We start from the raw sequence: 72089 nt of genomic DNA, 5'->3' as shown, positions 1-72089 counted from the left end.
TTTTTATTGTACAATTAATCTTTTTTGTGATGTACTGTTGTACAGTTGTATTAGCGTTGTAGGACCCCAAGTTATGGTCCGAGCATTGATTCCCCATAACGAATAGGTTAGCTCCAACCAAAAAAGGAGAAAGTATTTTCGGATATCAGATATGTGCTTGCAAATACATATCATAGCAAAAGACAAAATAGGAAAAAAGACAAAAAAAAAATAAATGGTACTTTTTATTTACAGAATGGTACTTTTTTTACAGAATGGTACTTCTTTTTTACAAAATGATACTTCCTATTTTGTCTTTTAGTTATTTGTCTTTTAGCTGATATGTGTGTTGCCACATATATCTGATATGCGTGTTGCCACATATATCTGATATGCGAAAAAATAACCTCCCAAGAAAGGCATGGGAGTCTTTGGGCATTGCTTTCTTCTCTTATTCCATTAATTTCTAGTTGGATGTAAAACGTTCTCCTAGGACTTCTCAACGAGCGAGCACTAAAACAAGAGTTTTGCCAGGCATGGAAGGCCATGAACCCTCGTAAATTTTCTTTGCCAAAAAGGGAGATTTTCTTTGCTGAAGCAAGAGATCCGGATATAATTAATGGCCAAGTGGTTGAAAATTTTAGTTTAGTTTTAATTAATGATCCGGATAGAATTAATTATATGTTGTAATTTAGTTTTAGGGCTATGGTATTGAACTTTTATTTTCTAACGTTAGAAAAATTTGAGCCTACATGTTATTAACACTACCCAAATCAAGTGTTAAAAATTATACGTATGAAGTTATTTCGAAGTAACTAAAAATGAGGATTAGTTTACTTCAATTTTAAAGTAATATTTAGTTGAAGCCTTGAGGGTGCCCTACCCATCTTTAATTGCTAGATCCGCCACTAGGCGTACATAATATATTCATCAGGTGAACAATGAGTTGTCACTAAGCATTATGCACCTGATATAATCCAAATTGTGTATATTTCTAGTCGTATCAATACAGGTTTGGGGGTCTAGATGAATCAATGATTTTAAATCAGGTAAGTTCGAGCAAAATAAATCCAAAATAAATTTATAATGTAAGTACTTGGTAATGGTTAGTCAAATGCATCCCCTCTTCCCCTTGACAAACATAATATACCATTAATAAGATAAACTTCTTTCCATTATTTATGTCAGTATTTTTGATAATTCACCAATATTTGTCCATACTCCAATTTAAAGACATTTATTTGAACCACTTTTATTTATTTTTTGTGTTGTTAAAATCTTCCCAAATCAAGAAAACTTGTAATGTTTGAACAACCAATCAAAAAGCATCTGACAAATCACATAATGATCATAATTTATACCTGCGCAGCACAAAATCTTTGCATAATCTTGATCAATTTTTATTTTATGATATCACATTCGGTTTATTCCGTTACTCTATTAACTCCTTTTGTTGTTTTCCTCCTTTAATAACACAACCTCCTTATGTGGAGCGCTTAAAGCCGCCCCACATTACTCAAAACCGCTCCACTATTTTACTTTAATATCCTTATATAATGAAACTTTTCTCCCAAATTAATTACCCCATCTATTTTGAAGAGAGAAAGTATCTTCATCCAAACCACCACCATACACCCATAAAAAAATATTATTTAAACCAAGCAATTTTATTTGTCAATAAGTACATTAATCAATAAATAAAAAAAATACTAATTTAATTTTGATTCCACAAACTTATGCATTCTAAGTTTACACCATGGTAGAGACTTATGCATTTTAAGCTCACACCATGGCATAGACTTATGCATTTTAAGCTCACACCATGTCATAGACTTATGCATTTTAAGCTCCTACCATGGTACGAGCTTAAAATTCATAAGTCTGTACCATGGTACAAGCTTAAGATGCATAAGTCTCTTAATCTTTTCTCCGAAACAAATTACATCAAATTCAACAACAAATCAAAACATTAAATAGTATAGACTTATGAGTTTTGAGCTCCGACCATGGTATACACTTATGAAGTTTAAGCTCCTTCCATGGTACGAGCTTAAACTACATAAGTCTATACCATGGTCGGAGCTCAAAACTCATAAGTCTGTACCATGGTACAGGCTTAAACTTCATAAGTCTGTACCATGGTACAAGCTAGAAATGCATAAGTTTCTGAATATTTTTTTCCGAAAAAAAGTCCTCTTGTGAATTTGATGTTCCACCGGTAGTCTCGGCCATGTAAAAATTATTTCATATTATGTTTAGGGTGGGCGGTAAAAAGGGAAAAGGTAAAGGATAATGGTAAATGCTAAAATGATGGGGTAAATAAAGGGGGTATATGGGTAAAATATTAGGGCGGTTTTGAGTAATATGGGGCGGTAAATAGTAAGCCCCCTACTTATTTACTTTTAAGTTTTAAAGATGCGATCTCAATTAGACACTCTAGCTTCACCAAATGCATGTCCGTCAGCAGCCTCGTTTTTGACATTTTGAGGGCCTTAAGCAAAATAAGGGATTGGGACCCCTTCCAAAATGATACTTCTTTAACTGAAATAATAACAAATATTTTTTGTTAAATCCATAATATTGTTGAATTCAAGTAAATAAAGAATTATTATATCTCTTTTGCAGGATCCTAGAATTTCAAAATATTGCTTTAGTCGATGTCTTGAAATATTTCAATAAAATAAATACTTACTTGATTTCAAGATAATATATTTGCATAAAGAGATTTTTATTTTATTTTTAAATAAAAGTTCATTTTGAGCATATAAAAGTATCCGTTAATTTCATCTTCATTAAAATTTGATATCTATTTTAAAACTGATAGACCCATAGTCCATCAAATAAGCATTTTTCACCGACATATAATTACATCAATTAGATCTGAACTAAAAGTCAAATACTACGTACATAAAATCAGCGTAAAACTTCATTATCTTGTAAAGGATTAAAAGACAGAGCTTATACAAATAATGGGTTTAAATAATTGAGACAATATACGTACAAAGTATTATAAATGAGAAAATTAGGTGCTAAAATACAAATTTAAATAAAAAAAATTACAGTACAAGCTAACAAACACAAAAATAAAAAATATGGACAAAGTTAAAAAAAAATAATTAAATAAATAAAAGAGGAGTTGAACGAATTAATTTTAAAATCAAAATTTTATTATTCAAATTAATTTCCGATCAAGTTTACATTCATGGATTCAAATCTAGGTAATAAAATTTTAAAACTTTTCAATTTTAACAAATTTTATGGTGGTTTTTAATCATGGATTCCTAATTAAATTGCTAATTAATTATGAAAATCAAATCAAATTCTAAATTATTCGAATTTCAACAAATTAATTACAATTACATCCCTCAAAAAAAATTTAATTACAATTACAAATTAGGTTGTATAATTAACAAGGTTAGGCATTAAAATTGTTAAACATATACAGTAGGTCAATCATAGATTCAAGATTTACAAACAAGAATCGCAAATATTTAATTTAACATCCTAAAAATTATAAATTTTGCGTTCTAAAACCTAAAACTTCTGAAAAGTCATAGTTAGGCTTCGAATTTGTGAAATCTGGGTTCGGCATCAAATCTATGATTTTAGTCAAAATTTTAAAACGCCATTTACATGCGAACGTCACTATAAAATTATACGATTCCGACCATTATTGACTAAACTGCCGAAAATCCCTGCGAACATATAATTAAATAATCTCACGAATTTGCAATTTATTACAAAAATCGAAATAAATCAACCCTTTAATTCATTGAAAATTTATAAAATTTAACCATGTTAACTATAATTGATTATGGAATTAATTAGAGGCTCGTGATACCACTGTTAGGTTATGATACATATAAAGCATATATATTTCATGCGAAAAACCATAAAGCCAGGAATCCAAATTAATTGCCACATAACAATTAACATAATTTAGGATGCATACATTTGTAGCGTGCCCTCCCTAGCTGCTCCCGAACCGAACAAGAACAAGTTTAGGACTCCAAGTGTAGTCCCTCCGTAGATAGTCCACAGCACGTTCGGATCCACCTTAGATTTAATTAACTAGAATTCAACCTAAGGTTTTAAGTTACTCGAATATAATTTGTGGCAAATTATTAACTTTAGTTTTAACCTTAAAACTATGTATGAATACTTGAATTGGGTGATTATAAATTGTGAATGCCATCACCTATTTTTAGGGTTGGATTATTGGAACTAGAAGCCTACTAGGTTTCAATTAATCTAATCCTATTAGAATTAGACATTAATTAAAACTATTAAGTTAATGTTTAATTTAACAACTACTACGTAACTCTATAGCTTTAGGAAATTAATCTTTAATCTAATCCTAATTGCTTAAGGATTCGATGCATGCACGAACTCAACGCACAACGCACGCACAGCCCACGAGGGGCGCTAGGCGCGCGCCACGCGGAGAAGGCTCGGCCCAGAAGCGCTGCAGCCCAGGTGGGCGTGCTAGCCTGCTGGCCTCGCATGGGCCTGGCCTTGCGCTTGCTTGGCTGGGCCTTGCGATTGCTGGCGGGCTGCCTTGCTGCTTTGCGGGCATGGGCTTGCTAGGCGCAGGCCTGGCTTCGTGTTGGGCCTTGCGTCTAGCAAGCTCGTCCGATGTTTATTTCGTACGACGCGCTTCCGATTAATTTTCTGATTCCGGAATTCATTTCCGGTTTGAACAATATTTAATATTTCCGATTCCGGAATTATTTTCCGTTTCGAACTAATATTTAATATTTCCGATTTCGGAAATATTTTCCGATTCCGACAATATTTTCGTTTCCGGCAATATTTCCGATTCCGGCAATATTTCCATTTCCGATAATATTTTTAGATACGTACCATGTTTCCGTTTCCCGCAACATCTACGACTTGGATAATATTTATATTTCTGATACGATCCATATTTCCGTTTCCGGCAATATCATCGTTTCCGGAGTATTCATAATTTGCCTTTGACGATTTCAGCTCCCACTGGAACCGAGATCCGTCGATTCCGAATATCCATAAATGGAGTATTTAATTCACTTAAATACTTGATCCGTTCACGTACTATTTGTGTGACCCTACGGGTTCAGTCAAGAGTAAGCTGTGGATTAATATTATTAATTCCACTTGAACTGAAGCGGCTTCTAGCTAGGCATACAGTTCACTTGATCTCACTGAATTATTAAGTTGTATAATTAATTATTACTGAACCGCATTTATTAGACTTATCATTGAATGCATACTTGGACCAAGGGAATTATTTCCTTCATGAATTGGGTGATAACACCAAAAAAATAAAAAATAAATATACAGCCAAGAAATAACGTTGCATCGCTACATTTTACATGATCCATAATTCCATATATGTATACTAACTTTATGCACGTTGTTTTACTAATTGGGAGGGGACTGGAACAATCCGCCCATAAACCTTTAACTGCGTTGATGATGAGAAGGTCGTCGCCCTCAATCTGCAAATGATCTATGTTGAGTCGTGGAGCTTCCTGAAGTCCTTTATGTAGAGAAATTGCCTCAGCCATAAAAGCCTGAGTATGACCAAGGTTGAAAGTCCAAGCAGAGATAGACTTCCCAGTACTCTCGCGAATAATAATTCCTGCTCATGCTGATGTAGATTTACTTGAGCCGTCGAATTTGAGTTTGAAAACACCCGTCGGAGGGGGGTACCAGCGTACCATTATAGGGGATGAAGGTGGAGGAGGAGTAGTGGAAGTGTGTGAGGTGAGAGGGGTGCCTTTAAGTTGGTGATGGTCGGTAATAACTCGAGTCTCCCATTCATGATAAGCGGAGTAACCTTTATGAAAAATTTTAATAGGATTGAAAGAGGCATTATTAAAAATACAGTCATTCCTCTCCTTCCATAATGTCAATAAAAGAAAGACATATTTATATAAGGTAGTGGGGTACTTCCTTAGAAGTTTTAGCGTTTTAAGGAGATCATGGGTGGTTATTGAATAATCCAACCAATGTTTGGTAAGGGAAAGACTCCACATAGTTCTAGAAGAGGGGCATTGCATGAACAAATGATTTGTAGTCTCAGTGTAAGTATTACAAAGGGACATTCATAAAAAAGAAATATGTTCCTTTTATGAAGAGTGTCTCTAAATGGTATACTGTTGTGACAAAATCGCCAAAGGAAACTAGCAATTTTGGGTGGAATGTCTAGTTTCCAGATCCAATTATAATGCCAGTTTTGAGAATTCTTTTCTAAGTCATGAGTTAACCAGGTAGCAGATTTGACAGGGCATTCCCCTGACGAGGTTGCTCCCCAAACAGGTGAATCCTCTAATTCAGTCGATGGAATTGGGAGACCCAAAATTTTCATTGCTAAGTGATGAGGAACAACGAACAACAATTTGATTCGATCCCATTCACGACTGGGAAGAATGAAATCGAAAACTAAAAGATCACTATTGATGGAATTGATACTCAACTTAAGGTGATGTAGTAGATTATCCCTAATTTCCTAGTTATCTAACCAGAAATAAATAGATTTACCATTCCCAATTTTCCATCATATTCCTTTGCCAAGAATTTCTCTTGCACTACAATTAATCATTGGATAAAGAATAGAGAGTTGAACGCCATATAATATTATTAGAAGATTAAACCATGAGTGAGATTCGGATAAAACCAAATAAATCTGGAAAAGTGGAAGTAAAACACCAGCACTGGAAAATTCCAGCGCTTGGCAAGCACGCGCCACAATTATTCCAGCGCACCAACAAAAGCGCCATAATTTTCTGACGCTGCAATTTGGTTCTCACCTATTCACGCAAAAATAAAGTTTTAATCCAACTGCAAAAAACCGATCTGACGCTGCATTGTTAAGCGCTGAAAATTTCCAGCGCTCCTGATCAAAGCACTAGAAATTTACAGCGCTACTATGTTCTTTTCAGAAAACTCCCATTTCTTCAAACTTATCTTATTTCGGCCTATTACAGTATAAATAGAGGCCTCTGAAACCCCGAAAAATACAGACAATCCTCTTAAAAACCCCTAAGCTTGAGTATTGACCGAAGCTTAACCATTCTCTCTCTATCCCACATTTTCGATAGTTTGCCGTAATAACACACCCTTAAGCAGACTCTGCCCGAACGATTGACCAGCTAAGTCTCAGTACTGCCGAAGATCTATCCCAATACCTAGCCTAAACACTCAAAACTCTGGAAGAATCTCGTCCCGCAGTCAGTCAGTTACCAGGAGGTTCGAAACCTAAAAGGAAAGCTAGAAAAGTCAAGTGGTTAGTGTTCCTGAGAACCGGAGTATAGCTTACGCTATACTGTAACCTGAAATCTACTTTTTATCGCTATTACCACCATGTAAATTTGTTCGCATAATCTGTTTTATCAATCACGCCTAATAAAATAATCTCTGGAATAATATGATATTGCTAGGCTCCTTAAATAAACCTAAATCACTCTTTTGACGTTGTTTAGTTAATTATATGTGCATTAAAATTAACGCAGATTAGTAATGTAGTATAACGCATGTCCCTTTCATCATCACATTGAAATAGTAAGGACCGTCACGTGGGCTAACGCTGGGCACTCCCTGTATTAGTAAACGTCCCCCCAACTCTCAATCTCTACTCCGCTGGATGAACGTTGAACGATTTCCACATCAGGGATAACAAGGGAACCTATGGCCATTGTTAGTCAAATATGTCTGCACTCCATGAATATCACGACAACCGGGTTTTGTCAGTTTTCCTCAGTGTTTTTGAAAACTGAATGACGACTCCTACAGACTAGTAAAAAGAGGCTAATGCCCACAGTTAGTCTCTGTTTTACTTAATATTTCTTGCTACATCCGGAAGGAAAAAGGTCGTGCGGGTCGTATACTTTTCTAGAGGCGCCCCATCTTTTCTTTCGACCCCCTCACAGGTTCGAGTCTCGCCTTATGCAAAAAATCTTGTTGGGAGACTCACCCACCATAAGCAAGGTGTGCAATAAACATATAAATTGAGGGGAAAAAACTTTATTACATGTTTAACGAATTATATGTTTCATACCAATAAACATATATAACCTGTCCAAAATATATGAAAAGGGACTAATTTATTGGGAGATCACCGTTTTTTATTACATTGAGGGGAAAAAAACTCATTTTAAAAAAAAAACTCATTTAGTACACATTTTTTTTTAAAAAAAACAAATTACTTATATGTGATTACATAAGTAATGGTGGATTACTTGTGTAGAGAAAATGCATTTTCAACGACTAGAGAAAATCCATATCCACCATTTGGGCCCAAGCCTGATAATAATGCCCGTTCAATGTTTTCTCGGTCCCATAGGCAAAGTGGTGATGCGTTGTGCATTATCAGGTGGTTAGATCTTGAATGGCTAAACTACCCACGTAAATAATCTGGATGAAAATTGAATTTTTTTTAGCAAAATAGTAACTACAATGTACAACACCGTAATATAATCGAAGTAAAGAAAAAAAATTAACTTACAAGCAACATAGTGCATCCACCATATGCCTCCTTTGATGTGTGGAAGTAGTGACTATGGTACCTCACCAGCCATTTCAACACATACGCCCCCCAATTATATTCTCGTGCATGTTTTTCAGCCTTGTCTAATACACGTACATGCAATATACTTATATGTCTCGATTTAGACGTCGAACATAAAACCATGCCTAGTGCGTACAGGAGGAAGTGTTTTTGAAATTCATACTTTTGTGTTGTATCTTGGAAAATATTTCGAACCAACTCCGACTCTGAAATACGAACATTAACCGTGTATTTTGCGTATTGCTTCTTTAGCCCTTCCAACACATCCCCATTGGCCTGATGTGGGTAATTAAGGTATCCCCCTGCTCTAAAACCTAAAACACACCAAAACTTTCCTTTGTCTACCTTTACCGAGTAATTGTCCTTAATTCACCAAGATCACATCTCGACCTAACACACTAAAAAAACAAGTGTTACTGTTTAACTGAATTAACTAAAGGGACAAATAGGTTAATCAACATATTTCAATGTATACCTTATTAGATGCGCCTAAAGGTTGAGGATGTTGTAGACCTCCTTAAACTCCTATTACGGGCCTTACACTTTTTTTTTCTTGCACTTCCTTAGTATACTACTTTGACTCTTCCCCAAGTCCTAAGATAAAAATATTTTGGATTTTTACTTAATATTATTGTGTATATCATACTATGTTTAATTTGAAAGTGTTACATCAATCGTCATAAACGAGCATAAATTTAAATTGTGAATGACAAAAATGTAATTAAATTTTGTTAAAACAATACTTGACCATGCCAAACTAGTCACAACTCATGCAATTCCTTAGCCAATATGCACACAGTTTTATGCCTTAGTCAATATACACATGGGTTCATGCCATCCACCATCCCAAAACCTCAACTTTGACCATGCCAGACTAGTCGCAGCTCATCTCAGCACCTAGAATGAGTCACAACCAACGAAAAAGTAAAATACGTTTTATGCATATGTAATAAGATAGTATGAAAAAGTAATCAGTTAGTTTTAAAAATGTTAGTATTCGGTTGGATTCGTTTCACGTTATCTTACACAATCCAACAAAGATGCAATTCTACATAAGTCAACATATTAAAGGGTTTTCATTGGTTTACACAATCCAACAAAGCAAAGGGTTTTCATTGGTTTACCTTCAATAACACCATGGAGCGCTCTCTGTTTGTTTGCAACTGTGATGAACGTGTAATGTAAAGAATTCCAAAGGACCGCAATCCCACCGGTAAATCCTAAAGCCTCGACTTTGCTTGCTGAATCAAATTGGGGGATCTGCATGAAGATTTCTTCACCATTCCGTTTCAAAAATGTCGTATGCATGTGTTAGAACCACGATATCAGGGGATTGATCATCCATTAGTTGATCAAAGTCCCCTCTGAACCATCTTCGAGCAATCCCCCTTGAATTCCATAACATGATGACCATAAGCCGGTTCAACTTTGGGAGGCTAGTAGTTTTAACCTTGGCATTGAATGAAATGTTATCCTCTGTGACAAACCTTTCAAGGTACGGGTTATACATCTCATACACATTGTCCCACAATTTTAATGCACCCATCAACTTGTCAGACCCCTTCTTCCATCCCCAAGCACAGGACAGGGAAATATGTCGGATCCCCTCTTTGTTACAAGTGAATAAGGTGATATTGTTACAACTTAATTCATATTGGGCCCTAACCTATTCTTCAGGAATGAGCAACCGAAAATGTTTCCCAAGTAATATTGGTTCCGGATCGGAGAAGAATTGAAGCTGCGAAGGTATAACAAGCATATCCAACCTTTGTATCCACCATCGTAGGATAATTCCGGCAACTTTGGACGTCGAATAAACATCTTGAAATGATAGAATGTGTGCCGGAATGAGTTCACCCTCGGCACTCGGAAAAACCATGAATAGGTTACACAAACTTTGGGGGACCTCCAATGGATTCATCAGAATATCCCTCTTGGTGAAAGTGGAAATGTTGTAGGGTTCCCCCTGGATTCCGATCCCATACTATTTTTTCATGTTAATATGAATACTGGGAAGGTTAAGCTAGGAGGGGTTGTGGTGGTTACACCCGTCCAATGAGTGCTTAATTCAAGAATGTGAACGGGTCTTGTTGGGGGAGCTGGTGGAGATCGAATGGGGTTCAATTATTCCGGAAATTCGGTGAGCTAGGTTAGAACTAGAGGAACTATAGGAAGAAATTTCTGGAAGGGGAAGATTCGTTTAGATATCTAGAGATGCTGGAAGGTGGCACGTCTCCCTTAGCTCGTCAATCACTTTTTTAGAATACATGGGATGAGCTTTGTTAAAATACTACAAGACAAGGTAAAATATAAGTTAATATACAATATTAGTCATTATTTAGAAGCTAAATATACAATGTGAAGTAGGTAACAGTGGGTGCAACACTCAGTCTTTCCTTATAAATGTGCATCAGGCATGGCAAACACAAAATTAGGGCCGATAGTATGTATAGTATAAGTGAATAACAAAAAGCTTAAGAACCTAAAGAAGGAGCTGAAAGGAATGACTTTGGGTGTTCAAGCAGCTGACATCAAAACTTAATAGGAACTTCTAAGTGCCCAAGAGACAACTTCAGATTCATCCAAGGGATGTTGGGGTTATAAAAAAAAAAAAAAAAAAGAGCCAGGTTTGGCTTTTACAATGGCTCGCAAAAATTACATTGAATCCCTAAACAAAAGGCTAAGATGGACTGCCTCTTAGATAGGGATAGGAATACTAGGCTATTTCGTGAGTGCATAAAAATGAAAATTACTATAGGCAAATGAATTAGAAAAGTGCTATGATCGAATAGATGTGAAGAAAGACTGTTATGTGTGCCTCGAATCTTCCTTGAAGGATGTTAAGGTGTTATAGTGGAAGTTCTGATTTCAAATGGACATATCTCATGATCTACTCATTAGATTGAGTTGATTCAAGTTGGAGGTGAAAGCTTGGCTCAATAGCTTTCCAACGCCTGGTCATAAGCTCATTTTGGATGAGAAATGAGGGAGTTATGACTGTTTTTCGAGAAGCTGTCATGAAGCAGGGGAAGTTCAGCCGAACTATTAGGTGGTTCGGCCGAACCTGAAGTCAGTAGCTGTGATTTTGGAGGTTCGCCCGAACATTGGGTAAGTTCGGCCGAACTCTTAGAATGTTCGGCCGAACCTGAAGAGAATCAGGAACTATGTTTTTGGAGGTTCGTCCGAACTTTTTGGTAAGTTCGGCCGAACCTGACCTTGGTTCGGCCGAACCCTTTGAGGGTTCGACCGAACTCTGCGGGTAATCTGTTTTCTTTTCCGCACGGTACAATCGACGTGGCCTTTTCTTGTCCCTTAGATTGGTTTGATGTCTAACACTATAAATGTAATGAGATTTTTCAGGATTAAGAGAGAGAAACACAAGTGAGGTTGAAACCGTAGATCTAAGCATACATAGAATTCTCTCTTCTTCACCTTTGAGAATTCCTCTTTGTAATCCTTTCTCCTTTGAAGAGTAATACAAGCTCCAAACCCTCCCCCATGGTGGATGTAGCTCATTGAAGAGTGAACCACCTTAATTCTTTGTGTGTGTTTTAATTTCTTTAATTATTTCTTCTCATTATTCAAACATCAAATTGTCATACAAAACAACATTCAAGCCTAAAAGGTCCTTCATTTATAACAATTGGTATCAAGAGATAAGGTTGTGTTTGGGTTGTTTGTTTGATTTCTTGGGAGTATTGAATACTCATGTCAACAATGAAGTTGGATATTGAGAAGTTTGATGGGTCAATTAACTTTGGCCTTTGGATGAAGATCACAGAGTCGAGGAAAGAGAAAGGGAAAACAAAGAGAATCAATCAAATTAGTAAGGTGGCTGAAGTGAGCATGTGGCATCATCCAACATCATGGCAAAATCCAGTAATTAAGGTTGAAAGGCGGGGGCAAAATTGGTAGCACACTATTGCTGCAATAGTAACTTCAAGTTTGCATATATAATGCTTAATTAATTAATAATAATAAAGTAAGTCATTAATTAATAATAATAATAAAGTAAGCCTCCCATTAATAAACTACTACGTACTGACCAAGGGTCAATAATGCCATGTAAGTAATGATAAATAGAGATTATGATCCGAGTTTAATTAAACGGGTCAACACGATATGAGAAGTTTAATTAAATGGGTCAAGTTAGTGTTGTAATTCTCAACAAGTAACTGATACGAGTTAAACCGTCTAAGAAAAAACAACCAATAGTTCAATGTATTTGGTGATAAACTTAAATAATATAACCAATTTTATTGAAGAAACACGATACGAACCAAACACGAAAAAAGGGTTAGTGTCAAGAGTCTCCAACACGATTAGTTAAATGGGTCAACACGATACGATACATTTAATAAACGGGTCGGGTAAGTATTAAAGTTTTCCAACCCGTTTATATTCGACACAAACACGACCCAACACGTTTAACAACTCTAATTAGAATTCACTGGAGAATGCTAAGCTATAATACGAATTGAAGCACACATAAAACCCCTAAAATTTTTTATTACCGTTGTTTTCTCTCTTTGATGTAATGAGCATAATCTATGACTCAAGCCCACTTCAAATATCAGTAGGTAGAGCTTGTAATTTAAATTTACCCTTTTCTTCAGCAATTTAATTAAAATAATTGTTTGCTCGGACGTGTCGTGTAGTTTGTTTTTGCTATTGTTGAGTTGGGGTTGGGTTTTCACTTGTAAATACGTAGTAGTGCTTTATTGTTAATTTTATAAATATATTCTTTTGCCAAAAAAATTAACTAAATTAAGAACCTACACTAGTGGAAAACTCTTTATTTGCGTCGGTCATTTAAGCTCATTTGTGTAGCACATTGCGACGCAACTGGCTGCGACGCAAATGACTAAAGTCATTTGCGTCGCACATTTAGGCGACGTAAATAAGAGTCATTTGTGTCGCAGATAAGCTAAAATTGCGATGTAAATGATTTTTTTTAACCTGCCGAAATGTCATTTGCGTCGCACTTTAGCTAAACTGCGACGCAAATGATTTTTCAGCATGTTACAAAAAAGTCATTTGCGTCGCAGTTTTAGCTAAACTGCGACGTAAATGGCTTTTTGTCATGTTAAAAAAGTCATTGCGTCACAGTTTTAGCTAATCTGGGACGCAAATGACTTTTTGTTTATTTAAAAAAAATGAGCTCCACATTTTCTTTATTTAACCTGCACATGTGCAGATTAAGTTAACAAAATGTTAAATTCTTAGTTTTATTTCCTCTAGCTCACACTAAAAATATACAAATTAACATTCAATTTCAACAATAAGTCCACAATGAAAAAAGTTTACAAAAATTAAAATCAAATAATATTAATAAAAAAGAACAAAAATATGGTGTCTCACCTCTTAGTAACACTCAATGAAGCTGCCAACACCAAATTTGAGACCTTATGTAGACACCTACTTTTGTCCCCATTCCCGAAAGGGAAGGTTCGATGATGAGAACATAAATCTCCACTTGGCAACGCATCTCCTATAAAATAACGAATCTCAATCATCCTTTTCATTTCACCCGAACCTGCTAAAAATAGTAACTGCCGTAACGGATAGTTGCTAAAAGTGGTAAGTCATAAAAGATAGAAACCTGTCAGAATTAGGTGTTGCACTCCAACATAAATCCTAAAAGAGATAGAATTTGCAAGAGGAATCCTATTCCTAGTATAATTCGAAAATAAGAGTTACGTATTGATTAAAATCCTAACGAACATAGATTTTGTAACGGGCCCAGACGCATTCCGTCATAAAGTTAATACGCAAAAAAGACTCGAATAAGTCTCAAACACTCCGGATTCTAAGAGTCCGAATCTGACAAAGAAACGGCCCAGACCCTATTTTCAACGCCTGGCTCTGGGCGCTGAAATCTTCGGCGCCCAGCCCTGGGCGCTGAAATTACCTGGGACGTATTCTTTCCTAATTCTTCGTGGATTAGAGCTCTACAATTCTATCTTCCCACGAACTCTTTTCTATAAATATAGCCCCAAGTTCGACGTGAAAAAGAACACAACACACAATTCATATTCTGAGTATTGACTCCAACCCCTAAGCCTAAGCCTCACGCCGCGAAATTGATCCCCCGTTCTGTCGCAATCGATCCAAAAAACGAAAAGAACGTCTCCTGTCCCTTGTAGCTGAAGAATTAAGCCCCGAAACTTGAGATTCGTTAAATAAAAGGAGAAATAGCAAAGCCAAAGTGGTTAGTTTTCTGAGAACCGTGACGCACCTCTCAAGGGTGCGTCGTAATGTGTCCCTTTGCATGATTTAATCTCTTTCCTCGCCCTTTTATAAAACTGTTAAACTATTAAATCTGATTGTTCTATAACGCATAATAAAGATAATATCTTGGGAAATTGAACTATCATGCTAGGTCCCTTAAACCAATCTAAACAAAATAATCGCGATCGATCTAGTATTATGTGTTGCACATTGCTAAAATCAATTCAGATTATTTTAATAGTTAACGCATGTCCCTTCATTTATTTATGCTGAGCTAGTAAGGATATCCTGCCTCTGGAGTTATCGAAGAGCGAGTACTCCTCTCGGTAGTTACAGTCCCCCGAACCCTCAATCTCCACCTTGCGGGTGTACGTTGAGAGATCCCCACACCAGGGATCACAAGGGAACCTATGGCCGTCGTGGTCAAACATAATTGCACTCCCTTTAAGTCACGATAACCGGGTTTTGTCAGTTTTTCTCATTGTCGTTAAAAACTGAATGGCGACTCCTATATTACTAGTCAATTGGGTGTAAACTCACAAGAAATCCAAATACACTTGATTTGAAAAAAAGAAACGCCACGCCCACGAGGGACGAGGGACGAGGTTAGGTAATCAAAATAGCCGAAGGGTGAAACGATCCTACCCCGCGTTTATTTCCCCATCAAGTTGGGACGACCTGAAAATCAGCATATTAATGTGAACGGACAGAACCGCATGACGAATCTTGGCTCCCTTGGGATGTTTCATCTCGGGAGTTGGGACTAAGGATACCCATCGCCAACCGGGGGGTGCATACGCTTCGAATGTTGTCCACTCGGCACTTTCGCTAGTAGTACACCCGTCCCAAACCCAATCGCTCGCCCACTAGGTCCCTCTCATTGGTGCATGCCCCCTTGGCTTACATCGTGATTGGCCTCTTGGGCGAAATTCCTCTATTGAAGGCACTACCTCGACCGGGGCATGTGTTGGATCTGCGATAGAAGCGGTACCAAGCCGGCGCAAATACTACCCATAGACGCCTATCATAAACTACATGACATATTATTATCTTGCCTCATGATGTAATGTTAGTTATGTGTCGCGAAATACGTGATTGTGTGTGACAAATAATGTTAGAAAACCAACGACCTTAAAAATTGCCCAAACATTCATAAACCAATTGGCCAAAGAGTTATACCAAGATACGTGTTCCGCAAACCCGAACGATCGCCACAAAAATAAGCGACGCTCGGGATGGCCCGTAACGAATCCCACAAACGCTGCACAACGTGTAAAGGACGTTATTAGGCAAACACGCAAAATCAAAGTCGCATAAACAAAAAGTATACGCAAACAAGAAACGAGAATCAGCCAGGGACGCATTTTCAACGCCCCTGGCTGGGCGCTAATATTTCTCACGCCCATCGCTGGGCGCTGAAGTTGCTGCCTGGCCTTTTGGTCAGGCGCAGCAGCCTCGGTGCCCGCGTAAAAAAAATATACGTAGCAAAAAAAAAAACTTTTCGTAAAAATTGCTGCGAGGGCGTATGAAAAGGCACTCGATTCTAAAGGCGACTTAAAAAAAAATAAAAACTCTTTCGTTGTTAGGCCTCCTATGACGACAATGTTCGGCACCAAAACTGAGCATGCTAATTAAATGACCTTGAATGTCACGTGGGCAAAGTATTCAAAAAATAATGTTCAAATAGAGTCTTCAAGGAAAAATAATGTTCGAATAAAAAATAAATCCGGGTCTAGACTAGGCTATGCCAAAGTACAATCTAAATCCTAAGTCTTAGTTGTCTTATCCATAGAATCGGTCCTAATGCTTGGTGTCGTTCTGCAAGTTAGAAGGTTAAACCTTATTGAGTCTCCCTTCCTAACATTTAAATCAATAAGCACCCATATGTAATTGTCATCCCTTGCTAAGAATCTACGGCCTCAATACTCTCTCTCACCAATAAAAGAATATATTATAGTATTTGCAAAATGGAAACAGTCACATTCTGAAAATCATTCCCCCATAGTCGCACAACCCCCAAAGTGAACCTAAGGTGTCAATACCATTAGCAAAAATTAATGGCCTCAAGGCTTATGATCACATTGGGTCACGACTATCATAGTCCTCTCGAGCCACTCGCTCCTTGAAGTATTCCTAAGTACGGACTAAAAAATTCTCCATGAATGCAACATGACAAACCATGAAAATACCCAAATCGGCATGCCATAAGGCTACCATTGGGGTAAAGCAATACACACTAAGAGGGAAGCCGCACTAATGATTCTAGTCTTGCAAAAATAAAAATTCGATCTCTCCGACCAACTACCTTGCCAACATAAAGCAAAATGGCGCATGACAAATGAACACCCAAGGGTTAAAATCTAAAGTGTCAACCAACGAAAGTTATGGTCCAATTAGCCTAAGTCTGAGAGTCGCTTGGTCAAGTATTATAGGCTTACGCCACGTCATTATTTTGAGTCTAGGCCACCTCCTTATATTCCTACACGGGTTATAATCAGAAAAATCAAAGAAAGTTCGAGTCTAAATCACAACTTCCAATTAAATCCCGAAAACTGTAAAAAATTATTTTTGATGTAATTCTTTCGTTAAATTTCAATAAGGTGAAAACAAGATTTCGAATCTACGCTATTTGCACATTTTAAGGAACGACCAAATTCGCTTGCAAAGTAAGACAATTTAAAGGTCCACCCTAGGCCTACTAAAATTAAAGGTCCACCCTAAGCCTACTAAAATTAAAGGCCCACTATAGGCCTACCAAACGAGGCTCACTCGGTCTCGCCTCGTGACTCAAAGACCACAACCATCTACCTTTTATCCCAAATAAAAAAATTTCGAAGGATTTATGTTGGGGAGAAATCCCAAGCAAAAAGAAAAAAAAGAGAAAAAGAAAAGGGAGAGCAAAAAGAGCGAGCCATGGAATACTTATCCCGTACCTCCCAAAGTGCAACATTCACCCAAGTAAACGAAGGAAAAGAATTGAGTCAACCAATCCAAATCATGCCACAAAAACTACATAAAATTCTACGATGTCTACCCTTTCCAATCCTTATGTTCTTAGACGCCTTCGCTCTAGGGCCCCTGTTCAGCTCATTTAACCCATCCATGTTCTCATTGCCATAACCCAAGAAACCATTACCTCGACTCTTATTCTTGAACTTGTTGTCAACTGCAAACCACGTACGGCCATCAACACGTGCGTCACACCCATTATTTCCAAAGCCCAAACCTGCTCTTACTCCACCATTAGTATAATGACCATATAACTTGTTTGGATACATCTTTGAGCCGTCCCCATGCTGCTCGATGTAAACTCATGACACTAGCACGAGGCTGCAAATTGTGGGTCCTAACATATATGATCCTCATGCTTGACCAATACGTCCACAAATTGTCCTATCTCATTCAACCCATCTTTCAAACCGTCTTGAGTCACGAATAAAAAAAGAAGACAGATGAAAAGTACAAAAAAAAAAAAATAATAAAAAAGAAAACTTTGCAAAGAGCCTTTAAAAGTTCGTCTAAAAAGAAAAAGAAGCATTTAGCGCACCAAAAAAGATCCGCCCAGAAAACATTTTCAGCGCCCACATCTGGGCACCGAAATCTTTAATGCCCCAGCCTGGGCGCTGAATCTCTCTACTTGCCAAATTTTGTTCAGAAGTGCTCGTCATTTTATCCGCACATACACGGAAAAATAACGAACACTTGGAGGGGTACAACACGTATTCAGATATACGTACCTAAAAATACATGTACTCAAAAAATTATGTACTCAAAAAATATATAAAACAAATTTACGGCTTACGACAAAGCAGCAGATTAAAATAAATTTCACCCTATTTCAAACATTACGATTCCACTTGAACGTACTTGTTTAAAATCGGCATTCTAAGAAACCATTTTCTAGGCTAAGAACTACGCAAGACCTGATTCCAAATTAAATCTATTTAAGGCGGATACGTAGGCAATCCATGATTCGGTCCAACCAATTTGCAAAAATGTTAAAGCCTATAGAATAACAAGATTAAGAAATAGAGTCCCTTATTGAAATTTAATTACTTGCAATCCAAGTCGAAAGAAAAATTTAAGTCAAAGGAAGAATCCAAGTCATCAAGATGCCAAAACGAGCACACATCGAAAAATAACAAGGGCACGTACCCTTGCCAGAAGGAGCACTCACACTCCTAGGCACTTAGCCAAGACTCAAAAGATCGCTTTGCCTCAATTGAATGGGGGCTAGTGCGAACGTCCATGACCTCTAAAGTACTCGACTTGACCCTCCCTAAAGCGAACTAACTCACTTAAAGACTTCCTTTCACCACTAGACATAGTCGTTCGCTTAAAGACCTTCTTTCACCACTAGACACAGTCATAATCGCCAACAAGTAGTAAAGGCAGTAAAGCTTGCAATAAAGAGGATTATTCTACGGCATCGCCCCATCGTTCCTTCAAACTCAGGGGACTAGTTCATGGTAACTCAAATGCTTACGAATCCCCTTTGAGAAAAAAATCAGACATTGTCAATAGGACTTGGCACTTAACCAAGGCTCACCCTACTCAGACATATGACACGGGCATCTAAAATCGAAATCTGAAAGCATCATTAATGGGAAGACATAACAGCAACCGGGGGCTAAAAAATTGAAATGAAAGAGCTAGGGAAAGAACTAAGTATACCTTGACCTTTTGTGCAGACATACACCAAGTAAATCTAAGTCAATTTGAAAACGGTTTATATTCCCGCAATTCTGGAAAAGATGGCCCTAAAAGCCTAAAGCATATGCCAAACGGGCACAAGTATATCTTGACGCCTGCACCCTGGCTTCTAGCAAATCCTTAGACAACATTCCAAAAATCGTAACATTATTTTGATTCACTCATGTAATCCTGGACGAACCCTTCTATAAGTCAACATACTTAGGACACCTCGGATTGTACACAGTAGGACTCGGATTTCAAACAATTTTCAAAGACTTCTTCGAACATAATAAAGTGTCGTTGGTTTAAGCTAAGTATGCGTTTATCTCAAAGTTGCAAGTGAGTCAAAAAGATTTCTAAATATGATTATGGGTAAAGAAAGGCACCTAGATTTGGTCAAGGCACACTTCAACATGTGACTACCTTGACCATGGCAATGTCGCACAATACGACATTTACAAGAGAAGTAGCAAATCACTACTCGAATGTACCTCGCACTAAACGAGTCTGGTTCAAACTATTCATGATCCATGTCACCACGAATGCATAAAAACGTATGCCAAGCATTATAGCACCAAGCCAATCCCGTAGCTACAATTGGGGGCTTGAGAAAAACACTCTAAAAATGGTCGAAATGACGATCTTATCGCAAATTCTCGACGCTAATGCTATACACACGTCATGGGGTGACAATCCTAAGGTCAATCGTGTAAAACGAACCTTAGAATGGCTACAACCCCTCCCAAATTCTAAGCACTACTTAGAATATATAAAGTCACCCCACTAACAACGGTAACTGAAAATCACGAGTCACCAAAACTCCGATCCAACTACTGCACATAACGCTCGCCCTACAAACGCCCGTTACACAGTCTACGTCGTTCCAAAGCAAAGGCGAAAGAAAAAATTCAAGGATAAAAAAAAACTGTCAAATTCTTCCCAGAAATTATTTTCAAGGCCCAGAGCTGGGTGCCGATATCTTTAACGCCCCAGCCTGGGCGCTGATTCTCTCGGCTTGCCAAATTTGCCCAGGTATAAAAATAAGAAAAAAAAAATATCCATGAATCCTCGCATCGAACGAAGTAATAAGCCGTGCACACTCGCGCAAGAAGATGCTACACTTGTTCGAGCACCTGAACGAGACGTGATGAAGTACTCCAATGCAAAAAATAATAATGATATCCCAACACCTGAAGGAATGTTCTAAGACACGCCGTTAGGCCACACAAGCCTACGTTGACCATAAGTTCAACCATCCCACGGTACAAGTCTAAAAAAAAGGAGTAAGGCATATTGCACTATTACGGGCACGACCAAAGAGCATGCGTAAAAGAGGCAAAGACTACTTATCGCCCAAATTCAAAATACAAGCCACACGACTTCTACATTTAAAAGTAGCAAAATATTACCTACCACGGAAGGGATAGCTTGCACCTACACGAGCGGAACCCCAAGGCATCTTTCTCGAAAGAACCTACAAAAATCGTACGCCAAAAGGAAGCATCGAATCCCAACATGCATACTTGGGGGCTCCAAGCTACGAAACGACCCTAGCAAAAAAAATCTCTCGAAGCAAATGTTTGAACGATCGAAAGGGAACGATGCTTGAGTCCACTTTATGAATGGGCCTGAACCCTATCAAGCTTCTAAGCAAACTATTCAAAATCAGTCATTGCTCAAAAAAAAAATTGATTCAAGCAAACTGATTAATGGACCGCACGCAACGGCCATTCTATGAACGCTCGTTCGCACATACATATCATCATTCCAAGTATCGAACATTCACGAACGCGTTCAAAAGGAAAAATATACAACAACAAGATCGGTCAAAGTCTTACGCCTCAAGGTATGTTCCTCGGGCCATATAGACTCGCCTAACTATTGCAATAACTGTACGCCTTAAGAGCAACAGTTCCTTAAAATAATCGCCCCAAAGCGACAAGCACCGTAGTCCACCAATCGGCTACGGCTTCTCAAGAAAATCATCACGTTCTAAAAATAAAGAAAAACAAAAGAGAAGAGAATACATAGAATTTCCAAGTGAAATAAACGAATGAACAAGAGGCCAACTGTGTCATCCAAAGACCAGCCCAAACAACATTTTCAACGCCCCACCTGGGCGTGAGTTATTTCTAACGCCCAGACCTGGGCGCCGAAAATGAGCCCAGACCCAAAAAAACAGCTTTGACTTCTATAGGGCCCTGCCATATCCATTCGGCTTAAAAATTGCCGATTTCTTTACTGAAAGTCGCACCTCATGGCTTTGTTAAGAGTAGCATACCACTACAAGGGTCGCTCGCACTTACGAGCACAATCCCAAACACGATCAAGGACATTACAGAATGCGTATCCCCAAGGAACCTCTTTGACAAGAAATGACCGTCAAGCACGAGTGCTTGGGGGCTCGAAGGAAAATATATATTATGCAAAGTTAAAACAAGATTCCCAGACTACGCTGTACGAAGTCCCGTGTTTGGATGTCTCAAAAAATAAAACCGGTTTACGACCTCAAGACAAAGGTCGCCGTTGATACTTATACATAGTCCCCTAATCAAGGACCCAAGTAGTGGCAAAATTGAGCCGTAAAGACTAGCTCAAGACCATGAAAAATGATGACCACGAGACAATGGTCCGTCTAAGCACGTTGTCAACCCACGTTCAGGTTGTAACTGAATCCGAGCATCCCTCGAAAGAATTCGCTCCTACAAGAATGAATAAAAAGAAATTCTCAAGAGAAATCACAAGAAAAAAAATGAAATAGGGATTTGTCCACCTCAATCAGGCAAGACCGCGGCACGCGAATCCCAAATCAAAAGGCGAATTCAGGTTCGCTTACCTCCAGTGAGCGGGGCGTCCACCCTTAGCGGACAGGGCTCGCCCACTTCAGCGGGCGGGGTCTGCGTCACTAGCCGCGCAGGTCCTCAGTCTTTGAAAATGAAAAGAAAATAGAATCTTCAAAACAAAGCAAAACCACAGGCTCGCCATCTTCAGCCGGCGGGGTCTACGTCACTAAACGCGTAGATCCTTATTTTCAAACGAACTTCAAAACAGACTCGTCCACTTCTATCGGATGGGGTGTCCACCCTTAGCGGACAGGCTCGCCATCTTTAGCCGGCAGGGTCTACGTCACAAACCGCGTAGGTCCTTATTTTCAAAAAAAAAAAAAAAACAAACTTCAAAACAGATTCGTCCACTTCTTTTGGACGGGGCGTCCACCCTTAGCGGACAGGCTCGCCATCTTTAGCCGGCGGGGTCTGCGCCACTAACCGCGCAGGTCCTTAGTCGCTGCAGCAATAACTTTTTCTGGTTTTCCCTTTTTCCAAAAATTAAAGGATTGGTTTTCCGTTTTTCCAAAAAAGAGAGATGTGAGTAGTTTTCCTTTTTTCCAAAAATTAAAGGATTGGTTTTCCGTTTTTCCAAAAAAGAACGATGTGCTGGATTTTCCTTCGTTTTACGTCCTATAAAAACAAGGGGATTTTCTCGTTTAGCTAACCTTGAAAATGAGAATCTTTAAAAACATTTTACCTCGTGATTGGGCTTGGCCAGGCCCAATTACACTTTATAGCTTTGATTTCGAAAACATCTGTAGCTACTCCCAATGACAAAGTGAGGGAGTTTCTACGCCTCTTTAGATACTTCCAATGACAAAGTGATGGATTTTCTATACTATCCGTTGACAAATCTCAATGACACGTGAGGGATATGTCGACACTTCAAGTGATGACCCTTAAGTAAAATGTTATCACTCGGGGGCTCGTGAGACCCTCGCAAAACAAGTAACATACACTATGGCTTGTGTGACGCACTCCGTCTAGTACTTTGACCATCGTCTCATCCCGAGACTCAGTCAAAGTGGGGGCTAACTGTAGACACCTACTTTTGTCCCCATTCCCAAAAGGGAAGGTTCGATGATGAGAACATAAATCTCCACTTGGCAACGCATCTCCTATAAAATAACGAATCTCAATCACCCTTTTCATTTCACCCGAACCTGCTATTTATAGAAACCTGCTAAAAATAGTAACTGCCGTAACGGGTAGTTGCTAAAAGTGGCAAGTCATAAAAGATAGAAACCTTTCAGAATTAGGTGTTGCACTCCAACATAAATCCTAAAAGAGATAGAATTTGCAAGAGGAATCCTATTCCTAGTATAATTCGAAAATAAGAGTTACGTATTGATTAAAATCCTAACGAACCTAGAGTTTGTAACGGGCCCAGACGCATTCCGTCATAAAGTTAATACGCACTAAAAGGCTCCAATAAGTCTCAAACACTCCGGCTTCTAAGAGTCAGAATCTGACAAAGAAACGGCCCAGACCCTATTTTTAACGCCTGGCTCTGGGCGCTGAAATCTTCGGCGCCCAGCCCTGGGCGCTGAAATTACCTGGGACATGTTCTTTCCTAATTCTTCGTGGATTAGAGCTCTACAATTCTATCTTTCCACGAACTCTTTTCTATAAATATAGCCCCAAGTTCGACGTGAAAAAGAACACAACATCCAATTCATATTCTGAGTATTGACTCCAACCCCTAAGCCTAAGCCTCACGCCGCGAAATTGATCCCGCGTTCTGTCGCAATCGATCCAAAAATCGAACAGAACGTATCTTGTCCCTTGTAGCTGAAGAATTAAGCCCCGAAACTTGAGATTCGTTAAATAAAAGGAGAAATAGCAATCCCAAAGTGGTTAGTTTTCTGAGAACCGTGACGCACCTCTCAAGGGTGCGTCGTAATGTGTCCCTTCGCATGATTTAATTGTTTTCCTCGCCCTTTTATAAAACTGTTAAACTATTAAATCTGATTGTTCTATCACGCCTAATAAAGATAATATTTTGGGAAATTGAACTATCATGCTAGGTCCCTTAAAACAATCTAAATCAGATAATCGCGATCGATCTAGTATTATGTGTTGCATATTGTTAAAATCAATTCTGATTAGTTTAATAGTTAACGCATGTCCCTTCAATTATATATGCTGAGCTAGTAAGGATATCCTGCCTCTGGAGTTATCGAAGAGCGAGTACTCCTCTCGGTAGTTACAATCCCCCGAACCCTCAATCTCTACCTTGCGGGTGTATGTTGAGAGAACCCCACACCAGGGATCATAAGGGAACCTATGGCCGTCGTGGTCAAACATAATTGCACTCCCTTTATGTCACGATAACCGGGTTTTGTCAGTTTTTCTCATTGTCATTAAAAACTGAATGGCGACTCCTATATTACTAGTCAATTGGGTGTAAACTCACAGGAAATCCAATTACACTTGATCTGACAAAAAGAAATGTCACACCCACGAGGGACGAGGTCACGCATTAGCCTCGTGCTTTTTCGACCCCCTCACACCTTACAATTACAATATTCAAGTAACGCTTCTAGATAAATTCCCTAACTAATTTAACATTAAAAAAAATCTGAAAATTGCTCGAGGATAAAGCACAGTTGAAACTCGAGTTCGACTCAAGAAAACTCCAATTCCGGCAAATCTAAAAGGTTACCTTCCCTCGGATCCTGCACAAGTACATCACATCATTGAATCCATAACACACAAGAATACATGACATTTCAACTATATTTAAAGAAAAATTCTCGTCGAACTCAGAAGACATTAACTGCTTTTAACTAACCACAAATATGCTAAATAAGATTCTCTATCTCAACTTCTAGCTGTTTAAAAGTGCTTATTACAGTGATCTGGTCAAATTAATTTTAAAATTAAAGCTCAATAGTGGTGGGCAATAGAGCTAACATGACGTAATTGAAGGAAATAATTCCCTTGGTCCAAGTATGCATTTAATGTTAAGTCTAATAAATGCGGTTCAGTATTAATTAACAAGTTAATAATTCAGTGAGATCAAGTGAGCTGAATGCCTAGCTAGAGGCCGCTTCAGTTCAAGTGGAATTAATGATATTAATCCACAGCTTACTCTTGACTTAAACCCGTAGGGTCACACAAAATAGTACGTAAACAAATCAAGTATTTAATGGCATTAAATACTCCATCTATGGATATTCGGAATCGACGGATCTTGGTTTCAGTGGGAGCTAAGATCGTCAAAGGCAAGTAAATGAATACTCCGGAAACGATGATATTGCCGGAAATGGAAATATGGATCGTATCGGAAATATAAATATTATCCAAGTCGTAGATGTTGCCGGAAACGGAAACATGGTACATATCGGAAAATATTATCGGAAATGGAAATATTGCCGGAATCGGAAATATTGCCGGAAACGGAAATATTGTCAGAATCGGAAATATTATCGGAATCGGAAAATAATTCCGGAAACGGAAATATTAAATATTTGTTCGAAACGGAAATTAATTCCGGAATCGGAAATGTTAAATATTGTTCGTATCGGAAATGAATTCTGGAATCGAGAATTTAACCGGAAGCGCGTTGTACGAATTAGCATCGGACGAGACTTGCTAGACGAAGGCCCAACACGAATGTGTCCAGCAAGCCATGCGCATCAACACAACGCAGCAAGGCTACGCCAGGCCCAACACAAGGCCAGACCCACCATGGCGCGCGCGCGAGCTCGTGAGCTGCGGGCTGTGCGGCTCGTGCTCATGCTCATACTCGTGCAACGCTTGTGTTCAATACAAATAGGCTAATGGAATTTGTTCTATGATTAAATCCTAATCCTAATAAAGATAGAATTTGTTTAATAGAGTTTTTATAAGATTCTAATTAAACTAATTGGTATTCTAATAGGATTCTAAATCCTTTTCCATAATCTATAAATATGTGCCTAGGGTCACAAATTTATACACGAGATTTGAAGTATTCAAAGCTAGGATTTTTAAGCAGAAAAATCAGTCAAAACTCTTGCCTTATTTAGCCGAAAATAATAGTACCTTAAGGGCGATTCTAGTTGGTCAATCTTAAGGCGGATCCGAATGTGCTGTGGACTATCTACGGAGGGACGACACTTGGAGTCCTAAAGACTTGTTCTTGTTCGGTTCGGGCGCAGCTAGGGAGGGCACGCTACAAAGTGTATGCATCCTAGACTAATTATATGATTATGTGCAATTAATATGATTCCTGGCATTAAGGTTTTTCCGCATGATTTATGTTGTTCATATGTATCATAACCTAACAGTAATAATAAAAGGAGTACATATATGATGTTCAAGTACAAAAACAAGGTACTGTCAATTTAATAGAAACAAAACAGTGCACCAAGAGACACAAGGTAACCTTCAGTAAAGTCAACAGATGATCTTCTCTCTTTCACCAATTGGAAACTTTGTGCAAGTCTCCATCCTTCGCATTTCATCAAGTAAGCCATAACTACAACTGGTGATCTGCAACAGGAAGAACTTCACAACTTAGTAGTCAAATAAAAAATAAGAAACGAAGGGTTTGTGTTCATAAAGGAACCACAGGAAAATGCGGGTGTCTGATTAGCACACACTCCTTAAATACAAATATAATGCATTAGACTATCAGCCAATGATACAAACACAAGTAATCGACAATAAAAAGAGATAGACTGATTAGCATAAGATTGAGGAATGATGAAAAGTAGATGTGTGGTCCTCGAGACCAGCATAAGAACAGACATTTGTAAACAGTATGAAAAGTACAGAAGAGCTTCAAACTGTTTAAATCATCAACAAATAGTTTTCAACAATTTCACAACAGGAGAAGAAAACGTACCATTCTTTCCGGCAACCGAATTTTCTGACTCTGAAAATGCAAGACCAAGAACAATGTTTTCAGAAAGTGATAGACCTTATGCATATGATAAATTTTCGAGGAATCCATCTCTAACTATAAGTTTTCGAAGAAACTGGCAGAGAACAACACTGAAGCTCGGTTTATCCAATATGAATCTAAAAACTGACGACATAACTGGGTGCAGATGAACATTCTTTGCATCTGTCTCAAATATATTCATAAAGTCCAACAAGCTCTGCATGATCAATAAGCTTACTTCCAAGCCTTGTTTGGTGAGCTGTCACCAAAAAACAAGTATGTGAGTTTGACAGGCACAAGATAACACCAACGAAAAAACCAACAAAAAGCATCCGAGCACACAAAATCGCCTTCCGCTATTTAACCTAAAATGAAACATAAAGTAGGAAATATCTGGAAAAGAAATTAGAAGTATAGGGAAATGACCCGATTATTTCAAGGGCGAAATGTCAATTACAAAGTCACAAGTTTTAGTGAACCAATTTAGCTCACTGCTATTGTTATCTGATCAAAGGCATCCCCATCACCTCCACCCTCGTGTAGAAAGAAAAAACACAATCACCATCAAATTTAAATACAACACTCTAATTGACAAAGAGAAACATTGTCCATATAAACCACATAACACCCCCCCGACTTCTAAAACCAATGCTCGAAAGTCACATTAAATTACCTCACACAGTCGCACACTACTGCTTTACTTCCTTCCCACATCAACAAAAATATAAACATATAACTCACATAGAGATATTATAACATTAAACACAGTAAGAGAAACTATTAATGTTAATCACTTGCCCTTAAGTCTACAACTTTTATTTGAAGGAAATAATGCCCTTGGTCCAATTATGCATTTAATGTTAAGTCTAATAAATGTGGTTCAATATTAATTAATTAAACAAGTTAATAATTCAGTGAGATCTAGTGAGCTGAATGCCTAGCTAGAGGTCGCTTCAGTTCGAGTGGAATTAATAATATTAATCCACAACTTACTCTTCACTGAACCCGTAGGGTCACACAAATAGTACGTGAACGTATCAAGTATTTAAGTGAACTAAATACTCTATTTATGGATCTTCGGAATCGACGGATCTCAGTTCCAGTGGGAGCTGAAATCGTCAAAAGGCAAAATATGAATACTCCGGAAATTATGCTATTGCCGGAAACGGAAATATGGATCATAACGGAAATATAAATATTATCCAAGTCGTAGATGTGGTCGGAAACGAAAACATATCGGAAAATATTATTGGAAATAGAAATATTGCCGGAAACGGAAATATTACTGGAATCGGAAATATTGCCGGAATCGGAAATATATTCCGGAATCGGAAATATTAATTATTTGTTCGAAACGGAAATAAATTCCGAAATTTGAAATATTAAATATTGTTCGAATCGAAAATGAAATCCGGAATCGGAAAACGAATCGGAAGCGCGACGTACAAAAAGATCGTCGGACGAGCTTGTTAGACGCAAGGCCCAGCATGAGGCCAGCCCCGCGCCTAGCGAAGCCCACGCGCAGCAAGGCCAACGAGTCCCGCGAGCAGCGAGCAAGGCAAAGCCAAGCCCGCAGCAAGCGAGCCAAGCAAGGCCCAGCAGCAGCGCCCACGGATGGGCCGCGTACTGCTAGGGCCTGCCTTGGGCCGAGCCGCGCACCACGCCCATGCGGGCTGCGTGTGTGTGTGTGTGTGTGTGTGTGTGCAATGCTACATACAGCCGGATCCTTGGTCGTTTAGGATTGCTTGATTAATCGTTTTCTTAATTCCACGAGAATTTAATGTTTTGTGTTTAACTAAACATTAAATTCTAATGGATTAATTTAACTAAAATTCTGATAGAATTAGTTATTTGAATCCTAGCGGAAATCTAAGTCCGATATTTCCTCCCTATAAATACGTGGTTCATAATCACAATTTATACATCACAATCAATAAGCATTCATATAGTTTAAGAACGAATTTAATAATTTGCCTAAAACTAATAACTAAGCGTTCGAATAAAACATAATACCTTAGATAATATTCTAGTTAATTAAATCTAAGGCGGATCCGAACGTGTTGTGGACTATCTACGGTGGGGCGGCATTTGGAGTCCTAAACTTGTTCTTGTTCGGTTCGGGAGCAGCTAGGAAAGGCACGCGTCACATGTATGTATCCTAAATTATGCTAATTGACTATGTGTCAATTAATTTGGATTCCTGGCTTTATGGTTTTTCCGCATGAAATATATGTTTTATTTTTGTCATAACCTAACAGTGGTATCACGAGCCTCTAATTAATTCCATAATCAATTATAGTTAACATGGTTAAATTTAATAAATTTGCAATGAATTAAAGGGGTGATTAATTTCGTTGTATGCAATTAATTGCAAATTCGTGCGGCTATTTGATTATATGTTCGCAGGATTTTTCGACAGTTTTGTCAATAATGGTCGGAATCGTATAATTTTATAGTGAATTTCGCATGTAAATGACGTTTTAAAATTTTGACCAAAATCAAAGATTTGTCGCCGAATCTAGAATTCCCAAATTCAAAGCCTAACTATGACTTTTCGGAGGTTTTAGTTTTTCGAACGCAAAATTTATAATTTTTATGATGTTATATTAAATATTTGCGAATCTTGTATGTAAATCTTGAATCTATGATTGACCTACTGTATATGTTTAACAATTTTAAAGCCTAATCTTGTTAACTATACAACCTAATTTGTAATTGTAATTAATTTGTTGAAATTCGAATAATTTAGAATTTGATTTGATTTTCATAATTAAGTAGCAATTTAATTTAATTTAAAAACCACCATAAAATTTGTTAAAATTTTAAAGTTTAAAAATTTTATGACCTAGATTTGAATCCATGAAAATAAATATAATCCGAAATTAATTTGAATAATAAATTTTCGATTTTTCGCCTAAATTTATGAAATTAATATGAGCTATTAATTTGTCAATAAATTTAAATTATAAATTTTTTGATTTTTATGAAAATCGTTCACGAATGTTGCACGCACGAAGCAATGGAAGCTAAGTGTTACCCTTAAGGGGTGTTGCATAGTGCGGGCATGCGACGACAAGCAAGGGAGCTCGTCGCCCATGCGGTACTAGGCAGCGAGCAAGGCACGGTGCACGCGCGCGGGGGCTTCACTCCTGTGCGATGTGTGCGGTGTGCATGTGAGCGAGTGGCGAGACGAAGGCACATGCCGTGTGCGCAAGCGACGAGCTCTGGTACGCTCCCTTAAGCACTGGTCCGCATAGTGCGCTGGCTCGTTCCAGTGAGCGATGCTTGCTACGCGTAGTGCGTGGCTTGCTCGACTTGCTGCGTGCTACGCGTGGCCTGCTCGATGTTCGTGCTATGACCAACGCAGTGGCAGGCCATGGGCGCTGCACTCATGCACGCGGCCACTACAAGGCTTTGTCTTAGCCCGTTGGTTCGTTTTAATTTTTCGGTTGAAAATGATTTGAATTAAATTTAAATTCGTAATTTTGATTTTTTTTCTCAGAATTTAATTTTGAATAGTTTAATTATTATAAATATATTTATAATAATTATTTTACTAAAATTAAAACCTTGATAAAATTTAAATTAATTAATTTTAATCAACTGAAAATAAAAATAAAGGATTTAAATAATATTTTATATGAGCTTTAAATCTTAATTAAATTTGTAAGTTTCCGGTTGGACTAGTAAATACAATTTTATGTTTAAAATTTATAAAGCATGTAAATTTTTTGGTTTTAGTGGAAGCATTTTAGTAAAAAAACTCTTGATTAGGTCTACATCCCTTTAAGGTTAAAACAACTCGATTAGAATTAATAAGGATTGAATAATTTGTAGATTATTGGAACCCCTGATTAATTGTTCCAAATATTTATGTGATGCATAATATGTTATACTAACTTGCTATGTGGGCCATTCATTGATAAATGAATGGGTGAATGGTATATTGTAAATGTACTGTTTTGCAGGTTGTGGAAAGTGACTAGTATGGCCCAAATAGGATAGAAAATATGGTCTGCATACCACTAATTTGAATGTAAAATTGGTCTAATGCATCAAAATTTTTAATTTTAAATATGGTATGCGTACCATCAAATAGTTGTAATTAGTTTCAATTATAGCTTATCCTATTTGAAAAAATAGCGCCTCCCATGGTGAAATTCAAGACGGAGTTTCCAATCCATTTTCATGATGGAGTTTGAAGTTGAAGCTTCAAGATGAAGTCGGGCCATACTAGATCACATTTATATCTTATGCATGCTTAAAGTTATTTATTGCTTTAAATATGTATTAATTATGCATGAGATTATGGCTTGATTATGTTGCATGATTAAGGATTTTAGTTCACTTAAAATCTAACCAACATAGTAAGAGCCTTAAGTTCCAAACTTTAAAAATTGAGTTAAAAGGTGCCATTCCAAAATAACACTTACTTGGATAACCTTTATATCAATCTTAGTAATAGTTTTACGCCATAGCGAGGTGTTACATATTGATCCTAAAGGGGTAAGGTACACAAATAATTGTGAGTACATGTTAGTTTTGGTGAAACTCAACGATATAAGTAAGGAGTCCTTTTATGTCATGGAAAAATGAGATAGGTTTACCTAATAAGTTCTTAGACGTACCTATCAACCAAGAGTAGTTTCTAGACTATTAGCAAAGGATCTTGGAATCATTTTATTCACACCTGCCGGAACACATAACTTGAAAAAAATGCTTAATAAATATTGAATTATGCATGAATGCTAGAATTTAAGTTTATTAGGAGAAACTGTGAATGGTTATTTATTTGTTTATTCTTTTCAATTATAGTTTTAACTATGGCAAACAACAATTCATTCAACATCCGATCAATTCTCGAAAAGGAGAAGTTGAGCGGGAAAAACTTCCTTGCCTGGCAAAGGAACTTGCAAATAGTTCTTATGCAGGAAGAAAAGAAGTATGTCCTAGAAGAGGCGATGCCCGAAGCCGTCGGCGACGGGGTCACTTAAGCAGCCCTCAATCGTTGGATTGATGCCAACAAGGATGTAAAATGTCTAATGCATGCAACCATGAGTGTAGATCTACATAAAACGTTCATCAACTCAGATGCTTTCACGATCATCGGTGAGTTAAAGAACATGTTCCAAGATCTGGCTCGAGTCTAACGATTCGAGACTCATAGGCAAATTCTTGAGACCAAGCTTAAGAAAGGCAAGCCCGTAAGCCCACATGTTCTCAAAATGGTTGGACTCATTGAGAATATGAGTCGGCTGGATCAGTAATTCTCCCAGGAAATGGCTGTAGACACCATCACTAGTGGAAAAAATACCTGTTGAGGGGGGCATTTTGGGCTTATTGAGGCGAACAAGGCCCGCTTCGACAGACGTGGCTTCAACAGCTCACATAGCTGTTGAGGCGGGCTTTGTTCGCCTCAACAGGTAGTCTGTTGTGGGGGGCTTTCAAAAGCCCGCCTCAACAGGCCAAAACCAAAGCGAAAAATAAGGACCTGTTGTGGGGGGCTTTACAAAAGCCCGCCTCAACAGACACCTCTGTTGTGGCTCACTTCTTAAATGCCCCCCTCAACAGACCTTTATTTTTGCGCCAATACCTGTACATTGGCGCCATAAATTCATATGTTGTCGAGGGGTACATTAAAAGCCCCCTTCAACAACATTATTTTTTTTTTCCAAATTCTTTTAAAATATAAAATAGGTGGCAATAACCAAATATATATATATACACCATTGAGCATTGAAACCTGTACACGCACCAATCAACACCAGAATAGCAAAGGTATGAATCTGCTTATTTTTTATTAATAAATCATTAAATTAACTTCATTTATATTAACCCAATAGAGAAAAGCGTATAGTACGTACGTTTACAATTTTTAAACACCTAGCTAGCTAGTCTAACAAATTAAAACTAATATTAACAAATAAAGACAAAAGGCTAGAGAGCTAGTCTAACAAATTTCTCTAATCCGGCCACTTAGCTCCCTTTAGATCATGCATTACAAACCTTAATTACGGCCGTGTTGACTTTCTAATTCCAATCGACTCGATCCCTGCAAGATGGAAGGAAAATATATGAGCTATAGAGTACCAAAGTTCACACTCACGATATTATCTTTACATTCCATTGAAGCATAAAAAGATAATCTTTATGTGGCTTACTACCGTCTTAATTAGGTGTTATAAATCACAGTTCACTGTATCGTTTATGTAATGCTTTGATTCTTCCAAGTAAGTTATGAGTTTAAACTCTTGCACGGGTGTTAATGTTCATAACTTATGAGGGTTTGTTATTTTCACTTCTCTAAAGGTAAGTTTTGTTCATAGAAGTTCCTAACAAAGCTACTTAAAATAAATTGTTATGAGACAGTACAAGCTATACTACTGATTGCAAGTTTGCAACCCACTGTGTGAAAATATATTCACCTCGAAAGCATAACTACCAGTAGAAACATACGATAATCTTAAAGTTGCCAAAATATTAGTACGGAGTATCATTAAATGGTTTTATTTCCTCGTTTTCTGGGGTAATTGAATCTTGAAAAAAAATTCAGATTCACAGAATCACCAAGTTCCTCGTATTACATTAACCTTGATCTCTTAAAAATCACAGGACCACAGGCAAGTTATATCTTCTTGGAGTTTGGTTGTCTTCACTGCTTACTAATTAAAATAAGCACAGATTATTGGTCACTAGGTTACCTTATTCTGCAGAGGTCCCAACATATTTTTTTTTGTTGGTTTTAACCAGGTTACTATAAGAAATGGTAATAAACTAATAACACTAATAGCACATACAATTCAATACCTGAAAAGTGCTATTCACAAGAATGGATGGTTCATATACAAGCAGCTTCCCCTGCATGAACAGAAGGTGCTACCAGTTCCAGCGTCCCCTGTAAGTCTCTCACCAACCAATTGCATTATCGATATAAACCTGGATCAACTTCACAAACCTGCAAAAGTATGGTGATTTCATGCTCTTTTCAGTTTTCACTAACACTGTATTTGGGAACCAGCAATGTTGAAATATATGGAAGTGTGACATTAGGGATTACACTAGAAAAGTAAGGCTGTCAAAATCAATAATTTTTCCATTATTTGATTGGTAAAATACTCAATTTTTCCATAAATATTGAAAGCAAACCGTGAAAAACTAATTTGACCATATTAGGGTAGAAGATATGCACATATTTTTCTGCAAAGTTTCCCTCCAAGAAAATAAGCAAATTAATTCAGACATCTATAGTTGTTTTCTTTGTAATATAGTTTACCCCATTACCTTCGAGTTTCCGAACATACTATAAAACTCCCCCTCTAATTACCAGGACAATATAAAAAGCTCTGGAAATCATGCTGACATTTTCCGGCTTTAATTTATATTTCACAGCATATTAAGAAACAAATGCACAAAGTCTAGATGTATGATAATTAGGTTGCCTTGATCCAAGTTGAGGATAAAATGGTAATAGACTAGTAGGTCAAAATCACACAATAATTCAGATAATATTTTTCTATAGTAAGAGACAATTTTCTAATAATCCCAAAACAAGAACACAACTGTACATTTCTCATATGAAAATTCTTTAGTAGTTATCAAGTGAAATCTACCACCTCGAGGCAGAAGATCCTTGCAAAGTGCAAACACAAAATAGGTAGTGTATTCCTCTAAGGGAGACAGGTTAACATCTCTATAAAAGCAACCATCTATAAAAAATAAATTATCTTCCATGTTAGAAAGTTAAGCAGGATCATGAAAACAAATGCCAGAAAGCCAATGAGACTGCAAGAAAAGGTGTAAGGTAATAAAATGAGACCTAGGGAAAGTAAAGCAGATTAACCACTACATTGTATAATCACTTATCTTGTTGGTGCCAAAATAGGAAAATTATAATCAAAATACCATAGATTCACCAACAATTTACTGATTTAGGATACTTTATAAAACATTCATACCATAGGCCGGTGTATCTGTATGCAGTGAACTTAGTTAACCAAAATCACATAAAAGTCACCCCAAATCCAATAAAAGTCAACTTCACAAACGGGTTAAAAGACATGAATGAAATTTAGGGTACCAATCTTCGTTGTAAAACTACACCCGTTGTATATAGGACCTGTTAAAGAAACATTGCCAAGACTCAAAGAGTCACAGGACTGCTGTATAATACATAAAAAGAACTTGCCTAATGAAAGCAAGTTATCAAACAACCCAAACATCACCTTGCATATCACCAAAGACATACTTTTATGCAACTTCATAAAAAGGCATTGAATACGCTTGATTAATTGCTAAAGTACGATAATCAAGTACTTAAAAGTAAAAAAATATGAGTAAAAAGAATTCATATCATAACAGAAAGTGAGAAGCAGCCAGAGATATCTGCGAACTTACAAGTGAAAATTGAGTTCCAGATTCATCCATAGTCACAATCTCACCATTCCAAGTGCCTATCTTCTCCAATACAGTGGAAAAATTCTGCTCACCAACAGTAAGTCGAAGTCTCATTGGAGATCTTTTGATGGGAAATTTCTTTACAAGCCGGTGAATAACATCTAGTGCCTGTAATTCACGATGCATAGAATTAACTTATGAGCTAAACTACACAATAGAACCATAATTTATCTTAACTTTATACTGTAATCTAGAAAGTGCAACAATCAAAGATACAGCTAATCAAATGTCCCAAAATAAGACAAATCAGAAGAATTATGCATAGCAATACAGTAGATAAAACAGTGCTAAACCTGCTTTTTGGAACTTTTATGAGGATCAACAGCAAAATGGATGTCATGCATCAAACGTTCGATCATAGTTATCGAGTAAGGGCGTTTCGTGTCAGGATTAATGGTGTTTTCCATGACAATGGTGGCAATATCACGAAACTGAAGTGACAATTGAGCCTCCCTTTCTTTCCCTGCAACTTGAAGATCTCCTTTCTCCAGAATCTAACCAAAACAATCAAATATATAAAATCGTGTTCGCTAAATCATTATTAACTAAAACCTCCCCAAAATTACATAAGTTCAATCAAAGAATTCGATTTCAAGAAGATGAATCACCTCTAAACAAATTGTTGTTGCGTCATCTGTCAGAAATGCAGTCTTCAAATCCTTCAGTTTACTACACTGTCGTCATTCCATTTGTTTGCAGACATAACATTATAAAAGAACATTAATTCAGAAAGCTATGAGATGACAGCCAGGAATACAAGACAGATGATGGAAATTGGAAAGCAGTATATGTATATACAAGCGAAAAAATGCATCAACCTATTTTCTGAAATTAAACAATTAGTAGAATACCTCTGTAATTCCACATTGAGCATGGTTGTGATCCTGAAATAAACCATACTGGTCATGACTTCATATAACTCAGCTTTAGATGCTGCAGGACTTGGATATATAGCTGCAAAATAAAATCATTTGTCTTAAAGATCCTACACTTCGGTTGCTATGTGCTTTTGATTCAAATAGCTCCCAAGCCAAGTGCAAAACTCACATATAAAAAGGTGGGAACTGGAAATCAGGACTTGTGTCTGAAAATGTTAGGAAAAATTCAACAAGCAAGCATGAAGTGTCTTGTTCTCTAGCATAATTTTTGGCCTAATTCTTCTTCTGATGATCGATTCAACCTCTGATAAAAAAGAACGAGGGAAGCTGTTGTTGAAACTAACCTTAACGGAGTTCACACAACAAACTGTGATATAATTACTCTATGTCAATCATAACAATGCAAAACTAGAGCTGAGTACAGAAAACATGAGACAAAGACATCTGGGCAACTGCAAGGTACATAGCAAGACAAAAGGAAAATAAACAAGCTGAACACAAGACCATCAGGTAGAAAACATTAGCAGGTAGGAACAACAAAAGTAAAAATAAAAGGGATAACTGCCATACACTCATCTAGTGCTGCAAATTTACTAATAAAAGAACAACTTTTAGCACATATTGCATAATTTCATAGTCTGCGCAAATTTACATCAAAATAAGAATGTAATAAATATCGGTTTTACAAATTCAGATTGCCCTGACATATTCATTGAAGTTGTCCAGATGTAGACATTGCCGCAACCATCTGATGGTCTTACAACAAGTTTCTCCAACAACATACTAACTAGCACTAAGATAAAGCATAAAAGTTCTAAATAGTACGGGCTTGATCCCCTGTTTAGTTGCCTGACTCTCTTCCAATTAGAAATTAAAGGAACTGTATGTTAGAAACTCATCAACGAATTCAGATTATAAACCACCACCACGGCAACTAATTTGAGACAAAAAACCTAAAATAAAAAACCTAAATTCACCACAATTGTAAATCATTAATTGGAACTAATGGGAGTAATTCCAAGAAGAAGAAGAAGATCTATTTACCACCGCAAGATCAGAGCCACCAGCAAGCCATCACCTTGCTTGCGTCGCCTCATCCGACCACCCACGACCTACCGAAACCCGAGCCGCACCTCCCGTTAGAAAATAAAAAATTGTTAAAATCAACAAAAATAATCAAAAACCTAAATTATAAATCAAAAAAGTTAATAAAAAATAATATGAAAAATCAAAAACCTAAAAGAATTGAAGAATGCAGGAGAGATGGAGAGAGATGAAAGAGTTACCTCATTTGGAGAACGACGTCGTCTTCCTCGAGAATGCTAAGTAGATGACGGTTGAATCGATATACCCTAGCTTGAGGAGGGAGACAAATCGACGAGTTTGAAGAGTCGAGGGAGAGAGGTCGCGGAGATACCCTAGCTTTGTAACTCTTCCATGGAAGGCGGAGGAAAAGCTTCCATGGAAGCCAACGACTGTGAGGAGAGGGAGCCCGATTTGTTGACGAAATAGCGGGTTTGAGGAGTATTGAACCAGGAGAGAGAGGAGAGGGGAGAGGGGAGAGAAGAGAGAGAAATGAAACAGATGAAATGAGGAGGAGATAGTATCAAAACCAGTAGATTGTGAAGACTTGTTGAAGCGAACAAACATAAGCCCGCCCCTTTAGACTAGTGTCTATTGAGGCGGGCAATCAAAAGCCCCCTTCAACAGTTTCTATAGAAGCGAACCCCACAAAAGCCCGCCCCAATCTGTTAGTAAAATATTTAACCCGCGTTGACTGGGTGGTTATTGAGGCTCACTTATGTATGCCCCCCTCAACAAGGGGGCTACAATAGGCGTTTTTTCCACTAGTGCATCCTCCATTCTCTTCATAGCGGGTATGATCAGTTCAAGCTGAACTACATTATGAATAGTCTGGACATAACCCTCACTGAGCTTCACGTTATGCTAAAGACCGCTGAAAAGACGCTCAAAAGTGATAAGCCAGATGTGCTTATGGTGCGTGGGGGCAAGTTCAAGAAATCTGGTAAAAAGAGGAATGCTAAGAAAGGTGGCAAGAAGGCCAACCCAACTAAGAAAGCTGGAGGCACCAAGTCTGAAAACAAGAAGGTGAGCCAACCCACTTCTGAATCTGAATGCTTCTACTGCAAGAAGAAGGGGCATTGGAAGAGTGATTGCTTGAAGCTTAAGGAAGATCAGAAGAACGGAACGGTCGTTCCATCTTCAGGTATTTTCGTTATAGATGAAGGAAATATGTCCTTCACCCAAGGTGCATTAAGTCTAATACCAAGTTCAGATTAATTGCGAACAATTAATTCAGTGAGATCAAGTGATCGAAACAGCTAGCTGGAGCAATGCTTCCGATCAGTGAATTCTTATGGATATTGAACTCACAACTTACTCTTGACTGAACCTACAAGGTCACACCAATGACACGTAACAGATCACCGGATTAAATGAATCGGAAATTCATTTAATAGCTTTTTGGGATTTATGTTGGCAACGTATTATACGATACGACCTTGCATCGGAATCGTATATTGTATCGCGAATATTCATAAGCTAGGCGAGACGAATAAATCCTATCGTACGACGGTGATTCGTCGTATACGAAACGATAAAAAAAAATATCGGAAATATATTTAATCGCGAATACAAGGAGCGGCCCACGAGCCGAGTGCACGAAGCACTCGAGGCCCATGGGCGCGCGCATAGGCGAGCAAGCAAAGCGCGGGAGCAGCGAGGCCCAAGAGGCGAGGGCTGTGCGCGTGCAAGCGGGCCGAGACCACGACACAAGCAGCAGCGCGGCCCACGACCCTTCGTTGTGCGTGTCCGTGTGACTTGGCGTGCAAGCTTGCTAGCCGGCCTTGCCTCTTGGCTTGGTCGGTTAGTAAGGTTATGTAAATAACCTTACAACCTAATTTCCAACTTAACACAATCACAATTCAGATTACACACAACCCTAGGAGAAAATAGAGAACCCTAATTCTCTCTGTGCCTCCATAGTGTGTTCATCCCAAAAGGCAAAGTATCTTGAACAATGTCTAAGCTACGATAATCAAGACGGATCTGAACGTGTCGGTGAACGAAGTAGAGGAACGATAAGTGGAGTTATTTGTTCGTGTTCGTTGACAGATTATTGTGGAAAAAAAATTTGAATGTAAGTTTGCTTAATCTGTGCTTTATACATGTTTCCTGGCTTTGGGGATTGTTCCGCACATGTTATTATGTTTAACTGTATTCCCCTGCAGTGGTATCATGAGCCTTATGTATTCAAAACATGAATTAACATGATTATTATTGTTTTTGCATCTGTCGAAAAATTTGGAATTTTTGTTGATTTTTCGGAATTTTTACGAATTATTGGATGAATTGCGTAATAATCAGGTCCGAAATAAAAAATGTTCGTTTTTTCGAGTTTTAAAACCCTAATCTGATGGAAAACGATTTTCTAAGATCAACTCATGGGAACGGAATTGCGAAAACAGGCCTCGAAGTATCGTTTTTTGGGCGTTTTTGTTAATTTTTCATTAAAAATTAAAAGTGTCGGACAGTAATTCAATTAAAAGGTCGACCTAAACTACTTGGAATTGCTTGACATTTTGACACAATGTTGCTTGGTACATGCTTGATCTATGGTAAAAGTTTGAGATTTTTCCGATAAGTATAAACCCTAATTTCGCGTTTCCCCAATTCGTAAAATTTGAAACCCTAATTGAATTTTAATTAATTTTGGTATAATAATTCGATTAATTGGGAAAGGGGATATAATTTCATGGGTCAGTGGCTAATTTTAAAATTTATTGGATTAAAATTTTGAATGGTTTCGTAAATTTTAATCGCACTTAAACCAAATTATTAAAATCTGAAATTTAATTGTTTATGAACGATTTAAAGCTTCGGATTTTATTAATTAAAAGTTCAAACTTTAAATGTTGATTCGTTGGTTCTTAAAAGTTTGAATATTGTTAGCCCTTGATTTAATAATTTTACGAAATTGGATTGTCGTTAAAGTTTATTGAATCGTTAAAAATCGTTGTTTTTCGAAAATAAAAATCGCAACTTTTTGAAAAAAAATATTAATGCAAGTTCGTGAAATTTAATTTAATTTTAATTAAGTTGGTCCGTATCACGAACCAAAGGCACGAACACATGTGTGTGGTGGGTGTGTGGCTCTACGAGACATGCGAGCTACCGTGCGCAATCGAGTCGCAGCGACGCGGGCAGCAGCATGCACGCTGCGAGCCGCGCGCGCTGGGCGAGAGGTCAAGGGCGTGTGTTGCGCGCATTGCAGGGCGCAAGCCCTTGCGATGGTGCAGCGATGCGCTACGACGAGTCGAGCAAGGCACGTAGGGCAGCAGCGATGTTGCGGGTACGCGTGCGCTGGCATGCGATGGGTGCGGGCTATGCTCGCATGCCTCGTAGGCCATGCGACAGCTGCGATGGCTGCGGGCTATGCTCGTGTGCCTCGTAGGCCACGCAATGCTAATGGGCTGGGCGCAAGCCTAGCCCAAGTAAGCACATGATAATTTTTTTTGTTGGGCTTGACTTTTTTGCATTAATTTGGGCTAACGGGATATTTAATTTAATATTTTATTTGCTTGGGCCGGGCCGCGAGTTTTAATTTAATATTTCATAATTAATTATCCGGAATAATTATTGGTTTGAGTGGGAGCCACTAAATGAAATTAAAATGAAATAATTATTTTTTCATTATTTTCATAGGTCGCATTATTTTAATTAAATTCATTTTTAATTAGAATAAAGTCTAAGGATTAATAATTTGGAAATTGATTAATCTTTTAGGACGCGTTTATGTGAACGTGAATTTTAATTAATTCACGTAAATACTTGCATATTAATATGGGCCATTCGTTTTAGCATACGAATGGGTGAATGCATAGAATATATATTTTATGTAATGCAGGTACTTCAAAGTGACTAGTATGGCCAATTTAGGATAGTTAAATACGGTCTGCGTACCGTTCTATCTTTGAATGTAAAGTTTTAAATATGGTCTGCGTACCATGGAAATTTTGATGTAATTTATTATTTTCGAGTATTTCTAAATTTAGAACTTTAAGTTAGCATTTGAACGAAGATTCAAGACGATTCCAAGCTAACAAGGAGGTGATGAAGATTGGATGCTTCAAGACAAGATGTTTTGGGCCATACTAGATCACCATTTATTATGCACTTCTATATATATATTATGCGTGAATGTATGTATGCTTTGCATGAACAGGTTGTTTCCTATGAATCGATTAGTTTTAAGTTCACTAAATAATCGAACCAACATAGAAACAACTAGGTCTAAGTAATATTATATTGAGTTTAAAAATTGGCTTCCAAATCAACACTTACAAAAATCTAGGGATCTAAGATAGGAGGTTTACACTAAAGCGAGGTGCTATTTTAGTTGACTTAGGTGGTAAGGCGTCCTAAAGGAGCACGTTGATAGTGGTAACAACTCGAACAACAATGGCATTAAGTTGTGGCAATGGGATAAATTATGGCATTAATTTATTAACCAAGAGTAATTTGGAGATTACTAGCAAAAGGTTCTGCTTACCTGAAATCTTAAACTACTTAAGACATGCTAAAGCTGCTTAAGGATTTAGGACTTTTGGGGTCTTGGAATCGTTTCATTCATTTTGGACCATGTTTTTGCTATTTTCATGAATGAAATGTTTTAATAGCTTTAATGATTGCATGTTTTTACTTTTATTTCAAAGTTATTGAATTGTATGAATGGTTATTTATTGCAAATTCTTTTCGATTGTGGTAATCAAAATGGCCGCGATCAAAACAAAACTCAAAGTAACTGAAATTCTGGATGTAAAATTGAACCTATCAAACTTTCTTGATTGGGAGAGGAAGCTTCGACAAGTCCTCAGGTGGAACAACATTGAATATGTAGTTGACCATCCCATCCCCAGCTATTACTCAAAGGATATGACTCCAGAAAAGCACTATGCGTGGGCGAACCACATGACGCTAGTGATGGATCTTATTCTTGGCTCTATCCCAAATGATTGGAGTGCAAGGTTCGTTGCATACGAGCCATGGGCACTCCTAAGGCATATTAGGGATATATGTCGTGGTAGATTCCAACATGGTGGTCAACATGTCGACCAAAATGTTTTTGAATTGGTAAATTCATTTGAGGATCTAAAGCTTAACGCTCCACTGGGTTGTTTCTTTGACGTCGAAAGACAAAAAACAAGGGAAAGGGTCATTGATCTTGAAATGACAGAACGAACGCCAATCATAACTCATACAAAGAAAATGGTTGGGCTTCTCAACCGGCTTGAGTTACTTGGTGATCCATTCCCAGATTCTGCGGCTGCGGGAATACTTTTGAATTATCTTCACCCTGGTTATTAGAAATTCAAACTACTCTATTTATCTAAGAAAAGGGAGAATACTCTTAGTGAACTAATATACTTGCTTCATCAGTATGAATTGGACTTTATAAACGATAAGCAAGCATCACTAAAAGTAAAGAGTAAGAAAATCAAGAAAAAGGTTCCGGGGAAGATCCAAAGCAAGGGTGCATCTCCATCTACTTCAGGGTGGCAAGTGGCGCCATCCAAGAAGAATATGAAGAAGGATCGTTCTCCATCTACATCGCAATGCTTCAATTGTAATGAAATTGTTCATTACAAGCGAGATTGCCCCAAACTAAAGGAAGAGAAGAAGGACGGAAACGTTGCTTCTCCTTCAGGTATGTATGTTATACATTGTAATCTTGCTAATTCTACTTCTTAGGTATTAGATACTGGTTATGGCTCACACTTATGTTCCAATTCACAGGGACTAAGGAGAAGTAGAAGGCTTGATAAAGGCGAGATGGATCTACGCGTGGGAAATGGAGCACGGATTGCTGGATTAGCCGTAGGATCTTATTTTATTTCTTTGCCTAGTGGGTTTGTTTTGGAACTAGAAAACTGTTACCACGTTCCTAGTATCACCAGATACATTATTTCCGTTTCAAGTTTGGATTCTAAAGGTTTTAGTTTTCAATTTAAAGACAATAGTTGTTTTTTTTCTTTGAATGGAATGTTTTATGGTTCAGCACAACAAGAAAACGGTCTTTATGTGCTAGATACGAGCAAACACATTTATAACATAAATACCAAAAAGGCTAAAACTGGTGATTCGGATCTCACCTTTCTGTGGCATTGTCGATTAGGCCATATAAACATAAAGCGCATGGAATTACTTCAACGGAAAGGAATTCTAGAATCATTCAACTTAGAGAAGATTGATCAATGCGAATCTTGTTTACTTGGCAAAATGACAAAGCAACCTTTCTCAAAGGTGGGAGAAACAGCAAGCGAACTACTAGGGCTAATACATACGGACGTATGTGGGCCTATGAGTACGAAAGCTAGAGGTGAGTTAAGCTATTTCATAACGTTTACGGACGACTTTAGTAGATATGGCTATATTTACTTAATGAAGCACAAGTCTGAATCGTTTGAGAAATTCAGAGAATTTCAAAATGAAGTAGAGAATCAACATGGCAAGAAAATCAAAGCTCTAAGATCGGATCGAGGAGGTGAATATCTTAGCCACGAGTTTGATGACCATCTAAAAGAATGCGGTATTCTTTCTGAATTGACTGCTCCGGGGACACCTCAATGGAATGGAGTGTCGGAACGGAGAAATAGGACCTTACTCGATATGGTCAGGTCAATGATGGGTCAGGCCGAACTTCCTTTACAGTTCTGGGGACATGCGTTGCAAACTGCAGCACTCACACTGAATCGTGCTCCGTCAAAAGCTGTTGAAAAGACTCCATACGAATTATGGACTGGGAAACTTCCAAAGTTGTCTTTTCTGAAAATTTGGGGTTGCGAAGCATATGTCAAGCGATTAATTTCGGACAAGCTACAACCTGAATATGACAAATGTTTCTTCGTTGGGTATCCAAAAGAAACTATGGGGTATTATTTCTACAACAAGTCAGACAACAAGGTATTCGTTGCTCGTGACGGTGTCTTTTTGGAAAGAAATCATATTTCCAAATTGACAAGTGGGAGAATAATAGACCTCAAAGAGATTCGAGACGAACAACGAACTCATAACTCTTTTGAAGCAGTTCAGGTTGATGAACCTCCAAGGTCTTTACAAGAGCCAGTGGGAGTAGTTCCTCAAAACGTTCTTGCCCCTCGTAGGTCAAATAGAACTATTTTTCAGCCGGATAGATGGACAGGCGTCCTCTTGACTGAAAACTTAGACGTTCTCATATTGGATAGTGATGAACCTATGACTTACAAGCAAGCTATGACGAGCCCAAGCTCCATTAAATGGTTAGAGGCCATGAAATCTGAAATAGACTCCATGTCTGAAAATCAAGTCTGGGATTTGGTTGATTTGCCGGATGGGTTCACACCTATCGGATGCAAATGGGTCTTCAAGTTGAATAAAGACAAAGATGGAATTGTATACATATACAAGGCTAGATTGGCAGCAAAAAGTTATAGGTAAGTTCACGGCGTTGACTACGATGAAACCTTTTCTCCAGTCGCGATGCTTAAGTCTATTCGGATAATCCTTGCGATTGCCGCTTTTCATGACTATGAAATATGGCAAATGGATGACACAACTGCCTTCTTGAACGGTGTTCTTGAAGAGACTATGTTCATGACACGGCCGGAGGGTTTTGTCGATCAAAAGAACCAAGGAAAGGTATGCAAGCTTAAGAAGTCCATCTACGAACTAAAGCAGGCATCAAGGAGTTGGAATAAACGATTTGATGAAGCAGTCAATAATTTTGGCTTCATCAAGAATCAGGACGAATCTTGCGTATACAAGAAGGTCAGTGGGAGTAAAATTGCATTCCTAGTCTTGTATGTTGACGACATACTGCTTATTGGAAACGACATTCCTATGTTGGTGTCTGTAAAGACTTGGCTCGGGAAGTGTTTCTCAATGAAGGACTTAGGAGAGGCACAATACATATTGGGCATCAAGATCTATAGGGATAGATCTAAGAGGATTATTGGACTAAGCCAAAGCACTTACATTGACAAAGTGCTAGCTAGGTTCAATATGATGGAAGCCAAGAGAGGCCATCTACCCATGTCACATGGCATATATCTAAGCAAGAATCAGTTTCCCAAAACATATGATGAGCGTAGAAAGATGAGTGGAATTCCATACGCTTCAGCTATTGGATCCATCATGTATGCTATGATTTGTACAAGGCCGGATGTTTCGTTCGCACTCAGTGCAACGAGCAGGTACCAGTCAGAACCAGGTGAGGGGCATTGGACTGCTGCCAACAACATCCTAAAGTACCTGAAAAGGACTAAGGATCAGTTTCTGGTTTATGGTGGTACAGATGAGTTGATTGTTAAGGGCTATACGGACGCAAGATTTCAAATCGACACAGATGATTTCAGATCATAGTCTGGGTTTGTGTTCTGCCTCAACGGCGGAGCAGTAAGCTGGAAAAGTGCTAAGCAAACCACTATTGCGGATTCTACAACTGAAGACGAGTACATTGCTGCCTCAGAAGCAGCAAAGGAAGCTGTTTTGATTCAGAAGTTCATCGAAGAACTTGGTGTTGTTCCCTCCATTAAAGGACCAGTGGCTTTGTATTGCAACAATAGCGGAGCCATTGCCCAGGCAAAGGAGCCTAGGAGCCACCAGAAGTCCAAGCACGTACTGCGGCGATTTCATATACTTCGAGAGATCGTTGAAAGAAAGGAAATCGAGATTTGCAAGGTTGGAACTGACGGCAACGTCGCGGATCCATTGACTAAACCGTTGCCACAAGTGAAACACAACGCACATGTAGCAACCATGGGAATCAAGCATGTTGGAGAATGGATTTGATTTTCTAAGTATTGTTTTAGGACATCTTTTAGATCTATGTTTAAAACAATTGGTTTAACCATTTCATATTTATGAAATTTATTTATTTCATATTCATTTAATTGTGGTTTAGAATTAAATGATAAGTCCATGTGATTCAAATCATTCAAATGGGATGTCAAGATGGAGTCTTTGACAAAGAAACACCCATAAGTGAATTGAATATTGAAGTCACAAAGGATCCCTAATCCAGGTCATTGAAAGGTGGACGACCAATGACTAATGAAGATTAGATTGCAAGTAGATTACTTAGTTCCGTTTCTTGAAGTAGAGTGACTGGATGTCAGAATCTTTTGCATAGATACTTATTGGATCTTGTGTCGGATTGACCATGAGAACGCTTTAAGAGATTAAAGTCATGTCATAGGTAGTTCTCATTAATAGTGATTAGAAACCGTTCCTCAGAACATGAGCGATTATGTCTGCTCGTTTGAGAATTAGTTCGCTTGATACTAGATAAACGTCGCACCGTAAAAGGAGGCTATAAAAGAAGTTATTGGGCGTACTATGAATCAAAGTGAGTGTTCATAGATTGCAAGAAGGGATTGTCCTCCTATCTTTGATAGGATATGGTGTTTTTGTGTAACAAGGCCTCTCGGAGAGTTAGATGTTGTAAAATGCATGGTCGTGCTCAGAATGGTTAGGCTTAACCTTCTGCAAAAGTTTGACAGTTGAACTCTGTAATCCGAGAAACACTTCTGGACCTAATAAGGAAAGCTTGGATCTTACCTTATGTTCAGTAAGTAACACTAAGCGACAAAGGAATGTGGATGCACACTTGTCTGAATGACAAGTGGGAGATCGAAGGAAATATGTCCTTCACCCAAGGTGCATTAAGTCTAATACCAAGGTTCAGATTAATTGCGAACAATTAATTCAGTGAGATCAAGTGATCGGAACAGCTAGCTGGAGCAATGCTTCCGATCAGTGAGTTCTAATGGATATTGAACTCACAACTTACTGTTGACTGAACCTATAAGGTCACACAAATGACACGTAACAAATCACCGGATTAAATAAATCGGAAATTCATTTAATAGCTTTTCGGGATTTAAGTTGGAAACGTATTATACGATACGACCTTGCATCGGAATCGTATATCGTATCGCGAATATTCGTAAGCTAGGCGAGACGAATAAATCGTATCGTACGACGGTGATTCGTCGTATACGAAACGATAAATAAATATATCGGAAATATATTTAATCGCGAATACGAGGAGCGGCCCACGAGCCGAGTGCACGAAGCACTCGAGGCCCATGGGCGCGCGCATAGGCGAGCAAGCAAAGTGCGGCAGCAGCGAGGCCCAAGAGGCGAGCGTTGTGCGCGTGCAAGAGGGCCGAGACCATGACACAAGCAGCAGTGTGGCCCACGGCCCTTCGCTGTACGTGTCCGTGTGACTTGGCGTGCAAGCTTGCTAGCCGGCCTTGCCTCTTGGCTTGGTCGGTTAGTAAGGTTATATAAATAACCTTACAACCTAATTTCCAACTTAACACAATCACAATTCAGATTACACACAACCCTAGGAGAAAACAGAGAACCCTAATTCTCTATGTGCCTCCATAGTGTGTTCATCCCAAAAGGCAAAGTATCTTGATCAATTGTCTAAGCTACAATAATCAAGACGGATCTGAACGTGTCGGTGAACCAAGTAGAGGAACGACAAGTGGAGTTCTTTGTTCGTGTTCGTTGACAGATTATTGTGGAAAACACGCTTCGAATGTAAGTTTGCTTAATCTGTGCTTTATACATGTTTCCTGGCTTTGGGGATTGTTCCGCACATGTTATTATGTTTAATTGTATTCCCCTACAATACCGTTTAATCTATACAGATGTTTGTGGACCAATGAGTAAAAATGCTAGAGGTGGTTTCAGCTACTTTTATCACTTTCACTGATGACTTGAGTAGATATGGTTATGTCTACCTAATGAAGCATAAGTCTGAATCCTTTGACAAATTCAAGGAATTTCAGAGTGAAGTAGAGAATTAGTTAGGCAAGAATATTAAAGCATTGCGGTCTGATAGAGGTGGTGAATATCTTAGCTATGAATTTAATGACCATCCGAAAGAATGTGGAATTCTATCAAAATTGACTCCTCTAGGAACACCTCAATGGAACGGTGTGTCAGAATGGAGGAACATGACCTTGCTAGACATGGTTAGATCAATGATGGGTCATGCCGAACTTCCAATAGAATTTTGGGGACATGTACTAAACACAGCTGCACTCACACTAAATAGAGCTCCGTCTAAACCTGTCGAAAAGACTCCATATAAGTTATGGTTTGGAAAGCCTCCAAATGTGTCTTTTCTTAAGATTTGGAGTTGTGAAGTAAACGTCAAACGATTAATTTCAGACAAACTTCAACCAAAATCTGAAAAATGTATCCTTGTGGGCTATCCAAAGAAACAAAGGGGTATTACTTCTACAATACATACAAGGTATTTGTTGCTCGAGATGGTATCGTTTTGGAAAGAGATCACATTTCCAAAATGACAAGTGGGAGAAAAGTAGACCTCGAAGAAATTCGAGTCGGACAACAAACACTAGAGAATGCTCAAAATGACATTCAAGTTGAACTTCAGAGATCTTTAGAAGTATCTGGTGAGAATCAAGAACCATCTAGAAATGTAACCCCGCGTAGATCGCCGAGATATAGGTCTCAACCGGAAAGGTACTCAGGTACTTTAACGAACGAGAGCCATGAAGTTCTATTACTTGAAAGTGATGAACCTGTGACTTACAAACAAGCTATAACGAGCCCTAGCTCCAAGCAATGGCAAGAATCCATGCAATCTGAATTAGACTCCATGTCTGAAAACCAAGTTTGGGATTTGGTCGATTTACCAAGCCATAGGAAGCAAATGGGTTTTCAAACTAAAAAAGGACAAGGATGGGAAGCTAGAAGTTTTCAAAGCTAGATTGGTTGCGAAAGGTTACAGGCAAGTCCATAAGGTGGATTACGATGAAACCTTTTCACCAGTTGCAATGCTAAAGAGTATTCAGATAATGTTAGCAATCGCTCCATATTACGATTACGAAATATGGCAGATGGATGTCAAAACCACTTTCTTAAATGGTGTTTTAAAAGAAACTGTGTTTATGACACAGCCAAAGGGTTTTGAGGTTCCAAAGAATGCTAAAAAGGTATGCAAGCTTAAGAAATCCATTTATGGATTGAAGCAAGCATCAAGGAGCTGGAATATACGTTTTGATGAAGCAGTCAGTGACTTTGGCTTCGTCAAGAACGCAGACGAATCTTGTGTATACAAGAAGTTCAGTGAGAGAAAAATTTCTTTTCTAGTATTATATGTCAACAACATATTACTTATCGGAAATGACATTCCTATGTTGAAATCTGCCAAGATTTGGCTTGGGAAATGTTTTTCTATGAAGGATCTAGGAGAAGCACAATACATACTGGGAATCAAGATTTACAGAGATAGATCTAAAAAGATTGGACTTAGTCAAAACACTTACATCAATAAGGTGCTTGAAAGGTTAAATATGGCAGACTCCAAGCGAGGCTACCTACCCATGTCTCATGGAATGACTTTAAGCAAGACTCAGTGCCCAAAACCACTGGATGAGCGTAGACGAATGAATGGGATTCCATATGCATCATTGATTGGTTCAATAATATATGCTATGATATGTGCACGCCCGGATATTACGTACGCACTCAGTGCTACGAGCAGATACCAGTCAGACCCAGGAGAGGCGCATTGGACTGCTGCCAAGAATATTCTGAAGTACCTGAAAAGGCACAAAGATGAATTCCTGGTCTATGGTGGAGATGATGAATTAATTGTTAAAGGTTATACGGACGCAAGTTTCCAAACCGACAAGGATGATTTCAGATCATAGTATGGGTTTGTCTTCTGTCTCAACGGAGGTGCAGTAAGCTGGAAAAGTGCTAAACAGAGCACCATTGCGAATTCTACAACTGAAGCGGAGTACATTGCTGCACATGAAGCAGCAAAGGAAGCTATTTGGCTAAGGAAGTTCATAGGAGAACTTGGTGTATTCCCCTCCATTAAAGGACCAATAGCTCTATATTGTGACAATAACGGAGCTATTGCATAGGCAAAGGAGCCTAGACACCACTGGAGAGTCAAGCATGTACTTCGTAGATTTCACCTTCTACGAGAGTTCGTTGAAAGAAAAGAAGTCAAGATAACCAAGATTGGAACTGACGACAACATCTCAGATCCATTAACTAAACCTCTGCCGCAAGTGAAGCACAACTTGCACATTGCAGCTATGGGAATCAAGCATATTGGAGAATAGCATTGATGTCCTTAATTAATGTTTTAAAGTTTTAGAGTTTAATACTTATCGGAAAATATTATTGGAAATAGAAATATTACCGGAATCGGAAATATTGCCGGAAACGGAAATATTACCGGAATCGTAAATATTGTCGGAATCGGAAATAAATTCCGGAATCGGAAATAAATTCCGGAATCGGAAATAAATTCCGGAATCGGAAATATTAAATATTTGTTCGAAACGGAAATAAATTCCGAAATCGGAAATATTATATATTGTTCGAATCGGAAATGAATTCCGGAATCGGAAAACGAATCGGAAGCGAGACGTACGAAAAGATCGTCGGACGAGCTTGCTAGACGCAAGGTCCAACACGAAGCCAGGCCCGCGCCTAGAGAAGCCCGCGCGCAGCAAGGCCAGCGAGATCCGCGAGCAGCGAGCATGGCAAAGCCAAGCCCGCAGCAAGCGTGCCAGGAAAGGCCCAGTAGCAGCGCCCACAGATGGGCCGCGTGCTGCCAGCGCCTCCCTTGTACCGAGCCGCGCACCACTCCCATGCGGGATGCGTTTGTGTGTGTGTACAACGCTACGTACGACCGAGTCCTTGGTCGTTTAGGATTGCTTGATTAATCGTTTTCCTAATGCCACAAGAATTAAATGTTTTGTGTTTAACTAAACATTAAATTCTAATGGATTAATTTAACTAGAATTCTGATAGAATTGGTTATTTGAATCCTAGTGGAAATCTAAGTCCGATATTTCCTCCCTATAAATACGTGGTTCATAATCACAATTTATACATCACAATCAATAAGTATTCATATAGTTTAAGTTTAAGAACGAATTTAATAATTTTCCTAAAACTAATAACTAAGCTTTCGAATAAAACATAATACCTTAGATAATATTTTAGTTAATTGAATCTAAGGCGGATCAGTACGTGCTGTGGACTATCTACGGAGGGGCGACATTTGGAGTCCTAAACTTGTTCTTGTTCGGTTCGGGAGCAGCTAGGGAAGGTACGCGTCACATGTATGAATCCAAAATTATGCTAATTGACTATGTGGCAATTAATTTGGATTCCAGGCTTTATGGGTTTTCCGCATGAAATATATGTTTTATATTTGTTATAACCTAACATTATTACCTTCATCCCTATTAGATAACAAAGAAGAAGAGCCGAGTAGAGATGACTAGCAGGAAGTTTTTTTCAAAAACATGTAACAACACCCAAGCTTGTACAATCTGACATATTACCTTCTCAATAATTCTGAATCTCTTCTGGAAGATAAGTGATCAGATTTCCATGTCTAGTGCCATTCCCACTGCTTCTTGAGTTTGAGGACCACCTGTTGCTAGAATCATCCCCGCTGCTTCTTGAATTTGAAGACCACCTGTTGCTAGGTTTGCAGGAGCTTTGACCACCACGCCTTGTTGGAAGTAAATCTTGAAAAAGAAGTCCGCCCGATGGTCACCGGGAAGATGCAAAAAGACGTTTTTGGACGTTGGTTTTGCTTCATTGGGATTCCTTTTTTTGGCAGCCTTATTAAGTACTCCCTCTGTCCCTTAATACTCGCACCGTTTTGTCTGGACACGCTTGCCAATGCACAACTTTGACCATCAATATCTTTAACTACATATTACAAAAACTTATCAAATATTAATATTTGAAAATATATATTAAGATGAATCCAACAATATATTATATACTAACATTTATTTTTATATACTAGAAACAAAATAGGGTCAAAGTGAATTATGTGAATAGTGCAAAAAGTCAAAATGGTGCGAGTATTATGGGACAGGGAGAGTATGGTTTAAGGGTTGTTAACCTTTCTGATTATGATGAGTTAAGTGAGTTTTACTCCATATTGATTAAGGGGGTTTTAACTCTTAATTTCATATGTTAATTCTCACGATTAAGTTCATTGGATTCCTTTGAGTCCTTTGATCTCCTTGGGCTGTTTGATATCCTCCACTAATCCTATAAATACTTGCTTCATTCTTTGTGTTGTTTACAAAAAAAATTATTCTCTTATCATCTCCTTTTCTTCTTCTCTTTTCGGCATAAGTTCTAGTAACTCCATCTCACACCCAAGAGTACTATTTTGTGTTTAGAGTTGTGTAAACATTATGGAACAAATCGGTGAATACAATTGTGTATCCCGGTTGCACCGAATCTCGTTTTCAAGGTAGTGGTTTGGTTACCACGGCACAACAAGTTTCGTAAGTCTTACTTTCTTGTTATTCATTTTAGCCTTGAAAACCCATAAAATACAACAATTTGAAAACGAGATTATGTCTATTGTCATGGCTAACTCCATGTTGAACAAGACTCTTCCCGACCTCTCTAAGTTGGAGCCTCTTGATGGAAAGAACTACAAGAGATGGTCACAAAAATTATTGATCTTTTTTGAGCAACTTGAAATAGATTATGTGCTTTTTGAGGATGTGATTGAAGAAATTGAAGCAAGCAAGGCGGTAGCACCAGATCCCTCTCTTTCGGCGGAAGATGTCAAGAAGGCGGCCGAAGCATTGACCAAGAAGGAGAAAGACAACAAACTTGTTCGGGCTCACATTCTCCATCAAGTGAATGGAAACTTGTTTGACCTCCTCATCACCAATCGGTCAAGCAAGTCCATTTGGTAAACCTTGCAAAAGAAGTATGGAGCCGATGATGCCGGGAAGAAAAAATATGTTATTGGTAAGTGGATTAATTTCAAAATGATGGATGACAAGTCCATCATGGATCAAGTCCATGATTATGAGAATATGGTCACCGACATCTTGGGTGAAGGTATGAAGATGTGTGAAACTCTCCAAGCCAATGTACTCTTGGAGAAATTTCCACCATCATGGACTGACTACCGTAATTCTTTGAAGCACAAGAAGAAGGACATGAACCTTCAAGAACTCATTGGTCATATAAGGACCGAAGAAGCTAACCGCCTCAAGGATAAGTTTGAATCCCTTTCTTTGAATTCTTATAAATCTAACTTGGTTGAATTTAGTGCTTCTATGGATAAAAACAGGTTCAAAAGGAAGAAGAAAAATCATTCAACCAAAGGAAACTTCACTAAGAACCACAAGATTCAAAAGACCAAAGGATCGAGCTTATTATGTGTGTGGAAAGATAGGACACAAAGCCTATCAATGTGACTACCGCCACGAGAGCAACTCCAATGGTGCCTCCCAAGCCAACCTTGTTGAAAAGAAAGAGGTGATACCCGCGGTGGTGGTTGAAGCCAACTTGGTGGAGAACAAGGTAGAATGGATCTTGGATACGGGAGCATCAAGACACTTTTGTGCTAACAAGGCTATCATGACGGACTTTGAGCATGCTACCGATGGAGACCATGTTTACATAGGAAATAGTAGCACCGCCAGAGTTGTTGGCAAAGGAAAGGTCCACCTTAAACTCACTTCCGGAAAAACTTTGTTTTTTGAATAATGTCTTGTATGTTCCCTCCCTAAGGAGGAATCTTGTTTCGGGTGCCCTTCTCAACAAAGTCGGCCTAAAATTTGTCTTTGAGGCGGATAAGGTTGCTATCTCTAAGAATGGAGACTTTGTCGGGAAAGGCTACCTTAGTGAAGGCTTGTTTGTGTTGAATATATTGAACAATAATGAAAGTACTTCTTTTGCTTACATCGTTGAGTCTATGGATGTTCTCCACAATCGATTAGGACATTTAAATGTTTCTTACATGAAAAAGTTAAAAGACATGACTTGATTTCTTTTGATAAAATTGACAAAGCCTCTAAATGTCCTTTTTGTGTTGAGGCCAAACATACTAATAAACCTTTTAAGCAAGTGACAACGAGATCGTTGAGTCTATGGATGTTCTCCACAATCGATTAGGACATTTAAATGTTTCTTACATGAAAAAGTTAAAAGACATGACTTGATTTCTTTTGATAAAATTGACAAAGCCTCTAAATGTCCTTTTTGTGTTGAGGCCAAACATACTAATAAACCTTTTAAGCAAGTGACAACGAGAAGTAATAAATTTTTAGAGTTGATTTACTCGGATTTGGCGGAATTTAAAAATTGCACCACTAGTAGAGGAGGGAAAAATTACTATATAACTTTTGTTGATGATTTTTCAAGGTTTACTAAAGTATATCTTTTGAAAACTAAGGATGAGGCCGAAAGTGCATTTTTAAAGTATAAAGCCGAGGTTGAAAATCAACTTGACCTTAAAATTAAAAGAGTTAGAACCGATAGAGGTGGTGAATATGGGAAATGGTCTTTAAAATAATTTTTTGAAACCACTGGGATCATCCATGAGTTAAGTTCCCCTTACACCCCACAACAAAATGGTATTGCCGAAAGGTAAAACAAATCTTTATAAGAGACTATGAATGCCATGCTTCTAAGTTCCGGATTATCCAACAACATGTGGGGGGAGGCGATTGTATCCGCAATAGAGTGCCCCATAAGAAGTTGGATAAGACACCCTATGAGCTTTGGAAGGGTTATAGTCCTAACATGAGTATTTTGAAAGTGTGGGGGTGCTTAGCCAAGGTTGCTTTTCCAGATTTTAAGAAAACCACTATCGGGTTTGTGATGCTCATAATAGTGCCGCATATAGATTCATGCTTTTAAGTGATCATTCTATTTGTGAATCTAGGGATGTAGTTTTCTTTGAGCATATTTTCCCTTTGAAATCCTCTTTGTCTTCACATGTGCAAGAGTCAAGTGTTGATGTGCATTTGGACGTTTCTATGCCTAGTTCTAGTATTCGTCCTCCTCCCACTATAGTGGAAGAAGTACAACCTCGGAAGAGTAAGAGGCTTAGAGTAGAGACTACCTATGGACTGAATTTCTTGACCGTTTTTCTTGTTGAAGACTTTGATGTGGATTGTTTGAGTGAAATTGTTGTTTCTTTGTTTATCTTAGAAGAAGACCCAAAGACTTATAGTGAAGCTATGAAATCCATAGATGTTAGTTTTTGGAAAGAGGCCATTAAAGTGAATTAGATTCAATCATGTCTAATTGGGACTTATGTGATTTGCCTAAAGGGTCTAAACCCATAAGTTGTAAATGGATCTTTACTAAGAAGAAGAAACCCGATGACTCTATTGATAAGTTTAAAGCTAGACTTGTTATTAGAGGTTTCACTCAAAAAGAGGGGATTGACTTTTTTGATACCTACTCACCCGTGACTAAGATTGCCACCATTAGAACCTTGGTTTCTTTAGCGGCAATTCATGATTTAGTGGTCCATCAAATGGATGTTAAAATAGCCCTTCTTAAAGGTGATATTGATGAGGAAATTTACATGACTCAACCGGATTGTGGTTAAGGGTCAAGAGCATAAGGTGTGTCGACTTAAAAAGTCTTTGTATGGTTTGAAACAAGCTCCTAAGCAATGGTATGAAAAGTTTGATAGTACCCTTAGGAGTAATGGCTTTGTGACTAATTCTTCGGACTATTGTGTGTATTCTAAAGTGTTTGATTCCTCTTGTGTTATTATTTGTCTCTATGTTGATGACATGCTTATTATGGGCACTAACCTTGAGGTTGTGAATTACACTAAAGATATTTTGTCTACTAAGTTTGAAATGAAGGACTTAGGTGAAGCCGATGTGATCCTTGGTATTCGGTTGACCAAATCCAATGATGGGTTCTCAATGAGTCAATCTCACTATGTGGAGAAAATCTTGAAGAACTTAGATTGCTATGATGTGGAGCCATGTAAGACCCCTTATGATTCAAAAGTAAAGCTTACAAAGAATAAGGGTTCAAGCGTGTCTCAAGAGCAATATGCCAAGATAATAGGAAGTGTAATGTTTTTGATGAATTGCACACGTCCCGACATTGCCTATGCGGTAAGTAGATTAAGTCGATATACTACCAATCCTAGTAGTGAACATTGGAAAGCACTTCATCGATTACTTAGGTACCTAAGGGGTACCACGGAGGTATGTTTGCATTTTAATCTCTTTCCTAATGTTTTGGAAGGTTATTGTGATGCTAATTGAGTGTCCGATAATGATGAAGTTGTTTCTACTAGTGGTTATGTGTTTATGTTGGGTGGAGGTGCTATTTCATGGAAGTCCTCAAAACAACCATGTTTAGCCCGCTCCACCATGGAATCTGAATTCATTGCTCTTGAGTTGGCAGGTCAAGAAGCGGATTGGTTAAGGAGCCTCCTAGTCGATATCCCATTGTGGGGTGAGAAAACTTCCCCGGTATCCTTGCATTGTGATTCTCAAGCGGCGATTAGTGTGGCTAATAATAGCAACTATAATGGTAAGAAGAGGCACATACGCCTTAGACATAGTTCGTTAAGGCAACTACTCAAAAATGGAGTGATTGCATAGAACTATGTAAGGTTCGAAAGAAAATTGGCGGATCCTTTGACTAAGGGGTTGGCAAGGAACCAAGTTATTGACTCGTCGAGGGGGATGGGGCTTAAGCCCATGAAGTGAATATGATTAGCATTACTAATATTCCATCCCTATGACATTTCTGGTTGTAATGCTTGTTGTAGGTTGAATTCATTGGAATTCTTAATGGATTTATACTTACGTGGTAGGTGCTCTAGCTAATCATTTGAGAAATCCACCGTTGTAATTTTGTGGAGGTTGCGCTTTTAAACTCTTAATGAATCCTAAGAGATGTTTGTGTTATTGATAAGCACAAGGGATTCACCTATGTGGTTGTGAAGACTCGCCATCTTCTATGGAAACTTGGACGGTTTCCTAGAGCTTCCATGAGAATTAAGGTAAACGTATGGCTTAAAAAGCGTTCACTTTGCGGAGTTTACTAGATCTTTGGAGTGAGGTATGTGTTGTAGGGGGCTTGACTTAAATCTTAGAGTTTCAAGGTTAGTCCACTCTTTGATAAAAAATTTAAGGGTTTGAAGGTGTGTCCACCCTTGGACTTGTAAGTCATTGTTCCACTTCACTAAGCATTTGGTTTCAATTTACTTAAATGTAACACCGGACGTTTTGTATTTATCTACTCTTATGCCCAGAAATTCATATTCTTTCCATCATTTCTTTTTCTATCTTTAGTGGGGGATTGTTGAAAGTAAAGCTTGAAAAAGAAGTCAGCCCGGGCGCCCGTACAAAGAAAAAATGGGCGAGTAATTCGCCCGATCAGGCGGTGGTCGCCCGATTGGGCGAACCATCGGGCGGATGCAAAAAGACGTTTTTTGGACGTTGTTTTTGCTTCCTTCGGATTTCTTTTTTGGCAGCCTTATTAAGTGTGGTTTAAGGGTTGTTAACCTTTCTGATTATGGTGAGTTAAGTGAGTTTAACTCCCTATTGATTAAGGGGGTTTTAACTCTTCATTTTCATATGTTAATTGTCATGATTAAGTTCATTGGATTCCTTTGATCTCCTTGGGATGTTTGATATCCTCCACTAATCCTATAAATACTTGCTTCATTCTATGTGTTGTTTACAAAAAAAAATATTCTCTTATCATCTCCTTTTCTTCCTCTCTTTTGGGCATAAGTTCTAGTAACTCCATCTCACACCCAAGAGTACCATTATGTGTTGAGAGTTGTGTAAACCTTAGGAAACGAATCGGTGAATACAATTGTGCACCCCGGTTGCACCGAATCTCGTTTTCAAGGCAGTAGTTTTGTTACCACGGCACAACAAGTTCCGTAAGTCTTACTTTCTTGTTCTTCATTTTAGCCTTGAAAACCCATAAAATACAACACGCCTATCGTCATCAAAATCAAAGTCCTGACTCATGCCATCCCAGCCACGGGGACTTCGCCCTCCTCTAGCTTCCACTTGAACCTCCGTGACCTCCACCTCTACCAAATCTTCCATAGTTGTCACTTGGAGGAGCATCATCTTGCAGTGGAGGCAGCTGCAAATTACAGTAAATTAAGTATGATCGATGAGACTAAGACTTACTCGTTAGAAGAAAGACGCGGGTAAACTGCATTCCAACAGTGGTTTCCTTGGGTTTAACAATTGGGAATATCATAGGAAACGACAAACAAATTAAAATATCTTATAAACCTTAGAGATATTTTCTAGTGAGTTTCTTGCAGGTAATTCTTCAGTCAGTAGCTACTTTGCAATTTCCTCAGGCAAATCAAAAACAGCACCTGGAGCCTGAAAGAGAAACAAACAGCAATATCAACTAAAACAATCCCAACCTAGACATTCCTACGATGAAATGAATATTTTGCACCACTCACCCTCTCATCTGCAACTGATTGTATCTTTCCAACTTGATCAGATTTCCATGTCTAGTCAGGGGTCTAATGGGCCAAGACATCACAGGAACAAGAAACAAAACATCTCAAGAATATGGTTACAACATTGTGTATTTGACAACAATGCCCCAGAAAATTCAACTAGCTGCAACATCTGAACCAAATCTGACTTGTATGTCCTAATTTGACTTGTAAGGTCTAACAATAACAAATTAATCCAAACCATAAAACTATAAATAAATATAATATTTCAAAAAGTTTCATCCAAATCTCACACTTGTCACTTGTTAGCCTAATTAACTCAGTTCGACTAATAAAGAGCATACTAAAACTAAAAATAAATTTTCATAGCACAGAAGAAGCTACATATTTCAACAAGTATGTCTGAAATCAATACAACTTGCATATATGAAATTAGACAGTCATAAATCAAGTTATCTTCGTAAAATCTTAGCTGTACACATGAATTAAACCAACTAATAGAGAGCTTGAAAGGTTTTCATTTTCATGTTATAGGTCTTCATTCACTAATAATCTGATATACAATCAAACTCACTCTTTTTTTCCTTTTTGTTGCACCAAAAAAAGTATGCTATACCAAATTAGAGCTCCAAGCATACCATCCCTTATTTAAACCACAAAAATGGCTAACAAACCCCAATTCACCAGTCCTAAAATAGTATTAATGCTTAAAACTAAGCTAATACGAAACCAGAAAACGATCTACGACACCTCAAGGAGTAGTTCATCACATCTTGATGAACCCAAATAACGTTTTTACAACAAATTATTACTATTCAATAGTTTATTGGACATCAATTCCAACATATCTCTTCTCAATTACAGTTTAAAGAGAGAAAAGAAAAACAAACACACAACATTTGAAAAAACCCCACCAAAATTAAAACCCATAAAAAACAAACCTAGAAATAGAAATTAAAATCAACAAAAACATGAGAACAAAACTAAAAATACAATAATTCACCTCTTGATTTAAAGACAACAACAAAACTAGTTGATTGGCTAAAACAATGCTAGATTCAACATAATAATAAAATAAAAAAAAGCATTAGAAAACATCTCAAATTTAAACAATCTTAAATCAATCGATAACAAAAAACTAAAACCTTAGGTTCACCAAAATCAACATACGAAAGGGGCAAAACATGGTAAACTTCTGAGCTAGGGTATGAGAGAGAGAAAGTACGGGAACTGCAAACCATTCATACTACTTAGATATTTCGCCTTCATCATCGCGTCAGGACTTAGCGTGTTTCCTCTTGTTATTTTAGCAGAGCTCTTTTCAAGGATTTTAGAATTTTCGGTCTTAATGCTAGTGATTGGAATTTTGGAGGAGAGAGAAAGTTGTAGGAGCCTTCAACTGGACGAGGAGGGTTGCGGAGAAAGAGAGGTTTTGACTGTTGAGGTTTCAAGCTTTGGGATTAAGCGGATAAGAAAGAAAGAGAGGTTTGGAGAAGATAGGCGGAGTACATGTGTAAATGGAAAAAAAAGGTAAATTGAAAAAAGAAGTTTTCAATGACTAAGTCAGTGCATCGCAGATTAATAAACCAGGGACACAATTAACTGAATACATTTCTATCTGTCAACTGCATCCCTGGTTTATTAATCTGCGTCGCAAAATTAATTAATATTGCGTTGCATTTTAATAAATTGATAAGATGTTTTTCCGTCGTTGAATAGAAAATCACCTCATCAAACAAAATTTATATAACACCTAAACTACCGGCTATATTGACTACAACGGCAAGTATAGGGATCGTCCCATAGGAATTGATATGTTTGACTTATCAATCTATGCGTTCACAAGCTAGTTCGAATAGAATTTGAGTTTTTGAATTAAACTAATCTAAGCTAGAAATGCAAACAAATAAAGAGATTCTAGAGATTTCGGGAATCGACAATGGAAATCGAATCAAAGAAATAACAAGGTCAAGACATTCATGAATATGCAACGACATAGCAAATAGGGGAATGAAAACTAATGACGTGCTCGCCACCTCTCGGATAGAGCACGCGAAGCAACCTAGCATATGGAAAGCTTTCGCATAATCCTAAACTAGATAAGCTTGCATATAATAGGAACTATCATTCACTTGCATGAATTAGGCTCAGAATGTCTTGCCAAACCTAAATCATACATTCCAATCTAATCCAATCAACTAGCATTTGCAACTACTACTCAATTGTTCATGGAAAATCCTATCACTAAATCACATTTAATCACAACATCCATCATGAATTTTCCCTAAAATTCCCCAAATTCAATGCCAAAGCTTCATCCCTAACCTCTAGACTAAACTACTCAATTAGCATGATTAACATCAACATTAAACTAATATTAATCCTAATCATGAAACTAATTGAACTAATGAAGCTAATTGAAATAATAAAAATCAGAAAATTCAAACCACAAAAATTGGGGAAAAATCAATGAAATTCAAAATATGAAACTAATTCTAGAATTTAAGCATGAAATCAAAGCATAAACGAAATTAATGAAGCAATTAAAGAATTAAAGAACTAATCAAAAAGAAAAGAAGAATTATACCTTGAATTGAAGAATTAGCATCAAACTTGAAGAACAAAATGAAGAACAAAGCTCAAAGCAAAAGGAAAGAAATCTGAAAATTAAAGATGATTGTATTGAATTTAGAATCAAGAATTTGAGGCTAAGAATCCTTAATCCTAATCTCTAATCTAAGCCCTAAACTAATTCTAGAGAGAGAATTCTAAGCTAAGCCTAAAATCTCAAAAATCAGAAAATTGCGTAAATCAGAGAATTCTAAGTTGCTGCGATTTTCGATTTTATAGTAGCAGCCCCGCAGTAACATTCGATCGAATAGAGGGTCTTGTGTGGGCACATAGATTCTGTGCGGTCGAACAAGATTCAACATTCGGTCGCACAACAATTTTAGGACATTCTGCTTGTAAACAGCAGTCTTGTTCGACCACACAGGAGCTTAAATTCGCTCGCAAAGCAGCTGTTCGATCGCACAGGAAAGCACTCGATCGCACAGACTGCTGCGAGATTCGCTGCGCCCACAGTTGCTATTCTGCTGCGTGTTCTTGATGCTGCTATGCCTTGGCTCTTGCAATGCTGTGCCATGTTGTGGCTGCCACTATGCTAATGTACAGCTGCTGGGTATACACTTCAAAGCAGCCATGTGAAGAGTCCACAAGCTGCTGCAAGGTGAGTGCACAAGAGCCGCTGCAAGTGTGCTTGTGCATAGCTGTGAGTGAACAGCTACTGTTCGAGCTGTTGCTGGCAGAGGTGTGCTGTTGCTATCAAGACGAGCACAAGGCTGCTGTTGGCAGCTTGCACTGTGATGCTCGTGAGGCTCTTGCGTGCACTTGTGGGCATCCTAAGTAGATTGCTTCACCTTGCAAAATCAATGAAAATTGTAGAGCATTTATTAATAATCGAAAATCAAAAATATTAATTCGCTTAACAATTTTACAAATCGTAAAACATATAACTCGTCGACAAGCATAATGACACGATATTAAAACGTTAATACTCAAAACGAACCTTACGCAATGAGAATGCCCGCAAAAAGCATATTTAGAGCAAAAACGACTAAAATATGCGCAAGACGAGAAAATGTAACGATTAATGCAAAAATGCGATAAACGAACTAAAAAGGATAAAACTAAGCGAAAATAAGAATAAAAAGCTAATAAAATGAACTAAAATCCTAAGCTAAGAGCGACATAAATGTCGCTCATCAAACTCCCCCAAGCTAACCCTTTGCTTGTCCTCAAGCAAAGCTAGAATGAGAAACGGGGAGGAGAATGAGCTTAATTACTCAAAATCAAAATTACGAAAATAAGAACTACAAGTATGCACACTAACTCACTTTCGTAGGAATCACGGTTGCATTTAAGCGCATGCAACAAGCTCTTTAAACCCCACAATCGCTCATGAGGGCGAGTGAGATCTCGCAAGGGTTTCCAAAGAGAAACACCCATAACTCTTTCAAAAATTTGAATCAAGGAAAGAACTAAAATGGAGAACAAACCAAGAAAAAGAAAGAAAAGAAAAGGAAAATAAAAGAAAGGAAAAGAAAATGAAAAAACAAAACTACAAAAATCTAGATAAGGGCCTTTATTATGGAATGAGCACAAAAGAATCCTAATATTACTAACTAAATAAACAAATGCACGCTAACCAATGTCCTAAATCGAGTGAAAGATTCAAGTGCCAAGCAAAGAGAACTAATGGCAAACACTAGCCAATTCCCCTTCAACCGAGCATACCACGTCAAATCTCTAGATCCTATCCACCCTTGAGAATAGCGTCTCGAGACACCGCGAAGGCGCCGGAAAACAAGATTAGGCTACCCGACATCTTCGCATGACAATCCCATTCCATAAACTTGACCAAATCCTCCCTCCACCGACAATGACTCAACTCAAAAGGGTCAAGAGAACTTTTAGGGTGAAACGTAGGCTAGGGGTAAGGTGTGGAACAAATTTGGTAATTTGGTGCTCATACCTAAAGTGAAGCGCAATGAATGAACTCAACTCAAGCAATCGAACCATAACAAACTCATACCACTTATTTGGGGTACCCCCAAGCTTATTCAACAACAACACTAAACTAAAACTCTTTTTGAACTTTTCTTGATTTGATTTTCTCTTTTTTTTTTTTGTGTTTCAATTGAAACTTTTCTCATGCCTTGTTTTTCTCTATTTTTGGCTTTTTCAAAACTTTTATTTCTCATTTTTGCTTTTGCATCATTTATTCACTATATACAACACATTTCCCAAACTTTGCCATTCATACCAATAAACATCATTCCTCAAATATGCATAATCATTCAAAACTATCAAGCATCATAACACTAAGCTTCACTATCACTTCTAAGGGTGAAAACAAAACAAAGGCTATTAGGCTTGTAATGTGCTCATAAGAAATGAAGGGGAAAGGCTCAAATGGCTAGCAAGGGGGCAAATGCAAACAAAAACATATGAGAAAAATAGAAAATAAAGTCCTAAACTAAAAAGAAAAATAGTCACCGAAAGAAATGCCTCTATCGTCCCCTAAAGTAGTTCGGTCGCGGTCTCGCGAAAGAAATAGTCAAATTCGGGAGATAAGAAAGTCAATGCCAAGGATCCATGCCACTCAATATATGTATATGTGTTTGGGCTAATTTGAACATGAACCTCACATGGGAGCAAATACCACTCTCTCCGGTTTCAAATCACTAGAGAGATCGACACCATCTTACCACAAGCCAAGGGTTCAAGACGCATGCTACCCAAAGTTCAACCAACTTTCTTGACACCTAAATCCTAGATTCGACCTAAGACATTGAAAACCGTGCAAACATCTACCAATTAGGAATAAAAGCATTCTAACCTACAAGTTCCAATGTTATTTGCCCAAATCAAGAATAATGCCTAAAAATCTAGAAAAGCTTGCCTTGAAAAAGATTGATAAGGAAAAAGAAAGAAAAGAAATGAAAAAGAAAATAAGGAAAATGAAAATGAAAAGAAAAGAAAAGGAAACAAAATCAAATATTCACAAAATCAATGAAACAAATCAAGGAATATGCACAAAATCCAAAATATTCACAAAATCAAGCAATCCATCACACGGAGATCAAAGTAGCAAACAATAGAATCTCCCCCCAAGCTCGAATTAGGCCATGTCCTCAAGGCCTAAAACGAAACTAGGAGGGACACAGCTACCCATCCAACCAATGCCCCGCAATAACGATGCCCTGAAGGAAATATGTCCTTCACCCAAGGTGCATTAAATCTAATACCAAGGTTCATATTAATTGCGAACAATTAATTCAGTGAGATCAAGTGATCAGAACAGCTAGCTGAAGCAATGCTTCCGATCAGTGAGTTCTAATGGATATTGAACTCACAACTTACTCTTGACTGAACCTACAAGGTCACACCAATGACACGTAACAGATCACCGGATTAAATGAATCGGAAATTCATTTAATAGCTTTTCGGGAATTAGTTGGAAACGTATTATACGATACGAGCTTTGTCGGAATCGTATATCGTATCGCGAATATTCGTAAGCTGGGCGACACGAATAAATCGTATCGTACGACGGTGATTCGTCGTATAAGAAACGATAAATAATATATCGGAAATATATTAAATCGTGAATACGAAAGGCATCGGAGTTGCCGGCCCGTCGAGCCAAGCACGTAAGCGTGCAAGGCCCAACGAGCTAGCAAGCTCGCGAGCAAAGGCGAGCAAGGTCAACTCATTGGGCGCGAGCACGCAACAGCGCATCGCAGCAACGAGCGAGTAGGCCCACGGCCCAGCTACTCGGCGCGTGCGCTGTGGGCTTCGGCCTGCAGTGTGTCGCTGGGCGTGGGCGTGCGGCGCTGTTGCTTGGCGTCTACGGCTTGCTAGCCAGCCTTGCTTTTTAGCTTGGTCAGTTAGTAAGGTTATGTAAATAACCTTACAACCTAATTTCCAACTTAGCACAATTCATATTACTCAAACCCTAGAGACACAGAGAACCCTAATTCTCTCTGTGCCTCCAAAGTGAGTTCTTCCTAAAAGCAAAGTATCTTGATCAATTGTCTAAGCTATGATTATCAAGACGGATCTGATCGTGTCGGTGAACCAAGTAGAGGAACGACAAGTGGAGTTCTTTGTTCGTGTTCGTTGACAGATTATTGTGGAAAACACACTTCGAATGTAAGTTTGCTTAATCTGTGCTTTATACATGTTTTCTGGCTTTGGGAATTGTTCCGCACATGTTATTATGTTTAACTGTATTCCCCTATAGTGGTATCATGAGCCTTATATATTCAAAGCATGAATTAGCATGATTATTATTGTTTTTGCATCTGTCGAAATTTTGGTTTTTTGTTGATTTTTCGGAATTTTTTACGAATTATTGGATGAATTGCGTATAATCAGGTCCGAAATCAAAATTCATCGCTTTTTCGACTTTTAAACCCTAATCTGATGGAAAACGATTTTCTAAGATCAACTCATGAGAATAGAATTGCGAAAACAGGCCTCGAAGTATCGTTTTTTGGGCGTTTTTGTTAATTTTTCATTAAAAATTAAAAGTGTCGGACAGTAATTCAATTAAAAGGTCAACCTAAACTACTCGGAATTGCTTGAAATTTTGACACAATGTTTCTGGGTACATGCTTGATCTATGGTAAAAATTTTGACACAGTGACCCTAATTTTGCCTTTCCCATATTCGTAAAATTTTAAACCCTAATTGAATTTTTATTAATTTTGGTTTAATAATTCGGTTAATTGGGGAAGGGGGTATAATTTCATTGGTCAGTGGCTAATTTTAAAAATTATTGGATTAAAATTTTGAGTGGTTTCGTTAATTTTAATCGCACTTAAACCAAATTATTAATAATCTGAAATTTAATTGTTTATGAACGATTTAAAGCTTCGGATTTTATTAATTAAAAGTTCAAACTTTAATGTTGATTCGTTCGTTCATAAAAGTTTGAGTATTGTTAGCCCTTGATTTATTAGTTTTACGAAATTGGATTGTCGTTAAAGTTTATTAAATCGTTAAAAATCGTTGTTTTTCGAAAATAAAATCGTAACTTTTTGAAAAATAAAATTAATGCAAGTTCGTGAATTAAATTTAATTTTAATTAACTTGGTCCGTATTACGAACCAAAAACACGAACATGAGCATGATGGAAGTATGGCTCGGCGAGCCATACGAGGCCATTGCGCTGAGGCCGAGCCACGCGACACGGGCAGCAGCAGCTGTGCTGCGTGCCTCGTGTGCGCTAGGCGAGGAAGGGGCAGGCGAGGGAGCTTACATGGCTGCGACGAAGCAAGGCGCAAGCCTTGCGACGTCTAACACACACACGATGCACAACACGCAGCGCAGGGGTAGCATGGCTGCGGGGACGCGGTGCGCGCGCGCGCGATTGGGCTGGGGGTGCACGAGCTTTTCTCGTGTGCTCTTGGGCCTCACGCAAGGCGGGGCTGGGCGCAACCCTAGCCCGATTTTGCAATTGGACTTTTTTTTATTAAAAATCGTTTAATTCGTTGGGCTTCGTATATTTGCATTAATTTGGGCTAACGGGATATTTGATTTAATATTTTATTTGCTTGGGCCGGGCCGCGAGTTTTAATTTAATATTTCATAATTAATTATCCGGAATAATTATTGGTTTGAGTGGGAGCCACTAAATGAAATTAAAATGAAATAATTATTTTAATTATTTCGTAGGTCGCATATTTTAATTAAATTCAATTTTAATTAGAATAAAGTCTAAGGATTAATAATTTGGAAATTGATTAATCTTTTAGGACACGTTTATGTGAACGTGAATTTTAATTCACGTAAATACTTGCATATTAACATGGGCCATTCTTTTTAGCATACGAATGGGTGAATGCATAGAATATATATTTTATGTAATGCAGGTACTCCAAGTGACTAGTATGGCCAATTTAGGATAGTTAAATACGGTCTGCGTACCGTTCTATCTTTGAATGTAAAGTTTTAAATATGGTCTGCGTACCATGGAAATTTTGATGTAATTTATCATTTTCAAGTATTTCTAAGTTTAGAACTTTAAGTTAGCATTTGAACGAAGATTCAAGACGATGCCAAGCTAACAAGGAGGTGATAAAGATTGGATGCATCAAGACAAGATGTTTTGGGCCATACTAGATCACCATTTATTTATGCAATTTAATATATATATTATGCGTGAATGTATGAATGTATGTATGCTTTGCATGAACAGGTTGTTTCCTATGAATCGATTAGTTTTAAGTTCACTTAATAATCGAACCAACATAGAAACAACTAGGTCCAAGTAATATTGAGTTTAAAAATTGCCTTCCAAATCAACACTTACAAAAATCTAGGGATCTAAGATAGTAGGTTTACGCTAAAGCGAGGTGCTATTTTAGTTGACTTAGGTGGTAAGGCGTCCTAAAGGAGCACGTTGATTGTGGTTACAACTCAAACAACAATGGCATTAAGTTGTGGCAATGGGATAAATTATGGCATTAATTTATTAACCAAGAGTAATTTGGAGATTACTAGCAATAGGTTTTGCTTACCTAAAATCTTAAACTACTTAAGACATGCTAAAGCTGCTTAAGGATTTAGGACTTTTAGGGTCTTGGAATCGTTTCATTCATTTTGGACCATGTTTTTGCTTTTTGCATGAATGAAATGTTTTAATAGCTTTAATGATTGCATGTTTTGCTTTTATTTCAAAGTTATTGAATTGTATGAATGGTTATTTATTGCAAATTCTTTTCGATTGTAGTAATCAATATGGCCGCGATCAAAACAAAACTCAAAGTAACTGAAATTTTGGATGTAAAATTGAACCTATCAAACTTTCTTGATTGGGAGAGGAAGCTTCGGCAAGTCCTCGGGTGGAACAACATTGAATATGTAGTTGACCATCCCATCCCCAGCTATTACTCAAAGGATATGACTCCAGAAAAGGACTGTACGTGGGCAAGCCATGTGTCGCTAGTGATGGATCTTATTCTTGGCTCTATCCCCAATGATTGGAGTGCAAGGTTCGTTGCATACGAGCCATGGGCACTCCTAAGGCACCTTAGGGATATATGTCGTGGTAGATTCTAACATGGTGGTCAACATGTCGACCAAAATGTTTTTGAATTGGTAAATTCATTTGAGGATCTAAAGCTTAACGCTCTACTAGGTTGTTGCTTTGACGTCGAAAGACAAAAGGCAAGGGAAAGGGTCATTGATCTTGAAATGACATAACGGACGCCAATCAGAACTCATACAAAAAAATGGTTGGGCTTCTCAACCGGCTTGAGTTACTTGGTGATCCATTCCCAGATTCTGCAGCTGCGGGAATACTTTTGAATTCTCTTCACCCTGGTTATAAGAAATTCAAACTACTATATTTCTCCAAGAAAAGGGAGAATACTTTTAGTGAACTAATTTACTTGCTTCATCAGTACGAATTGGACTTTGTAAGTGATAAGCAAGCATCACTAAAAGTAAAGAGTAAGAAAATCAAGAAAAAGGTTCCGGGGAAGATCCAATGAAAGGGTGCATCTCCATCTACTTCTGGAAGGCAAGTGGCGCCATCCAAGAAGAAGATGAAGAAGGATCGTTCTCCATCTACATCGAAATGCTTCAATTGTAATGAAATTGGTCATTACAAGCGAGATTGCCCCAAACTAAAGGAAGAGAAGAAGGACGGAAACGTTGCTTCTCCTTCAGGTATGTATGTTATACATTGTAATCTTGCTAATTCTACTTCTTGGGTATTAGATACTGGTTGTGGATCACACTTATGTTCCAATTCACAGGGACTAAGGAGAAATAGAAGGCTTGATAAAGGCGAGATGGATCTACGCGTGGGAAATGGAGCACGGATTGCTGCATTAGCCGTAGGATCTTATTTTATTTCTTTGCCTAGTGGGTTTGTTTTGGAACTAGAAAACTGAGAAACATCATTTCCGTTTCAAGTTTGGATTCTAAAGGTTTTAGTTTTCAATTTAAAGACAATAGTTGTTCTTTTTCTTTGAATGGAATGTTTTATGGTTCAGCACAACAAGAAAACGGTCTTTATGTGCTAGATACGAGCAAACACATTTATAACATAAATACCAAAAAGGCTAAAACTGGTGATTCGAATCTCACATTTCTGTGGCATTGTCGATTAGGGCATATAAACATAAAGCGCATGGAATTACTTCAACGGAAAGGAATTCTAGAATCATTCGACTTAGAGAAGATTGATCAATGTGAATCTTGTTTACTTGGCAAAATGACAAAGCAACCTTTCTCAAAGGTGGGAAAAAGAGCAAGCGAACTACTAGGGCTAATACATACGGACGTATGTGGGCCTATGAGTACGAAAGCTAGAGGTGAGTTCAGCTATTTCATAACGTTTACGGACGACTTCAGTAGATATTGCTATATTTACTTAATGAAGCACAAGTCTGAATCGTTTGACAAAGTCCGAGAATTTCAAAATGAAGTAGAGAATCAACATAGGAAGAAAATCAAAGCTCTAAGATCGGATCGAGGAGGTGAATATCTTAGCCACGAGTTTGATGACCATCTAAAAGAATGCGGTATTGTTTCTGAATTGCCTGCTCCGGGGACACCTCAATGGAATGGAGTGTCGGAACGGAGAAACAGGACCTTACTCGATATGGTCAGGTCAATGATGGGTCAGGCCGAACTTCCTTTATAGTTCTGGAGACATGCGTTGCAAACTGCAGCACTCACACTGAATCGTGCTCCGTCAAAAGCTGTTGAAAAGACTCCATACGAATTATGGACTAGGAAACTTCCAAAGTTGTCTTTTCTGAAGATTTGGGGTTGCGAAGCATATGTCAAGCGATTAATTTCGGAGAAGCTACAACCAAAATCTGACAAATGTTTCTTCGTTGGGTATCCAAAAGAAACTATGGGGTATTATTTCTACAACAAGTCAGACAACAAAGTATTCGTTGCTCGTGACAGTGTCTTTTTGGAAAGAAATCATATTTCCAAATTGACAAGTGGGAGAATAATAGACCTCGAAGAGATTCGAGACGAACAACGAACTCAGAACTCTTTAGAAGCAGTTCAAGTTGATGAACCTCCAAGGTCTTTAGAAGAGCCAGTGGGAGTAGTTCCTCAAAATGTTATTGCCCCTCATAGGTCAAATAGAACTATTTTTCAGCCGGACAGATGGACAGGAGTCCTCTTGACTGAAAACTTAGACGTTCTCATATTGGATAGTGATGAACCTTTGACTTACAAGCAAGCATGTTGGAGAATGGCTTTGATTTTCTAAAATAGACTCCATTAAATGACGATCACAAGCTCCATTAAATGGTTATAGGCCATGCAATCTGAAATAGACTCCATGTCTGAAAATCAAGTCTGGGATTTGGTTGATTTGCCGGATGGGTTCACACCTATCGGATGCAAATGGGTCTTCAAGTTGAAGAAAGACAAAGATGGAATTGTATACATATACAAGGCTAGATTGGTAGCAAAAGGTTACAGGCAAGTTCACGGCGTTGACTACGATGAAACCTTTTCTCCAGTCGCGATGCTTAAGTCTATTCGGATAATCCTTGCGATTGCCGCTTTTCATGACTATGAAATATGGCAAATGGATGTCAAAACTGCCTTCTTGAACGGTGTTCTTGAAGAGACTGTGTTCATGACACAGCCGAAGGGTTTTGTCGATCAAAAGAACCAAGGAAAGGTATGCAAGCTTAAGAAGTCCATCTACGGACTAAAGCAGGCATCAAGGAGTTGGAATAAACGATTTGATGAAGCAGTCAATAAGTTTGGCTTCATCAAGAATCAGGACGAATCTTGTGTATACAAGAAGGACAGTGGGAGTAAAATTGCATTCCTAGTCTTGTATGTTGACGACATACTACTTATTGGAAACGACATTCCTATGTTGGAGTCTGTAAAGACTTGGCTCGGGAAGTGTTTCTCAATGAAGGACTTAGGAGAGGCACAGTACATATTGGGCATCAAGATCTATAGGGATAGATCAAAGAGGATGATTGGACTAAGCCAAAGCACTTACATTGACAAAGTGCTAGCTAGGTTCAATATGATGGAAGCTAAGAGAGGCCATCTACCCATGTCACATGGCATATATCTAAGAAAGAATCAGTGTCCCAAAACATCTGATGAGCGTAGAAAGATGAGTGGAATTCCATACGCTTCGGCTATTGGATCCATCATGTATGCTATGATATGTACAAGGCTGGATGTTTCGTTCGCACTCAGTGCAACGAGCAGGTACCAGTCAGAACCAGGTGAGGCGCATTGGACTGCTGCCAAGAACATCCTAAAGTACCTGAAAAGGACTAAGGACCAGTTTCTGGTTTATGGTTGTACAGATGAGTTGATTGTTAAGGGCTATACGGACACAAGCTTTCAAACTGACAGAGATGATTTCAGATCACAGTCTGGGTTTGTGTTCTGCCTCAACGGTGGAGCAGTAAGCTGGAAAGGTGCTAAGCAAAGCACTATTGCGGATTCTACCACTGAAGCCGGTACATTGCTGCCGCAGAAGCAGCAAAGGAAGCTGTTTGGATTCGGAAGTTCATCGAAGAACTTGGTGTTGTCCCCTCCATTAAAGGACTAGTGGCTTTGTATTGCGACAATAGCGGAGCCATTACCCAGGCAAAGGAGCCTAGGAGCCACCAGAAGTTCAAGCACGTACTGCGGCGATTTCATATACTTCGAGAGATCGTTGAAAGAAAGGAAATCGAGATTTTCA

The sequence above is a fragment of the Spinacia oleracea genome, chromosome 6 (genome assembly GCF_020520425.1).
Source record: "Spinacia oleracea cultivar Varoflay chromosome 6, BTI_SOV_V1, whole genome shotgun sequence".
Classification (NCBI taxonomy): domain Eukaryota; kingdom Viridiplantae; phylum Streptophyta; class Magnoliopsida; order Caryophyllales; family Amaranthaceae; genus Spinacia; species Spinacia oleracea.
Note: the sequence above shows the minus strand (reverse complement) of the source record.